Source organism: Miniopterus schreibersii (genome assembly GCF_964146895.1).
Source record: "Miniopterus schreibersii genome assembly, chromosome: 13".
Classification (NCBI taxonomy): Eukaryota; Metazoa; Chordata; class Mammalia; order Chiroptera; family Miniopteridae; genus Miniopterus; species Miniopterus schreibersii.
The window spans coordinates 47422193-47494281 of record NC_138113.1 but is presented as its reverse complement, the minus strand read 5'-3'; positions in this window follow the sequence as shown (position 1 = coordinate 47494281).

Sequence of the window (72089 nt, the reverse complement as noted above, 5' to 3'; positions counted from 1 at the left end):
CTGTGTGGCAAATAAAATCAGTGTTCTTAGCATCATTTTATAGATGCACATAAATATTAAGTGCCCTACAGTCTAATCCAAGGCCCGAAGTCTGAAACTAGCATAGAATCTGTCAAGTTTCCAAAATCAATGTCTACCGTTACTTAACCCAATTACTATACACATAGAAATGAAATTTCCCATAAGCTATGCTGAACCTGTAGATCATTCCTATGACTAAATGTAGGGACAGGTTCTGGAACACCTGTCATGAGCCTAAAATTCCGATTTGATTTAAATTTATTTGCTTTCATTTCATCAGTTTAAACTGGACATTCTTAACTCATAGGTAATTCTGAATGGCTAAGAGGAGGAAAATAATAATCTTTTTAAAGCTGTTTATAATGGGGAAAATGGGCCTCATGTATAGAAACCAATATTCAGCAAACCAAACTTATTTATTATTGAAGTTGCAGCTAACTACAATGAAGTATTTATGAGCATGGCCTCTCACGCGCACTGCATTTGTGAGGAATTCAAATAGGAGCTGCTCTGGGCCTCCCCGGGGTCTAAGAAAGGTTCTAACTCTGGGAGCACAAAGGCGCACTTTCGGGAAAGACAGAAGTGAGGCTTCTATCCTACAGGTCAGAGGCTGCTTCAATTGGCCAGAATAAGGTAAAAAGAGGGTTCCCATGAGTTTGGTCCCTGAGAGAACTGCGGTTCTTAAATATATATATTATTGGCATAACCTTTCTTGCAAGTTTTGTAAATTGATTGACTCTACTAGATGGTTGTAAGTGAGTTAACATAACTAATGTGAACGCTTTGGAAAAGGAGATTCTGATTTCCAAGATCGACATTTGAGTATCTCCGCTGGAGTCAGAGCCATGGCTGAAAAACAAATTTATTCTGTGAGCTTGGGAGTGGTTACTTACCCCTGAAGACGTGCATTTTCCCAGCAAAGTCAAAACAAAACAAAATGAAACACATTGAACCAGACACCTCAAAGGGTCTTTCCTAGAACTAACACATATCACTTTTTTATTTTACTTCATTATATGAAAAGAAAAGTTAACTTTGAGAAGTATTGAAAAGGAAAAATAATATCATGACAGATACTGTTTATGTTTTCTAAAAATCTGGGCTGAGAAAATGTCATGTGGAAATTAGCATCATTAGACTATAGTAACCGGATGGAGAGTTTAATCTGTTAGTTGGAAAACTCAGTTCCCATCTATAAGGCTGAAATAAACAAAACTAAAGTTTTACCACAGTTCTTAAAGAAATTGTTTTGAATAAAAAAGTAGTAAGGAGAATGTAAGGAAAGTTTTTTATTTAAAAACCCTATAATACTCCCAGCTGTGTTGGAGGAAAAATATAGAAGGATCTGATGTGCAATTGCTGTTAATACATAGATATTTTCAGAATACTAATAGACCCATTCAGAAAAAAATAATAACAGCATCATCTGTGATAGTCTTTAATATAAGAAAATCACATTATAGCAAATTTGAAAACTATTCCTTAGAAAGAATAGTATATGTAAAGAAACTCATTATACAGCTGTTTAATTCAATTAAAGGGATATTTTTTAAAGAATAAGATTATGTTTTGTGACTTGTTCTTAATATGTATGCACAAACATATTGTACAACCTTGGTGCTGATATATATTGTGCTAAAATATATCTTAAACAGGATTTGTTTTGTTTTTATATCTGATACTAAAATTTTACATACTCCATTCCTTGTTTCAAGTGATTTCTCAGTTGAGGGGGTGACTGAACGCCCCCTTTTACATACCTGAAAGAAGAAGATGTGGAAATGGTTACTTTTTTATTAAGTGTTACTCATGTCAATCTTAAAGGCAGGAAAAGAATAAACTTAGAATTTTATAAAAAGGTAATGGGGAACGATTTGAGGTTATTGCTCAAGCCAAACATTGGAATATATTTTACTGAAAAAAGTTTAAGATCACCTCGTCTCCCCACTTGTTAGAAAACTTATTTGCAGAGAGAAGTTATTTACCCAGATTCCAACAGAGTGTTGATAACAGACCAGAGACCCAACCAAAACCGAGTTCCTTGAACTCCAATATAAGTACTCACTCTGTTATATTATAAAAATTCATAACTTAAATTTTTAATTTAAATTGCATATAACCATTTTTAAGCTGTTGTAAAGTGCTTAATAAGACTCAATATTGGTAATATGTGTCTTTATTAATTCTAAATCCTCTGCTTTGAGTCACTTTTATATACAAGTAAAATATGCTGATGTCTGTATAATATAATTTACAAGGGATCAAAGGCCCCTTAACAATTATTCTTCTGTCTATGACTTATAATAAAACCTGATCTTACCTCTCATGTTTTTAATACTAACATTCTATAAAACTAATAAGTTATATGGGTACAGAATTAATTTATGAATAACATTGATGGGGATCATAATCAGATTGATTAGATTCAGAGAGCAGAGCTTTAGGCGATGATACAATGGGAAGGTGAGTTGTGTCTAAGCATATCTCTGGAAAATGCCTGCCATATAAGATTCTATCAGGCACAGTCATATTAATAGTGTAAGAAATACCAGAACAATTCTTTTCTGTTAGCCTATTATTGGTGCTTATATTTTCATATTTAAATATTAATAAATTTTAGAAAAACAAAGACATTTTCCTGTGGCTTCCTTTATGAATGGAGGGCATTACATGGACCTACAAATTAAACTGAACTAGAACTGGAATGTAATTCTGAATCTGATACTAATTTACACTAAATATTTTCAGGCTGCCTGAATTTTTGAAAAGCAGTTTTCTATTCTATAAAATGGGAAAGATATTAATACCCAAGCTATTCAGCTATTATTAGGAGTAAATATGATAACATATATAAATTCTTTAATAATCATAACACTACCAGACAGTACACATGAATTTTCTCCAGTTGTTTCTTAGATAGGCACTATAATTTTTTTTTTCACAAATCAGTAAATTGAAGACAAATGACATTTTTCAGGTGACACAGCTAATAAATGACAAACCCTAGAAATAGAACCAGGACCATTCGACTCCAATACTTTGATAGATGTAATTGTTTTATTATATTCCTTCTCTCTGAATTTGATGAGTAATTTTGTGTCAGCTTGACTGGGTGTGTCTGCGAGGGTTTCTTAGGAAGCGATCAGCATTGGAATCAGTAGACGGAACAAAAAGGATTGCTCTCACAAGGAGGGTGAGCTTCATCCCACCTGCTGAGGTCTTGAGTAGAGAAGAGAATGGTAGGAAAGGAGCAGATTTGCTTGTCTGTCTCAGCTGAGATCCACGTTCTGCCCTTGGACATTGACACTCCAGGATCTTGTGTTTTCAGCCTCAGGCAGGGACTTATACCACTGGCCCCCTGATTCTCAGGACTTCTCATTTTGATTGAATTATAGCCAGTTCCCCAGCTTGCAGATGGCACATCATGGGACTTAAGCCCCATAACCACATAAGCAAATGCCCATTAAAAAAATTATCCTCACAAATTGGTAGTTACAGAATAGTCACGGGGATGTAACGTACAGCATGGGGAATACAGCAGACAGTGTTGTAATAACTATGTACGGTGTCAGATGGGTGCTGGATTTATCAAGATGATGACAGTAGCTTATGTGATGTCACTGGGCTGTACACCGGAAACTAATATCATATTGTATGTCAACTGTAAGTGAACTATTAACTAAAACTATTAACTAACTGTAACTAAAAGAAACTATTAATAAAAAATATCCTGGTGTATCTATATCCACATAGGTATTGATATATAAATTACATATAAATATGGATATAAAGATATATCCTGTGATATAGCCTATGTTAGCCTAGTTGTATATGCACATAGTTTGAAATATCGGAAAATGGAGAAAGGAATTCTGTCCCATAGTGAGCTTAAGAGAAGCCTTTACAGATGAGGTCATGTTTATCAGCCTGCAAGCTCAGAAAGAATGGTTTTGTCTGGCTTGTGCTATGCTTTGTTCTTGGGGCTGGATCAGTTTCAGGTACATGGTAATGGCTCAGTTACTATTGTGTGGGATAACCAATATATAACCAGCAATTTGCAGATAAGTAACTCACTAGGTTATAAAAGAAAATGGTTTTACTTTTCCATTTGGATATATATTGTTAGATTATATTCCACCCAGACCCACTTCCAACTACTTAATTATCACCTTCTCAGCATCCTTATGATTTTAGCCCTTCCTGTATAATAAATTGTCTCATTTTGGTTCCTAAAACTATGTTTTGTTTGTGTTCAAAGGAGCAATTTTATACACAATTCAGAATTATCCTTCTCTGTTCTCCACAGTATAAGCTAGAGCAGGGGCAAGGTTACTGTTCCCATTTGGGGGGCAAAAGAAATCAAAATAAGATAAAGGAACAAACAAGAGCAAAGGGCTATCATACCTGGATGTAGGTAACACCTCTTACCTTGGAAAGGATTTCTGCTGTCCACATGATGTGATTTCTGTACTTGATGTGGATTTGGCAGGGGGGTGGGGAAATTCAAAGTCCTGAAGACGAGTGGCTAGCCCCCTTTCAGCCCTGCTAATCTCCACTAGCTATCTCCCTGCAGATGCTTTTTCCCTGTTCTAGAAGTGCAAGCCTGACAACAGGCCTCCTGACTGATGATAGCACAACTGAGGAACAAAACAGTGACCCTTCTGTTTTTCAGATACTCTTCAGTCTTCAGAAGTGATTCTACCCAGACTCTTACCCTCGGTCTTCAGGAGACCAGATACCATCATCTTAGCCCTGAAAAGGGTCTGAAGACAGAAAATAACCAACCACTGTGATCCTGCAAAATGCAGGCCTATTGTGCTTATTAATGGGCTGTGGGATTGAAGAAAAAGACTGGTTCCTGAACTGTCAAATTCCTATACACGTTGGAGAGAGACACTAGTATCAGCTGCTTTTGCTTTATTTTACTTACAATGTAGGACAAATGGACCACTTATCCTCAGTGCCAGTACTTCATCACAATTCCAGCATAATTATAATAATTATTTTGAAAATTCCTGTTACAAATTGCTAAAAAACATTAAGCCAATTAATTAATGTAGTATTTTGAACTGTGTAAAAAAGCTGCGTATGGTTGGCTCTGCAGAACTCCATAGAGAGGGGCAGAATATTCCAGGTAGAGAGGAAAAGCAATAATTCAGGGAGACTGGGCTGTGGATGATTAGTGTAACATTATATAAATGGACTGCATTTTCAGGACCAACTGTTCAGAATGCTGAGGTGTTGGCCATGATTCTGATGTCCTTGAAAAGGTACTGGACCATGGTAAGTTGTGGAGACATTTCACTGTGTCTGCAACCAACATATAACGATGTAAGCATCCAAATTAGGACAGAGCGAAGGTAGGATCTTCCATAGGGAGATACTGTAATATTTCGGGAAAAAGCTAACAAGGTTAATGTAATCAGAAACAAAGTGAAAATTAAAAACAAAACAAAACAAAGAGAATACATTTTAGAGATAGATCAGATAGAGAATTTATTCCTAATTAAGTGTGGTGGGCAGAAAGAGATGAGATTGGCAATCTCCAAGGTTCCTCCCACAAAAGACCTGGCAAATGCAATTGTAAATAAATAGAATACAAATAAAACAGGTTTTTATTTAGTTTAAATAAGTCCAGAATGTGAATTGGAATTGTTTCTTTTTATTAGTCTAACATTTCTGAATGTGGAATGCATTGATTCTGATAAAGGCTAACTTCATACAAGCTATCTTAAGTTTATGGAAAAATTCCTGCCCCTATTTTGAGAAGTAGTTTCTCTAACACAATGGAAGATGCATAGTTTGTCTTCATCTACTTTGAAAATGTACAGAATAAATCTTCATTATTTGTTCTTAAAAAATTCTTTGTTGCTGTCACAGAGGTCAGAACTCAAAGGGAGATACATTACAAACAATACAGGGACAAGCATCTTCCCTTTTAAAGCACCTTTGGTAAAGTTATTTATGTAAATGTAGTATGACCTGCCATTCCTATTTATGACTCTGCCAAATATTTTATTGTAATACATTGCTTTCCCTCTTCTTGTTTTTCTGTCTTATACCTCCCAGTTGAATTTTTAATGGCACGACTTCAAAACAACATAGAAGTAAATGGTGTTAAATTAATATTTTGTTTGCAGAATCAGCATTTGAGAGAATCACCTCTTGCAAATGGACTTTGCTAAGTTCTAAAAACTCAGCCTCACCCAAACTTTCAGATATGAAAAATTTGACATATCTTATAGATAACTCAGGCTACTTGCAATAGGGTGATAGGATGGAGGCAGAATATAGACCAATATATATATTTTAAAACTAGAATTTTAAGGTGTATTCCATAGGTTCATTTAAAGTAAATTGTGGAACTATCCAAATATTTTTACATGAATATTTAACATATTAAATTGTTGGCATGTCACTTATGGAAGATGATATACTAAAATAGGCATAATTGACACATATTTAGATTCCAATCATGTTTTCCCTTTTAGTTTCTCTGTGACTATATTCAATTTAGCTTCTGTAAGCTTCTATTTCATTATCTCAAAAATGGAGAAAACAACTCTTGTCTCAGGGATCTTGAGAGAATTGAAGAAAATTGTACCTGGCACAAAGAAGATATCAATACATGCTTTGCTTTTTCTAACTTTTAAGTCTATATTTCAAAAATTATGTCCAACAGAACAATAGATCTATTAGATGCTTTATAGAAAATGCTTAATTTTGTAACCTCGCTGAGTGCCACAGTGCATATTATTGACTCTAAAAAGACATTTGGGATTTAATGTATTTCCTCCAATGCTTCTAATACCATTATAATTAGCTAGTTATTAATAATAAGAAAAGAGCAAAGAGGGAAGCCAGGCATGATAGATAGGCATGTCCTTTGGGCAGTTTCACCAGGAAGCTGCAATTTTGCACTCCCCAGGGAGCCACCAGCCTATTCCCTGCAAAACACTAAGGGAAGGGATCCAACAAAAAGAAGATAGATGCATGCCAGTGAAGTTGGGCTGACAGGGAAGATACTTGTCTGTCAATCAAACCTGGGAACAGAGATGGTTGGCCAGAATGGGTGTGGCCACTACAAGCAAGCAAAAATTTGGAAATACATAATCTTCTAAACAAAGGAGTTCTCTCTCTTGTTGCTCTTGTGCTCTTGGCTAGGTCTTGGTTTCCTTGCATTTGCCCATGTTTCCTCCAATAGCACCTGGCCCTGTGGACCTCGCATGCAATGGACTGATGGATTGCAGTGGGGAACACAAACTATGTTAGCCTTATACTGAATGGGACCCTGCTCCAACATGGAAAGGAAACATTCGACCCTAACTCTGATTTTAGCTCTGCTGAAGACCCAACTACACTTCTATGACTGTACTACAGGGAAAGGGACTTTGGAAACTCAGGGATGTAATTCCACACCAATAAAAATCTCTCATTCTTCTGTGTGAGTCTCAGAAAATTATTTTTCTCGGGATACAGCAGGAATTTCACACACACACACACACACACACACACACACACACACACACACACACGCACCAGCTAGTAACAGCAGGGAATGAGGACCTCTTCTGTCCATTAACACTTCCATTTCTTAATGAGAGCAGTAAATTACAAAAAGTAAATACTTTTTTTTAAAAATAATTATTCAACTGTGCAAATGTTAATTAGTTCTGGGGCTCTGTTATCTGTAAAATTAATTCACTTACACACTGAATAAAAATTATTGAGTGCAAAATATGCTAAAGATGCTGTGAGATATTGAGGGTGAAGTGATCTAAATACACAATCTCTGAACTCAAGGAGCATATCATGGGGGAAACAAACCAGAAAAGAAAAAAAAAAAAAGGACCCAAATGAAAATAGAGATGAAGCTTAAAATAGGCCAAATTATAAAAAGCATACATCATATGTTTCTATGAGATCAACATGTAGTCAGTCCCTCTGTTCATCAATTTAAAACATATTCACTGAGTATCTGGTATGTGCCAGACACTTGTTCTAAGTGTTGGAGATGCAACTGGTAAATACATATTAAAAGGGTCTTGGCTTCATGAAACGAATATACTAGTGGACATACAAACAATAATCAGGTAAATAAATGCTACAAAAATAAATCAGGGAATGGTGAGGTATAAAGAGAGTTGCTATAGTAAACAGGGTGGACAGAAAAGCCTCCTTTTAAAATTCTATTTGATCCCCTGGTTTTATCTGTCTATCAAGAACCAATACTTTATGATTTTATAATCAAATGTATTTATGAATGAAATTATGTATGAAAATGCATTAATTTTAATTGCATAGTTACATGCAGTTTGAGAATGATATATACCCTAGTAAATAGCACCACAAACAACATAGAGGAAGTCCACATGATTTCCAAAGGGTTCTTTCCTGCAACTGTGTAGTCAGTTGCCTCACCTCTGACCTAAGGCATTTACCGATTTGCTTTCTGTCACTATAGATTCATTTCACTTGTCCTACATTTTCAAAAAATTAAATGAGTACCGTAACTTCTCTTTCATATCTGACTTCTCTCTTTCAACAGAAGATTTTTAGGATTCATCCATATTTTTATGTATCAGTGGTTTATTACATTGTCTGGCTGAGTAGAATTTCTTTGTATGAATACACTATAATTTTCCATGAATCTTATGATGGACACATAGGTTGTTTCATAATTTTTATAATTATGACTAAACCTGTAAGAAAATTTGGGTATAAATCTCACATGCACATATGTTTTCATTTCTCTTGGATAATACCTAGTGGTGGGATTGTTGGGTCACATAAGACTTCATATATATATATATATATATGTAAGTCAGGGTTTTTCAGCCTCAGCATTCTTGCCATTTAGGATCAACGATTCTTCATTGTGGGGGCTGTCTGGTAACTTGACGATTTTCAATCAGTGTGTTGTGGCACACTGGTGTGCCAGAATAAATGGTGATGGAAGGGGACTTGACTTGAGGTGGTAAACACACAATACAATGTACAGATGATGTACTGTAAAATTTTATATCTGAAACCTAAATAATTTTATTAACCAATGTCATCCTAATAAATTCAATTAAAAAAAGATGGACACTGGTGCCACTTTTTCAAAATTTTAAAACATGCAATACCTAACTATTTAGTCAGGGACACTGATTTCTTTTCCCTTAGATTATCAAATTAAAAAAAAAAAAGAAAACAGCCAACACAACCTTAGCCAGCCAGTGTGAATGAATCAAAATTATACCTTTTTTTTTCAGGTTGGCATAAATATACTACACTTTTTGGTCTGACACAGACTTTTAGTAATGAGTTTATGTGTGCCATGGGATGAAAAGGTTGAAAACCTCTGCTGTAGATTGCAGAATGTTCAGCAGTATCTAGGCCTCCACCCAACTAGAACCCAACAGTACTTACTGTATCAGTTGTAAGAACCAAAAATAACTAGATACCAACAAATGTCCCTTAGGAGGTAAAATCAGCTCCTGGTTCAGAATTACTACTTTATTTTATTAAAAAAAAAAAAAGCAAAATAATTTTTAAAAGTTGTAGTATCTATTTATATCTTTCCCCTAAATAAGTGTTGTTCCACATCCCTCAATAGTAGTTAGCATTGTCAGATTCTTAATTCTAGTCAATAAAGGATGTGCATATATGCCGAGTTTTAATTTGTATTTCTTTGATTTCTAATAATATTAAGCATTGAAAAGCCACTTTTTTCTGTTTTTTGAATTATCTTCAAATCTTTTGCTGTTTTTTTTAATGAAATGTTCATTGACAAGGGCAGATTCACACAGTTTTAAAGATAATACATAGATACCCTGTGTAAACTTTATCCAGTGGCAAAATTTTTCAAACTGTAGTATCATATCCCTACCAGCATCTTCAGTTAATACAGCCCATTCTTCTTATTCAGATTTCACCAGCTTTACTTGTACTAAGCTATGTGTGTGTATGTGCGTGCATTTAGTTCTAAATGGTCTTACATGTGCAGGGTTATGTATCCACCACTACAGTCAAAATATCGAGCTGTTTTCTTATCACATGAATTGCTGTTGCCTTTTTATACCCTCTCCCACCTTTCTCTCTCCTGCTTCCCTTCCCTGAACACTGGCAACCGCTAATCTCTTCTCGATTTCTAACATTTTCTTAACTCAGAAATCCTTCACAAGGAAAACCACCCAGTTTGTGAATTTTAGTATTGTTTATCTCATTTAGAAGCATTTCCTGGAGATTCATCTGTTTCCTTTGTATCAGCACTTCACTCATTTTTATTGCTAAGTAGCAGTCCCGTGTATGTTTTGTTAATTTATCATTCACTGGTTGAAAGACATCTGGACTACTTTCCAGTTTGGGATTACCACAAATGAAGCGGCTCTGAACATTTGTGTAGAGGTTTCTGTGTGAACCTAAATTTTCAAATTTTCTTGGATAAGCGCCCATGAATGCAATTGCTTGTTTATATGGTAATTACAAGTTTAATTGTATAAGAAACTGCCAAAACATTTTCCAGAGTGGCTATACTATTTTACATTCCCATCAGGAATGTATGTGTGGTCAAATTTGTTCACATCTTCACAAGCATTTCCTGTTGCTACTATATTTTATTTTAGCCACTATGATGAACAGGTAGTGATATTTCATCATGGTTTTAGTGTACATTTCTCTGATCGTTAATGATATTGAATGTGCTTTTATGTGCTTGTTCACCATCTATGTGTCCACCTCAATATCTGCTTATATCTTTAGCCCATTTTCTTATTACCATTGCTTGCTTTTGTTTTTCACTATTAATTTTTGAGAAATATTTACTGTGTTCTCTGTTTCTCCAGAGAAACAGAACAAATAGAATATATAGAGACCTATAGAAAGAGGTTTATTTATTGGCTCATATAATCGTGGAGGCTGAGAAGTCCTATGACATACTATCTGTCAGCTGGAGGCCCAGGGAAGCCAGTGGTGTAGCTCTAGTCCAAACCTGAAGTCCTGAGGACCAGAAGGGCCAAATGTGTAAGTCATCCAAAAACCAGGAGCCCTGAAGTCTGAGGGCAGGAGAAGACACACATCCCAGCTCGAGCAAGGGAGCAAATTTGTATTTCCTCTGTTCTTTTGTTCTGTGCAGGCCTCCAGCCTATTGGATGATACCCACCTGCGCTGGTGAGGGTGACTTTTCTAAGTCTATGGATTTAAACGCCAGTCTCTTCTGAAAACATCTTCATAGTCACACCCAGAAATAATGTTTTACTGGCTATCAAGACTATCCCTTAGCCCAGCTCAGATGACACATAAAATTAACTATCACATTTATATACTCCAGTTACTTTGTCAAATATATGGTGTGAAAATATTTTCTCCCATTTGTAGCTTGTCTTTGCATCCTCTGAACAGGGTCTTTTATAGAACAAAATTTTGTTTAGTGTTAACAAATACATTGCTTTCCTAAGGACTGCCGTGATAAATTATCGTGAACTTGGTGACTTAAAACAACACAAATTTATTCTGCCACAGTTCTACAGGACCCAAGTTCAAAATCAAGGTTTTGGCAGAGCTATACACCCTCGAGGAATGAGCCTACCTTGGCTGCCTTTTGTTATCGAACTGGGCATCAGAAATGCTAGGTCTGGGCTGTCTACTTTGGTTGGACTGGGGTGTGTAATAACCCCCGGTGCTGTGCTGTTGCTCCAGTCCTGACGTCTCTAACAGGTCTGTCTTCTTCTCATCTGTCACAGGTCTTCATTAATTGCCTCTTGTGTTGTCTCCAGGGCTTATAGTGTTCAGCAGAGAGGGGTAGGGAGAAACAGGTCTGCATCTTCTTGTCTCGATTGAAATAATCTGTTATCTTTTACAACAATTAACACAAGAAAAAAAATAAGTTTTATTTTACATATTTCATTTGCAGAGTTCCTCGTTTCTGTCTAGCAGAATTTCCTTCGGTTTAAAGAACTTTGTTCAATATTTCTTACAGAGTTGGCCACCTGGAAGTAAATTCTCAGAGTTTTTATCTGAGAATTTAAAATTTCTGTCTTCAATTTTACTAAGTATTTTCACGAGGTTGCACTAAGAATTCCGAGTTGACAGGCCTTTATTTGTTTGCATGTTTCCTTTTTTCTTTTATCACTCTGAAAATGTCACTGCTGTTTATAGACTGAATGATTTCTGAAAAGAAGTCTCTAATTCCTACCAATACACCTCTGGATGTAATATGCTATTTTCTTTATCAGCCTCTTTGTCTTAATTTTTATCACACTGAAGATAAAATGTTTGGGTGGATTTTTTTGGTTTTGGTTTTGTTTGTGTGGGGTTCTGTTTTGTTTTGTTTCATTTTGTTTTAGTCTGTTATTATTGGTTTGGAAATTTTTCAGTTGTTATTTCTTCAAACATTTCTTCTATTCTTTGTTCTTATAAGATTTCAGTTAGTCCACTTAATACTGCCCCAGTTCTTCTACAAGAGCTCTAGAAGCTTCTTTTCTTTCAGTTTTTTCACTTATTTTTTTCTCTTTATGTTTGTAGTTGGGTCATTTTTATTGATCAGTCTTCAACTCACTTATTCTAATTTCATTGGCTGTGTTAAGGCTATTGATGAGCCCATCAAAGGCAGTCTTCACCTGTGTTACCTTTTATTTGTTTTACACAGCTTATCTTGTACGTTGTCTACCTTTCCAATTTGGCCTCTTAATCTACTTAGTGTAGTTATAAACATAACTCGGAGATATTTTGGATGCAGTTCCAGACCACAACAAAGCAGTTCACACAATTTTTTGGTTTCCCAGTTCACATAAAACTTATGTTTACTCTACACTGTATTTTATTAAATATGCAATAGCATCATGTCTTAAAAAATGTACATATCTTAATTTTAAAATATTCTGTTACTAAAAAGTGCTAACCATCATTTGAGCCTTCAGCTAGTCTTAATCTTTTTTGTGGTGGAGGGTCTTGTGGTGGAGGGTTTTGTGGTGGAGGGTCTTGTCTTCAACTGGTAAAAAACACAGTATATGCTAAGTGCAACAGAGCAAAATGCAATAAAATGAGGTGTGCCTGTATTTTAAATTCCCTGTCAAATATTTTCAACATATGTGTCATATGAGGAGGTTCTGATGGTTGCCCAGACTTTTTGGAATTTGTTTTTTTCTTGCCTTTTTTTATGTCTCTTTTCAACTTATAGTTGATAGACAGACATTATATATAGAACAACAGTAAATCGTCTTTATGCACTTCTCCATTTCTGCTATTCTTTTAGTGTTGGGACTTGTATTAATCTTATCAGGAAGTGGGCTAGCCTGTTGTCAGGGATATCTCAAATGTAACACAGGTTTCAAATACCTCTATTGCTGTCTGGTATTTAGGGTGTAGATTGGTATGTCAGAGGTTATTTTCTCAATGTCTATTGAACTCCTTGCTCTTATTTTTCCTTTTGCCTTGTACCACAAATGAATATGTCTCTTGAAGCTCTCTCAGTTGTTGTATTCCACCATTATTACATCAAATTCTTATTATTCTGGAAGGAAGGATCGATTAGTTTGGAGAACTTGTCTCTGATGTTCTGATTTAGCCTCAGTCTTAAGCAGACACTGTGTCCAAGGGTCTCGTGAGCAGGGCCTTCTCAAGGACTCCTGTCCCTTCTTCATTTGAAATTGTGAGGTTAGTACTTTTCCATGCCCCTTCCCTGGGACAGAGGATTTTGTTTTGTTTTTTCCTGTTCTTTTCCTCTTCTCTCAGTTTCATAGGGCATATTCAGCCCCTTCAGTTGACAATATCCAATTTTCTTTTACTTGGAGACCAAGATTTTGTTTGAGAAAGGAGAAATATGAGAGGCAGCTAAGCAGTTTCAGCAGATTCAGCTATTCAGCTCCTGTAGCTTGCACTATAGAGGAAGATTTTGAAGGATTCCCTCTACTCCTACTAAAAAGTGCTTTGTCAGATTCCTGGAGAAAAAGCCAGTAAGAGGTGTGAACATTTTCTAAATCTGTAATCCTCAAGGGATTTACACTTTCACATAGTCTGCACTTGGCCTTTGATAATAATATAAGGCGTTTCAACTAAAGTCTTACTGGCTTACTTTATGCCCAGCGCCACCTGCCCAATTTAAGCAAGTAATCCTATCATTTCTCTCTCTCTATATGTCTGTCTCTCTCAGATTTTGGGTTAGTTGGATGACATGAGAATTAAGTTCTCTACTGTGTTTCAAAAAAGTCATTAATTTGCAGTGTGTCTAGCTTTTCCCTTGTTATAAGGGTGGGAGTAATGGTCTTTTCATTTCTCTACTTCCCTGAGCTAAAAATCAAAAGATTCCCTTTTTATTTTATTTATCTTTTTATTTACTTAAATATGTCTTTATTGATTTCAGAAAGAGGAAGGAGAGGGGTAAAGAGATAGAAACATCAATGATAAGAGATTCATTGATCGGCTGACTCCTGCAAGCCCCCTACCGGGAATCGAACCTTGATCTCCTGGGACATAGGTCAATGCTCAACTGCTGAGCCACACCATCCAGGCTCCATTTTATTTTTAAATAGGAATTTATTTAATAATATAATGAATTTTAGTAAACTAACCACTCAGCCAAATAATTAGTTCATTACAAGTTATATATATATAATTATGTGCCTTCCATGCCATATTTCTCTTTCCCTTCAGATGAAAACACTATTTAAATTATGCCTTTACCATTTCATTACCTTTTCATTTTTAGTTTTAATACACTCAAGCACGCATACATTTCAAATATATCTCTGGTTTGACACACTTTTGCTTTTCTTAATTACTTTCATTATTCTACTTAGCAAACATCGGTTCCTTATCCATTCATCTAAGATAGCTGGGTTCATTGGTTTGGAAACCACTAGTCTCCTCCCCAGCATCAATAATTGTTTCATTTGCAAATGTAAAGGAACAGAGTTATTTTCAAAGAAAGTCATTTAACCAACTTTCTGGTACAATGATTGAAATATATTGCATATTTCACCTTGATAAGACTGAAATATTAAATATCTTGGACTAACACACTTCAGAATATCATCAGGAATTAATTTTTCTTGCTCTATTTGATCAAAATAGAGAAATATTTGTGATTAATCAAAAACAGCTTGTAAAAGAACCATTTACAGGAAGCTACAATAAAATTTGATATTATTTCCACTTTAAATTTAATTTGTAACACTCTAATTTGTGATATCTTAAAAAAAAAAACCCTAAACAAGAAGAATTGGATGCATTTAAGCATGATTCTTACAATGGAACTTCCATGCTTTAGTAATGCATAAGTTGCTATTGAAAAGATATTTTTCTAGTATTTATATATAGGCTAATAACACTTTGGAATAATTTTCCCCTTAGAAAATTTTGGACATAGTTTTATCTTCAATTTGGCCTATACACACATACCCCCCCCCACACACACATACATGCACACACCAAAAAAACAACAACAAAATATTCCACCAAAAAGGATGATATTCCAATTAACTGCTCATTATTAAGTCCCAAATGTGATCAGAGAATTTTGCTCTTCTTTCTCTGTGCGGGATCTGAGACCACTAAGGCTTTTATAGACTGTGTTGTTTCCACTGTCATACTACATAAGGACTAAGTAGCACTTGATCTAGTTTAAAATATATTTTCTTCTTCAAAGTTGGGACTGTCATTCTATAAAGCTGGGTGCTGCAAATATTTGAAAACCATTTTAGTTATTTCTTAAAAGATCTCCTATTTTTGAAATGCCAATACATCATCCGTCACACATTAGAAATAGTATACAGCGCCTGGCTTGCATTGCTCAGTGGTTGAGTGTTGGCCCATGAACCAGGAGATCACAGTTCTATTCCCAGTCAGGGCACATGCCCCAGTTTAGGGCTCAATCTCTGGTAGGGGATGTGCAGGAGGTCACTGATCAATGACTCTCATGATTGATGGTTCTGTCTCTCCCTGTCTCTTCCTCTATCTGAAATCAATAATAATAATAAAATAGTATATGGCATAACAACTAACGGAAAATTTGTGGAACCCTCTGAAGTGTATAAATGACTGGCATTGTCAATTTTCTATATTATATATACATAGCCCAAAAAAAGCCACTTAATAGAACTTAGTCATTTTATTCTGAATTACACAGAATGTTATATTAAGCATTCACTTTCTCTAAGGTTTAGTTAAATCAAATCAAACCCAAATAAGTAAAATTGGCAAGACATATAGCACTCACTCTTTAACAAACATTAGGCAAAGACAACTTAACCTAAATCTGTGATCACCAATAACGGGGTGGTTGGCATTCCAAGCATGTGCTAATGTACAATAAAATTAGACTGGAAATATATTAACGTTGAAGAACTGTCAAATCTCTGAGATAAATTCACTCCAACTTATTGGAGTTTGGAATTCTAGGAGGGAAAGAGGAGCTCCTCCTGTGCTGTATTATGACTAACAAAATAAAGAGGGTTCCTTAGAAAAGCTTGAGCTCCATAGAAATCAGAAATTTAAGCCATGATTGGTAGAGTAATTGCATTCTTTTCCGGGCAATTGTGGAGACAGGAAAATATTGATGAAACTTAAGAGATGGAAAAACCAACATCATCTAATGATTTTGCATGTTTCAGGAAAAATATGATTTGTTCAGAATTGATGATCATTTATGAACCTTAGTTTCTCAGCATCGCTCTAGAGGTACTTTCTGCAAAGATGTATGTAAGTATTTCAAAATTCAAAGACATTTGTATGAACAAAATGCTTCCTCATGAGACACCACAGGGATGTTTGGCTTGGCTACACAGCCATCACATCTAAACTACCTCCGAATTTCAAATGGCTGAGAAAATCATGGAAGGGAGAGGTCTGTTTAATTAGATGAATATTTTAGACAACAGTTTCCAACTATTATTTTTAAATATTCTAAAATATATGCATCCATTTTAATGTTTTAATAAATTGAAACGAGTTAATGAAATGGTGTTTTCATCCCCAGAACAACCTTCACTCACTAATTCCTAATAATTTAACTGTGAGTTCCTTATGGGTTCTCAACCATGATTGATTCTATATTCTTTATACTGTCATTGCCTTTAGTTACTAAAAATTTCAATAATTTTCACAAGAATTGATGCTAACATTTTCTCATTGCATAATTTACACTGATAGCAAATAAAAGGATCATATATATTTATAATTTGCTCAAATCAATGGTTGAAAATTAAAACATATTAAAATTTTCATTACCCTCAGAGCAAAGTCCAAAATCATTTATATGCAATATAAAGCAATTTAAGTTTTGGCACCTGTTTATATTCTAGCATCCTTGTGTACCACTTACTAAATTGTAATTTTTGTTTTAGCCTAGATGAGCTACTTTCATTCTTCAATACACCATACTATTTCTCAAATGGGTATTGTCTGTTTGCTTTTTGGTTTTGGTTTTTGGTGTTTTTTTTTGCTTCCTTTGCCTTAAAAGAAGAATATTTTCTTCTTTACCTGAGTATTTCTCTCTCATGCTTCTTTACTAAATTATATAATAAATAATCATTGGGAAGCCTTTTTTGGACATTGTTTTCTCAAAGTGTGATGTATTTAATTACACTTATCATTTATTATAATCTCCTTGTCTATTTTTTCCAATAGGCCATGAGCTCCTTATGGGAAAGAGTTAGAATCCCTAGTGCTTAGCATAGTGCCTGCCACAAAATAGCAAACATATAATTGTTTTCTGAAAGTATGAATGCTTTGGAAAATGTGTGAGCTCTCATTCTCAGTCTACAACAGAAAAGATCTGAAATCAGCCTTTCCAGCTTCAATCCTCTGCTCCCTTACTTATTAGCTTTGTAGGCTTAAACAAGTTACATAACTTCTTTAAGTCTAGTTTCTTCAACTATAAAATGGCAACACTAAGAAATCCTAACTTACTGAGTTGTTGTGAGGATGATTTAATAAGGTCACAGTTAATAAGAGCTACTTGGTAGTATTATATTTTGTTTTCAGGAAAGATAAGTATCTTCAAACATAAAGTTCACTTTATTTTTAATTATCCAAAAGGTAAAATGGACATAGAAATCATATATAGCAGGTAACTTTTATGATGAAAACTGGAAACAAATTCATTTATCAGCCATTTAAACCTGGAAGCCTGAGGACATAGACACAAGAAAGGCCTCTCTTTATATTATTGAAAGGCATGATTGGGTAAACTCATTTTCTACAAAGTTAATTGAAAGTGTCTCCCGCTTAAGAACTCTTCCTCATATTTAGTTCATTTTCAAATGTCTCGGTAACATAATTCGGTGGACAAAAATGACTGACCAACTAGTAAGTAACAATGGCCTGATATTCCCCATTATTTTAAATGAACTTGACCCATCCACACAAAGGTGCTGCTTGAAAATAACTAGAAACCAATAGCTGAAATTAATCTACCAATTTTATATTTTATTTGGACCTTGTCAAGTATTTCTTTCCCAATAAATTCTTTCTAGTATGCATTCTTTTGCTTTGCCTGACCAGACATTTTCTTCCAAACTTCTTAAATAAATAGTGGTGATAAATAAAAGGGAAAGACTTTAGGGCATGTATACTCATCTCTTTGTGACGTAGCATCAGCTCTCATACTTGCGCTACTCGGTTAAGTACTGACTAATTCATTCACCTATTCGTTAATTACTATGTAATAAATTACTGGGAAACTATTACAACCATAAACTTTTTTGGCACTAGGAATGTAAATATGTCCGAAGTTGACATGGTTCCTGTCCTCAAATAATTCCAATGGCATAAGAGAAGAAAATAAAATATTAACTTTTATCAACACTAACTATAAATGAACATTTTGGTGGACTATGAGATTCTGTAATGTAATCTGAAAAAAAACCAAAGAACATGTTCCTGGAGAAGTAAAATTTCTGAGGAAATGTGAAGGATGGGTAGGAGTTCCCTGAGTGACAGGAGACAGGGAAAACCTGATCTGGAAAAAGAAGAGCCGCGAAGGGCTCATAAGGAATGAAGGAGCCTGGTGCACTGAAGAGCCTTAGGTAGTCCTGCTGGAGGACTGCGTGAGGGTAAGTTAGGGGAAATGATGTCTTAGTAGAAGACTAGTCATGCTACATACAACAGATTAATGGTTTGAGTCAATCCTAAGGGTAGAGTACAGCCTTGGAAATCTTTTAATAATAAAATGTGCATTTTTAAAGTATCATTTTGCATTGTGGAGACAAACGATTGGAGAAGGGAACTATAAGAAGTGTGGAAATCAAAAAGGTCTTTTCAGAATTCCTGGATATGCTAGTGTTCTCCTAATTTAGACTACTTTGCCAGTGGTAGATATGGTGACCGACTTGAGGGATTGTCATAAGGTAAAAAGTGGAAGGAACTGATGATGTTATTCTTTAATTTTGGAGATTGGAGTTTGAGAGAGAGGCTGTAAGGGGCATGGGCGGCTCTCACCTCCTCCAGATCCACTCTAAAACAAACAAAAGATTCCACTGGGCAAACCCAGGGAGGGCTATTAATACCTCCCTGGTCGTGTCAGCAGTATTGGTCCTTTATACAGAGCCTTCCAAATCTTTATTCACCCCCTTTTTCATTCTGGCAAAAGTCCTCAGTCACCATATCAACAATCTTCTTGCCCAGATTGATTCTCAGCCCACAGAGTGGCTACTCTTTAGCTGCACAAAGTGCAACAATGCTGCCTTTTCCAGCTCAGGCTACTCACCCTTTTGAGGGTATCACACAAATTGAAAATAACACCTTACACCATGGATGCCCATGACAAACGAGGTTGCAACAGTGATTAGCACATTATCTATTTGTTCCTAATCAATGTTCATTCCCACTGCCGAGGCAGATTATTTGACCTTTACCACTTTTCTACTGCCTGCCTTCCTCTCTCTATAAATATATTTCCTCCATGGTTTCCTTTACACTCTACTCAGTCTTTGGTGGTGATTAGTCCTCTCTCTGTGAGGACCTCATCACTAATGGATATAAATATAGATATAGATATAGATAGATGTAGATAATATAAATGATAGATAGATATAGATACAGATATAGATGATATAGATATAGATGATATAGCTATAGATGATGATATGGATATAGATATATAGATAGATGATATAGGTGATAGATATAGATATAGATATAGATATATGATATAGATATAGAGATTGAGATATTTATCTATCATTCTACCTACCTATCCATCCATCTAGCTACCTCTTCCCCAGCTCACTCTCCTTTGCATGTGGTTCAATATCTACTGCAAACCTTTACCAGAATATTACACAGTTTTGATTGATGTGTCTTCTCTATTGCCCCAAGTTTTACATCTTTTCCACTATCTCCAATATTGGAAAAGTCTCCACTCCCAGTTATCATTGATATTTTCCTCTCTCTCAAATGGATATCTGAGTAGCCTCAAATCCTGTCAACTTTTTAGTCTTGGTCATTCTCAAATTGTCCACATTTTATCTTCTCTGCCACTAATTTAGTAACACGCCTTCACCAAATCATGACAATAATTTCCCACAAGTCCCCTTCCTACCCCATCTTGCTGTTTGTAATTCACTGTTCCCTGTAGTGCAACGAGCATGAAGGTTCAAAAATGTAAATCAGGTGATACCTCACCTCATTTAAACTGTTTTGTGCATCACAGCATGCAGAATCCAGTGCACACCCCTAGGCTGCCACAGAATCCTCCTTCTTAATTTCAACTCTGGCTTGCCCCTGTCTTATCTCCTACTTCACAGAATGATATTCTCATTTTTCATCTAGCTGAATGAAACCGCTACTTCCAGCAACAGTTCTAGACCCCTAAAATTTTTATTTAGTTGCCCCTTTTTGCAGCCTCTTCATATCACAAATTATATTCTAATTGTAATTTTACTTTGTGTCAGCGAGGGGCAGTAGAGTTTTGCCACCCCAAATATGCTTTTCGTAGGACATCGGTTATTTTAAGTTGATCATTCTTAAGAAACAGAAGACTCAGAACCTTCGACCTTCCCTCAAACTGCCTAAAATAATTTAGATACAAAACCTACTCCAAGAAGGGAGCTATCATCATAGAAACTACATGTTAATATGACCTAAGTGTGGTGGACAGTGAGGAACCTAAAAAAGTCAGTTTGTTAGGCTCCCCTGTGTGCTCCATTGTTTCTGGGTAGCCCAACAATAATTTTTTTTAAGTTTGTTTCTTCTCTCCCACCTGAGAATTGCCTTCCTTCCCTTTGAAATCCAAACTCCTTTCACCTTAGCTCAAGGTGGCAAATAAGCCTCAACGGTCTAATTTGTCCTTGAGCCACATATTCTTATGAAACATATGTACATATGTAATTAAATTTGATTATCCCCTGCTATTAATCTGTTTCATGTCAATTTAACTATTAGTCCAGCCAGAAAAACTAGATAGGAAAAGAGGGGAATTTTCCCTTCCCCATATCACCCACATTAAAGTTAGGGCAGGGATTACATCTTAATATTTTATACCTAGTTATGAGTACTGCATATTGCTAATGGTAAGTGATTAATTAATGTCTGTATAACAATTCACAAGTCTTAAAAAGTATTCAGATAGACGTTAATTTTATTTATTAGAAAATTTCTAGGGGGTAAATATAACAGATATTTCTACCCTCAAATCTCACCAAATAAAAAAATGAAGGGCCTGTTACTTACACTTGAATTTCCTGACTCAAAGTTTGATGCAATTTTTATTAAATTTTATCATATTAAATCAATCCCAGGCTGGATTCCCATAATAAATAATTTCCATTTCAAAGGTGTAGCTTTGAGAGGTAAGTTACTTCAGTCAAGTATCCATCATTCAAATATTAATTCAGATGTATTATGTGTATGCAAAGAATTCAGAAAAGAGTCACCAAAGATATACACATGTGCTGAGAATCTTATATTATGGTCACAGTGTTATCTCAGTTACTTATATCAAATAGTTTCCAATTGAAAATTGGGTTTTACTCCTTGAATAGTGTAAATGTATTTTAAAGCAATGTGTGATCTGCGTCTCCAATATTTATTAATATTACTTTTTTACTTTTTAAATTTTGTTTTTATTAGAACATTTTTTTATATCAACGCTCAGTCGTAATGATGATCTTGACCTTTCTCATATAAGTAGCAGTCACTCCCATGAAAGATCACTGCCCACCCTGGTAATTTAATCAGTATAAAGCAAGGGAAATATATTCTTCAAAGATCCCACAGACAGATCCTATTTCTTTTGCTGTTCTCATTCCCCCTACAGGTCTTGGATTTGCCTTCCTGAAGTACATTAGAAAAATTCTAACCCTGGTCAATGAGCACTGAAGCAGCTACTGTGCATGTTACATTTACCTGGAGGTTTTGACAGCAAGTCCACACATGGAATTAAATCATCTGAATATTTTATTCAACTCAAAATTAAGGTGCTTTTAACAAATTAACTCTAAGCCTCTGCACCTGTCACACTATGCTACTTCAAGTTGAGGAATAGATTTTTATATGTAGAAATGAATGAATACTTAAGACTTACCACTTTACAGTTAGAACATAAGGTTGGACGTAGCAAGCAAAGCATAACTTTTCCTCAGGCTGTATTCACAGAGATAAATTATCAAGGGAGAAAGGTACTCCCTTTACAGAGTGTGATGGGCAGTGCTGCTTCCTCCGCTTCAGATGCGATCACGACTCCTCGCTTCTGCTTTGAGCTGGTGGGCTCAGAACATGACAAGGGGAGTGGGAAGTGGTCTTCCACAGGATATCAGATAAATATTACCAAATTCCAGCCTTTGTTCAGGCCCCTGATTCCTGTTTGGATTTCCCATTTCTTGTCCCGTGGCTTGTATGACAGCCATGAGTTTGATACCCTAAACTTGTCATTTTCCTTCAGCGTGATAATGGCTTATCAGGCAGACCTCTGGCTCACATCTTGGGCATGCATCTTCTCTTATTTCATTCATTTTTTCCCCCTCTCAGTTTTAATCAATCTTTAATGATTCTTGTACCATATTCTATGGGTGATTTTTTTATTACAGACTCATTCTCTTTACTACCCCATGTCTGTGAGAAGCATTCATCTTTTTTTCTTGTCAGGAGTTTCTTTCAAATGATTGACAATCTCAATACCCTCATCTATTTTATCTCTTCAAGTATTTAACGCCCTCTGCTCATGTTGTTGTTCCACCTGAGTTACGTCAGGGTCACAGTCATTACTTCTCAACTTCCCTGGGTTCTGACCAAGGAAAGATGTATCCATAGGATAACCATGGAAAAGAAAGATATCCAGGGGTTTTCTTTGTTAGCAGAGGTCCAATAATTAACAACTTGCAGCATGAGTAAGGCAGGTTGCAGGGAAAAAGGTGTGTTTCTTTAAGTCCAAATTGGGCTTTCCTCTATTTACTACAATGTCAAGATATTTTAATCCAACTGAAAAAATATTAATTTTCTGAGAACTATTGCTACACATTCATCCAGCTTTCTGCAGTACAACAAGGTTTGACTTCTAAAAACTGTCTGTGTTTGATATCAGGGAATATTCAATAGAGAAAAAGCCAGTTTACACCTTTTTAACCTAAGATGCCTTTGTCCTATTAAAGGTGTCCAATAAAGGCCAGATTCTCAACAGTGGAAGGTAAGCATTCAGCAATCAGCCTTGTTATTTCCTTCAGCTTGACTAAACTTTAGTTTGTTTGTTTTTACTGACTATAGGCCCTTAGCCTCCTTTTTCATAAAACATTGAACTTGTAATTGTAAATTCTTTGTCTTCTCCTTTGAGATATAAATTTTCTCCCAGACTCCTCCTGCCCGTTTTACAACTCAGAACTCTCCTTCTCAAGAGAGACACCCTTTTGAAATTTATCATCAAGAATGACACTCCTATCTTCCAATCTCTGTGGGATGGTAGATTGAAGCCTAAATTTAATAAACTCCAATTAAACACAGATGATATAATCATATTGACCAATCTCCCCTTTAATGTCCTAGAGTTATTTCCCACTTGCTCACACTAGTTCCTAGAAACTTTCTTGCCTTTTAACAGTGGAATTGAAGTCAGCCTTGCTCTTCCACTGCAATAGTTTTGACCCCATATTGCAATAATCCAGTGCAATTTCTCTGTGACAATATCAATCCTTTTTGAGAAACAGTGAATGGTGGAAAAAACTGGAATAACCTACTAAATTTCCTCTCTCATCCCTATGGGAGGAAGGGTGAGCACATAGATGTTTTATGAAAAACAGAAAGAATAGAATGATCTTTTCTCTTCTCAGCTCCCAACAACTCTGTCTATACTTTATTTTCCTGAAGTGGAACACAAGCAAAATGCCCTGACATATAAGAAAGGCAGAATGGTTATAAAATTAAAAGTCAGCCCTGGTTAGTGTAGCTTAGTTGGTTGGAGCATCATCCTGTTCACCAAGGGGTGGCGGGTTCAAGTGTCCTGTCGGAGCACGTACCTAGGTTGTGGTTTAATACCTGGTGAAGCACGTATGGGAGGCAACCAGTCGATGTTTCTCTCTCTCCTTTCCTCTACCTAAAAATCAATAAAAACATATTCTCTTGTGAGGATTTAAAAAAAAATCATGATTTTTGTAGAATATTTTAATTTATTGGGGGTGGGAAAGAGACTCAGCAGGATTCATGCTTATAAACATCAAATATTTGAAGGATTTGGAAAGAGAAAAGTCCTATGGAAAAGAGATTCATATTTGTTTTATGTGATTCCAGGGAGCAGAGCCAAGACTAATGTATACAAGTAAAAATAAAATATATTTCAGTTTAATAGAAAGAACTTTCCAAAATCCTGAAATGTTCAAAGATGGAATAAGCTTCACTGATCTGGAAGGCAGTGAGTACACTGTCAAGAAATATGAAGATGCAGTGGTGTTAGGAGGTTTTTATGAAATGTTGAGAGAAATTTCAAACACCACGTGGGCAGGAGGAAGCCAAAGGTGTGATTTTCCTTCTAGCCTTGAACTTTTTTTATTTTTTTTATTTATAATGCGAAGAATTTTTTATTTTAAATATGGTGAATAAACTCATGTGAAATTGACAGGAGGAGTACAGTATAAAATATATTTTATACTAAATAAAAATAATAAATAGTTGTAGTTCTTTGTTTTTTATTTTTGTTGTTGTTTGGTTAATCTTCACTGGAGGATATTTTTTTATTGATTTTTTAGAGAGAGTGGAAAAGAGTGAGGAAGGGAGAGGGGAAACATTGATGTGAGAGAGACACTGATTTTTATACCTCCCACAGAGCCCCAACCAGGGCCAGGGATCTAACCTGCAATCCAGGTATGTACCCTTGACCAGGAATTGAACCCAAGACTCTGGTACACAGGCCAACTCTCTAACCACAGAGCCATATCAGCTGGTGCTAAACAGTTTGATTTAAACACACACAAACACACAAACATCGACACACAAGCATAGGCACTAACTCACACAATAAAGGCAACTTCCCTCAATGAAGAAGTTTTTCTGAAAATAAGTATTAATAAATAAAAAGTGTGTGTGCGTGTGTGTATTATTAACATAAAACCAGAGAGTTATGTTACTGTGCATCCTCTGTCAGCAACCTAGAGTCCCTGCAAGGAGGAAAGAAACCTATTTTTGTTGTTGAATCCTTTATGGTCATTAATAGCCTTTTAAACTGAAAGTGCTGCATCTCAAAATCATTTTCTTCACTTTGCCTTAACTGCATCTTTCACCTCCAAGCTAGTTTAGGCTGTACATCACAGGAAACATAAAGTAGACCAATGACCTTAAGAAATTCAGAAATGCTGGGATCTTTGATTTTCAAAACAGATTAAAACCAGGATGACTTCAGGTGCCCTTGCTGAATGACTCCTCTGGGAAGATCAGCCTGTGACTATTAGTATGATTTGTCCACCATGTTGGGCTATCAGAAGATTGTCGATTGCCATGCAGAGTATGCTTTGCAGAAACCTGTGAAATGCATGATAGCTTCGGCAGCTGAATAGAAAATTACCAGATAATGTTTGGTCACCAAAAGGAAGAAATTGGATACCACAGTGATATGAAATGAAGGCCCAAGGCAAAGTTATAAATCCAAACCAAATTCTAAAATTCATAAGATTTCCTAAGATTCATAAATGTAAACTTGCCCTGTGCATAAATAGTCACTCATTCCCTGACTTTTACTAGCTGAGGAAGACTGCACATAAGAGACTCAATGGCATTTCAAACACCAGGTGAGGTTTGCAAAATCTGAACACATATGTATCACTGAGAGAAAGTCGTGGATAACATCTTCATCAAATAATAGCACTTCTCATTATTTGGTTATTATCTATAAGACATTATATAAAGAATATATAATTACAAAACAAAGGAAATAGAGGATTTTAACATTTCCCATTTCACTTGGTTTTCTATACAGACAAGATTTCACAGTGAAACCACAGTGCATTATTTTACTGTAATCATGTCCTAAAATCTTATTCTGATATAAATATTATGGTTTCGCCCAGCAGGAGTGGCTCAGTGGTTGAGTGTCAACCTATGAACCAGGAGGTCTCGGTTCCATCCTTGGTCAGGGCACATGCCTGGGTTGTGGGCTTGATCCCCAGCAGAGGTCATGCAGGAAGCAGCCGATCAATGACTCTCTCATTATTGATGTTTCTATCTCTCTCTCCCTCTCCCTTCCTCTCTCTTTTTAAAAGATATTTTTAAAAATTATCTTCATGGATATAAAAAATTACCTTCATGGAAGATAATTTCACTTAAAACATAAATAAATAAATCACATGGTTTTCAATGTAAAGAGTTATTTAACAAATCTAATAAAAAGTTGTTGTTTCCAAAAATAGAAATAAGTGTGTAGAAAATGCTATTTTCTTCCTTAATGGTCTTGCCCTAAATGATTTCTCATTTACTTTTAGGCATTTTAAATAGTTTATTCTTTGTTTAAGTAAACATCTCTCATTGTTAATACTGTCAAAGAGAAGTTGCATTGGATTATTCCCACTGTTCTTCTGCTTTCAGCTGTATCTAGCACTGAAACTCTCAGTCAAATTAAAGTGAAAATCTGACATGGGATTAAATTAAAGTGAAATTTAACATGGGATTAAATACCTAGCTCTTAATATCCCTAAGAAGAGTGAATAGCTTTGTACAAAAACCAAAGAAAGATTGACATTTTCAACATTTTCAGTTCTCTATCATCTAGTTTTTTGTCATTTTTTTTTCTATCCAGAGGCAGATGCAGAGGGAAAAAATTATATAAGATGAGCTACACAATGTAAAAGCCATGGTTATTCTTAAAGTGTATAATTTTCTCTTATTTAGCAATTAGGCCTTTGAAACTAGATATAATAATTCTCATTATATGACCTCTTAGCACCAATAAATAGCTCAGATTGGATTTTAAAACTGCATGTTCTTACAGCTGGCTTAGTGCCATACAAGCAAGAAGAAACCCACAAGTTCCAGCTTCTCCCTAAGGAACAAAGAACCACACATCTAGGAACACAACTTTTAAGGCCATCACCCAAGTGATAGGCAACAAAACACCTAGCTCTGAAAACCAATTGAACTTGTGTCCACAAGTTCCACAGGGCTATAGCAGAGAAGTAGTCTTTAATGGGTACAGGAGCCTTCACCGTGACTAACTTCCTAAGGATCAGCACAGAGAGAGCAAGGAAAAGCATCCATTCCTGGGTTATTCCCTGGAAGGAATTTGATTATATACTAACTTCTAATTAACACGCATTTGGGGGCTGGCTGTGACCCTCTGCAGAATGCAAGGGGGCTGGTGAGCCCTTCCCCCACCTATGCCCTCTCCCTCATTCTAACAATAAAACCAAATAGGCAGTATGCCCCTGAAAAAAGTTTGACTACATAATTAGCAAGCCAACTTTTATGGTTGCCACCCAAAAGGTGGTCCCCAAATCACCTAATTATAATAGTCAATGGCTTTGCATTCACAAGTCTCACAGGACTATAGCAAACAAAGACACAGTTTCTAAATGCTTAAGAATCTGGCCTCTAATCCACATGCATCTAGGTGCTGTCTGTGATCTTCCCCTTAGGAACCTCTGTGGGTCTTGGCATGCCCTCACCTCCTGGGAGCCACTAGGAACAAAGAGGACAACTCGAACAATAACCTACATGGATGATATAAAGAGTAAGTGGTGACTCATATCCAGAACAATGGGAGTTCAGGGCCATACAAATAGATTTGGGTGTAACTCCAATAGAGTTGACATTTGGAACCGTGGATTATAGGATTATGCACTTTGAAGCAAGAGTCATGAAAAGAAGTATAAAGATTAGAGCACTGATCCTTGGGCACAGTCCTCAGTGATGCCCTGTTTTGGAAAGAATAGGGACTGATTGAAGCACAATGGAAAAGGGAGGAACCCTTCCAAGGAAGACATCTCTAATCGTATTGTAACATTATGCAAATGTAATGAAGGAAGTTGGGAATCTCAACAAGTATGGTGCTGACTGGCCAACACCTCAAATGAAAAGAATTAAGAAAGAATAATTTGGTCAGCCAGGTAGGCGTGGCTCAGGGGTTGAGCATCATTTACATTAAATTCCTACAACTATTGAAAATGCTCAGAATACTCTGATAAATATACCTTTATATATTCTTATTTTACAAACCTTTATGAATCTATATATTCTGCACAACAGCTGCACGGAAAACACATCCATGTCCACTTGATATATACATTCAAAGGTCAGACTGTTGTCCTTCCTGTTTTCACTTGAAACTTCTTAGGCTGATTCTGCCTGTTTGCTATTGTCCAGAGGAGCCCAAATTTACTGATTTACTGCTCTTCCTTTGTGCATCTCCTACAGTTACCACATATGATTATTAAGCGTCTCACATAAATCTATTGGTTGCAAAATGGGATTCCAGGAAAGAAACACAAGCTGTTAAGAGAATGGCAGAATCGGGTCTGACGTGCTGCCCCCATGACTAATCTTCCCAGAGGAAGACTGATCTCAGAGACCTGGGAGTTCTACTGGGGCTGCAGAGGAGTCTTGGGATGACAAACAGTTGGATGCTCTGGTGTCAGAGGTTCTTGGCCTGGGACTCCTCCCTTGGGGATCAGGCTTGTCCCCAATCCTCAGTCCTCTTGGGAACCTAGCCCACCACACACAGAGTCACCAGTCACCAGGCTGTGCTTCATCCCAAGGCCCCAGAGAAGTGAAGAGGGAAGGGTCCTATGAAGAGGGCATAACTGGAGAGTATAGTGTGTATGCTCCAGCCACACTTCTTTAGCCTTCCAGAAGCTGGAAGGGCCTAGGGCCAAAATGCAGGCTTCTGGTGCAGACCCTCCCTAATCCAATGCCTTCTAAGATTTGAATAAGACAGGATAGTCAGTCTTTCCGTTTCTTTCCCACATTGGGTTGGACAAGTAGGCAAGGAAGTGAAACAAAAGACATTCAGATTGGAAAGCAATCTAGATTTCTATTTATATGTAGATGATGTGGTCTTGTATACAGAAAACACTAATAAATTTGTTTGAAATAAATAGAAAAAACAAGTTTAACTAGGTTGCAGTCTATGATAGCCATATAGTATTGTATTTCTATGTACTTGCAATGAATAGTCCAAAAATGAAATTAAGAAAACAAGTTCATTTAAAATAACCTCAAAATGAATAAAATTACTAGGAATAAATTCAATAAAAACTCATACCCTAGAAACTACAAACCACCATTGAAGTAAATAAGAGCCAAATAAATGGAAATACATCTCATGTTTGTGAATTGGGAGACAATAGTGTTAAGATCTTAATATTGTGCAAAGTGATCTATAGATTCCACGCAATCCCTATCAGAATCCCAGCAGGCTTTTATGAAGAAATTGACAACTCATTCCAAAATTCATAGGAAAAACTAAGGAGCATAAAAGAGGGGGAGAAAAAATCTTATAATAGAAGAGCAAATCTGGGGAACTCACACTTCCTGATTTCAAAACTTAACACAAACCCACAGTAATCCAGATCGTATGGCACTGGCATAAGGATAGCTATATAGATCAATGGAATCAAATTGGCACTTGTAAATAAACCCCCATATCACAGTGGATTCATTTTTAATGAGTGTGCCAAGGCCACTCAATGGGAAAAGAACAAATAGTACTGTACAAATGTATATTCACCTGCAAAACGCCCCCAAAAACAAAACAAAACAAAAAACCCCAGAATTTGCATTCCCGCTTTACACTGTATACAAAAATTGAATCAAAATGAATCCAAGTCCTAAATATAGAAGTGGTTTAAAACTAAAAAACACTTAAAATAGTTAGATAAATCTTTCTGACCTAGGATTTGAAAATGGTTTATTAAATATGCCATAAAACTATAAGCTACAACATTTAAAATACATAGAAGTCGGAGTTCATCAAAATCAAAAACTTTTTATTTATTTATTTAAAGGACATTATCAAGGAAGTGAGAATATTATCCACAGAATTGGAGAAAATATTTGTAAATCGTGTATCTGAGCCTAGTATCCAGGATGTATAATGGACTTTACTCAATAATGAAAAGACAAGTAACCCAATTTTCAAAAATGAGCAAAGCATCTAACAGACATTTACCTAAAAACATTCAAATAACCAATTAACACATGAATATGTAATCAATATCATTAGTCATCAAGAGGATGCAAATCAACACCATGGTTTACTCCTACTAGGGTGCACTTCACACCCACTAAAGTGGTTGATAATTCCAGTCCTCAAATAGCGCCTGTGGGGATGTAAAACACTGTAGCCACATTGGAAACGGTCTGCCAATTCCTCAAAGATTAAACATAGAGTTCCCAGGTGACCTAGCAATTTCACTCCTAGGTTTGCACCCTAAAGAAATGTAAACAGATGCCCACAGAAAGGCTTATACAAAGTGTTCATAGCAACAGTATATATAATAGACAAATGTGGAAACAACCCAACTATACATTAACAGACATGTGAGGGGGAAAGATATATATAATGATATATTATTTGGCCATAAAAAAAACTAGAATGTTAATATATGCTAGAAATTGGATTAACTTTGAAAAGTAGTAGCTAACTGAAAAGAGTCAATCACAAAAGCGATATATTATATGATTACATTTTTATTAAATGTCTAGAATAGACAAATCTATAGAGACAGAAAGTAGATTAGTGGTTGCCTAGGGCTGCAGTGCAGGGGAAATTGGAGAAGTGATAACTAAAGAACGCATTCGCTCTTCTTGGAGTGATGAAAATATTCTAAAATTGATCGTGGTGATGATTGCACGACTCTGGGACTATACTAAAAACATTGATTTGGGACGTTTAAATGGATGAATTGCATGGTAGGTGAATTCTATTTCAATAAAGCTGTTAAAATATAACAAAGGCTTTCTGCTCTTGAGAACTGCCTTTTCCTGAGCATGTCTTTTACCCATATGTTGATCACCAAGAACATTGCCTGGGGTAAGGTGCTTGAATAAAAACAATGTTAAATATGTTCCAATACAAAAACTATATAAGGCATACATGCTAAGGTAAAAGAGTTAGACAAGGGTTAATACTGATAAAAGGATATTCTTTGAAGACTCTTGTGAAGGAAACATTTCCATTCCACCATAGGAATAATTTTATATATCATCTATATAAGGTCATTATCTTGTGTTTCAACAAATCATATGTAATACTCACTCATGAATAGAGACCCAAGTAGCACTGTTTAATATGAAAGTTGAGGTTAAGGGTGTTGTGCCATCTTATCTACTGGCTTCGATGTTTTTCATTAGCCATGCGACCTGACTAGTTATAAGTAGAGGTAAATGGATGATTAAATCCACTAATAATTACCAAATAAAAAGCCTCTCTCCCTCTAATCTGATAGCCCACCTCATGGAATGCTATGTATATTTAAGGCATAGTCAGTTCTCTCTTCTCTCTTTCACTTCACTAAAAACACTTCCGTCGCCCAGCCAGTGTGGCTCAGGTTGAGCATTGACCTGGGATCCAGGAGATCGCTGTTCCATTCCCAATTGGTGCACATGCCCAGGTTGTGGGCTTGATCACCAGTAGGAGGCAGCAGATCAATGACTCATGGTGGATGTTTCTGACTCTCTCCCTCTCCTTTTCTCTCTCTGAAATCAATAAGGGCATTAAAATAATAATAATAATAATAATAAAAATAATAATAATAAATTAATAAAGAAATAAAAATAAATAAAAAAATAAAAACACCCCTCTATTGACTTCAGGGTGAATGCTCATGCTGGCTTCAAAATTTCAGGTGATTTGAAATTGGTAAGAGAACAGCATGGTGACCACTGAAGAAAGGGACAGTTGGAGCACATATCTATGTAGTATCCCTTGGTGCCCAAAGTCTCTAGCAGGGACAGGAAGATATAATATTTTCTATGCAACGTTAGGTTCCACCAGCTCTAGAAGCTCGATTTTTTCCTTATATTTGGAGCTTATATAATAATTTCCATGGAATTTCTGTTAAAAATCTGTGTTTTCCTATTAAGGGAGGGCTTATAAGAATTGGTATTACTTGCTCTTCAACCACAATTAGCATCTGTAAGGAGACATCTTCACCCTGAATGAGAAGGAATCAGTGTCCAGCAGCTGCTGAATGATATTTCTGCCTTCCATTTTTCAACATTCTAATGATCCACATCTCTCCAAGTTCTTTTGTAGACAAAAATGGTGTCAAATGTTACTCAGTGTACAGAAATTTACTCGACAACCTCCATCCAATGAAATCATTTTCTTAGAGTGGATGGTCAATAGATTTAATTCTCATTTTTATTTTAAACAAAAGCTATATCTTTCCAGAATATACCATATAAAATGGCAGAGACCAACATCTATATTTTTTTTAAGTTCCACAAATAGATCTAATTTACAACTATAAGTGGTAACAACTATATCATGAATTATTTCAATTTAATCTATGATAAAAAACACTGTGTTCCTTACCTCGAATAAATGCATGAGAACTTGGAATAATTGCTAATAAAAATGTTTGCTTATGGTAAATGTAGATTATTTTATTACAAATTAGTTCTGATACTGGGTAACTGTTAATATTCATACACCTCTAATGAAAGGTTAAAACCACAAATTTCTAAGCCCTTTTTTTCTGCCTTCTTCCACATACAATACATGGTGTTCCATGAAAGCAAAAGGTTTCATAGCTGAAGTCATTAATCAAGGACTTCAAGGTGGAGGTATCTATGTCAAAGCCAGTAAAGATCTAAACACAACTTATTTAGGTTTATTGAAATGTGGGAGAATGGAAAGATCTTTCTATTTTACGCAGTGTTATTTAGATATGTATTCTAATCAAAACAGAAAAATGGCTTAATTGTAATAAAATTTTCACCGGTGATGTTGGATGTTACACACACACACACACACACACACACACACACACACACACACACACACACACACAGCTGACCTTGGAACAACATGGGTTTGAACTTTAAGGGTTCACTTCTACACCTGTACTGTTTCAATTGTGGTTGGGAGTTTGCAGAGGTGGAGATTTGCATTGTATGCATTGATCTATACCATTTTATATAGGTGACTTTAGCATCAGTGGATTTGGGTATTTGCAGGGGTTGCTGGAACCAATCCCCTGTGGACACTGAGGGACAACTTGAATTTTTAGGAAGTCAAAGGTTATATGCAGATTTTCTACTGTGTGGGAGAAATGGTGCTTCTAACTCCTCCTTTGATCAAAGGTTGACTGTAGGTATATCCTCTGTGAAATTCTCGGTGATTATTTCCATTAGGACTATAGTATCAAATGTCTGATAATGTAGGTGAAATATTACCCATCAATAAATTAAATAACAGTACATTAATTTCAGTTTTATAAGCAATTATTGATCAAATGCTATGTAGAAGAAACTGGATTCTGAAAGTTATACAATGTATAAAGTTTTTGAATTATATCGGTTAATGTTATTATACTGTGTGCTTCAATTTTAAAACACAACATAATTTTGAGTATCACTGTTTACTTAAGAAATTTGAATTTTCATTGCAATGTGTTATAAAATTTTCTCTGTCCTATAGAAGTTATTGCATCAAATTTCTACATCTCTGATATAAGTGGTTTGAATGAGATTATCTTTAAGACTCTCTATGATAATAAAATGTCCATGAACCTATGACAAATGTAGTTCTGTTTTGAGTCATTTTACTAATTACCTATTTTCTTTTCCTTCGCCTGTTGGTCCAGGTCAGGTTGCACCTATTACCTCCCCTCTCAACTTTAGCTTTTTCTGTTATTTTAAAGTAATGTGTTGTTTTACTGTTCATGGTACACATTTGTATGAGAACATTTTGTTGTATAAAGATTTGAATCCTTGAACTGTCAACTATGTTTCTGGTACTATTATGCTCCTGTGAAAGGAACAATGGTCTCAAATTTATTTTCTTGACAGCATCTTTCCTCATCTATTATTCGGCAAAAGGAAAAAGAAATTTTTGGATATTTTATAATACTTTTCCACTCTGCTTTTAATAACTCCCTGCTCAGATACAGAGGAATTCTATTCTTCTGTTGTATCCATTTATTTCAGATTTGCTACTGTGAATTTACTTTGACTCAGTATTGGCAATTCACACTGGTAGCTAAACTTTCTCATTCCCCTCTGGGTACTTGGAGAAATGAGAATGATGCTTCTTTTCAAAAGGCTTTCTCTTAAGAGGCTGAAACAAGCCTTGCTTTCAAAAGCTTTTCTTAAAAAAAAAATAATTTAATAAGGGAACAAGAGGCTGTTATATTTTAAGCAATTTCTATTGAGTTACCTACTGTTATTTTATCATTGATTTTAGTTGTAGTAGTAAAATCAGAATGTGAAGGCAGTTAGATAATAGTTGGTATAAAGGAAAGGGCAAGTATCTCGATATTCTTGAGATACTTATATCTAGGAAGTACAATGTATCTAGGAAGGACTAGATAAATAAAATCAATACTTAACCCTAATAATTAATTTAAATCAGGTCTTTGAACAAATCTTTAGAAATGCTAAATAGAATTAATAAATCCCATCTTGTTATTAATACTGCAGTCCTTTAGATTGCATTATTTAATAGAATGGAGACATTTTAAGAATAACATAAAATGAATACGGGAAATTCATTCACATATTATACTGAAATGACTATTTCAGAGAGATTCAGAAAATTTGGCTGCATGTTATCTATCTATATCTACCTATCATCTACCTACATATCATTATGAAAAACACTGTTTCATTCAATATTTTCACCATCACCCTCTTAAATCATCAGAAAAAAGTAACTTTTTCCCCCATACTTTAGAAATAAGGAAACTGAAAGCTATATAGAGCTTAATTAAATTACTCAAAATCACAAAATGAATATCTGATAAAATTTGTGCTAAAAAGCTCTATTCATTCCATTGCATTGTAGCACCACTAAAATACAAGCGCATATATGTGCTTATTTAGCATCAGTCAGGTTTGGAGGCAGGAGAATTATGCATTCTGAAGAGTTATAACTAATATTCAACAACTTTTAATATCCAACAGAACATATCAGACTGATACTATGCCTCCCTAGCCCTACTCTTCTTGGAACTTTAGAAAAACAATTGCTTGCATAGACTTTGGCTAATATTGGTAACACCAGTCGATGACGAATAATAGGCTGCCTATTACTTTATTACTCCAGAAGCTATGAGATGGGCTGGGACAAATTTTACTAATTCTTTCTTTCTACTATTGCCTTCCATTCCCCCCCACCCCCAAGACTTTCCTGACTCTCACCTCTACCTATTTTGAATCTTTTTTTTCTACTAAGTATTGTTGAGTTGCCAACCCATAAAGTTGATAAGCTAAAGATGAAAATTTTATCACTCTCACTAAAATTTGAATTTCCTGAGAACTGAAAGATGGTGAAATTGAAAGCCCATAAGATGGACATTTTGAGCAAGAGGTTTTTCCTGTGCCCTTCAAACTACTCCAGTTAGGCAGCGTCCCACACAGCCATGTCTTCTACAAATTAAGACATGCGGCTTGACAGCGTCAATAATGATTTTGAATAGCCATTCTGTTCCTTTTTTTCCCCTTCTTTCCTTTTAAAACTTCAAAGCGTATAACAACATCACATTTCTTTACCACGTTATTTCAGCCTCGAAAAGCATTTTAAGAACTGAAAATAGGTATATAGATGACATGTTAAATTTTCACCAGCAAGCCAGTGAAGTGTTTTCCTATTTGACACATCTTACTGTGTAATGAAACATAACCGTGTGAAAACTGCGAAGATGAAAGGAACCGCGTGTGGCCTGCCCAGAATGTGAAGGGAAAGAAAGTCAGGTTTGCAATATATGAATCAGAGTTAAAAGGGCAGTGATATGTTTGGAGACTGTTTTCTTTTGTTTGTTTCTTTTTATGGTTCATTTTAATGTTGTTGTTTTCTTTAATTGATTTCAGAAAGAGGAAGGGAGAGGGAGAGGGAGAAACATCGGTGAGGAGAGTCACCGCTAGGTTGCTTCATGCACGCCTCCTAGTGGGAACCCAGCCCACAGCCCGGCCTGTGCCTTGACCGGGAATCAAACCGTGACCTCCGGCTTCATCGGTAGATGCTCAGCCGCCGCGCCACGCTGCCAGGGCTGGAGACTGTTTTAAGAGAATGATTCACATGGCCTTTTATATCTTGATGCTTTTGATTTTGAAGTATGCATTCTTACATATTCTGAAAAAAAGTCCCATTTAAAAATTTTTATTATGGAGCAAAATAAGTGGTTTCCTAATGAGAAGTTGAATTTGATTTAAGCAATGATTCTGAGAAATTGGTAAAATGGCAACAACCAATCTCCATTGTGCTAGAAAAATCTATGAACCATTTTACATATACTGTGTCATTTAATTTCCAGAAGTGTACGACCTAGGTTCTATTGTTATCCTCATTTCCCAAATGAAGCAACTGAGGCTTTATAGAAAGAAGTGATTTGCTAGGGACACACAGGAGTTGTCACTGAGCTGAGATTCAGCATGCCTCCAAAGACCACATACCTCACCCCGAGTGATTGAGTAATTATGGGAACTCCTTAAAATTGATCGAAAAGGCCGGGCTGGCATGGCTCAGTGGTTGAGCAATAACCTATGATCCAGGAGATCTCAGTTCGATTCCCAGTCAGGGCACATGTCCCAGTTGCAGGCTCAATTTCCAGCAGCGGGCATTCAGGAGGCAGCTGATCAATGATGACTCTCTCATCATTGCTGTTTCTATCTCTCTCCCTCTCCCTTCCTCTCTCTGAAGTCAATTAAAAAATATATATATTTTTAAAAATTGATTGAAAAGAGTAGAAACTTAAATTGCCGCAAGAATAATAAAACCTGATTTTGAGGGTTCAACAAAAAGAAGTACTTTGTCGTCTTGTAAATAATGTGCTGTTTCAAGTAAGGGCAGAAGGACAGGGGTAATTTGGATAGGGAATGGTGTGTGAAAAAGAAATGGGTAAGCAGCGCCCTAGAGCAGTAAGCAGGTGGCATGGTCTCAGATCAGGGGTGTTCTGCAATGAGCTAAATCAGCACGAGCTGGATTTTGGTTCATTACTGTGAACTGATAAAGTCAATGGACTTTTGACAGCCTGAATTATAAATTGTCAGTTTCATGTACCCTGGATACTAAGATGGGGCTCTCTCAGACCAAAGCCCCTTTTATTTCAACAATAAATAGAGAGTTTACAATGTTCCTCAATTAATATTTTGCCTGTGCACCAGCAGACTCCTTTCTCCCAAGATTCAAGAGGGGCGGGCTCTCCACTGGCTGTTATTCACTGTGGTTGTGGGGATGCTTCACGTCATAGTATTAGCTTAAGCCAGGAGCTCAGTTTGCCAGGACTGGAGTATAATCAGTCTTGGAAGACATTAGAACATTTTGTCCAGAGACACATCATCTTAAAGGGAATCTCTGAGGCTTTTCCAAAAGTGAATGTCCCCAGCGGCCCTGGACCCTGAAAGCAGTCAGGCCCTGGAACCGTCGCCAGGAAGGCACCACCCTGTCTGCTCATCTGCCCCTTCTGTTCACCCAGGTGTAGCTTGCTCAGTTTAACAAGGATCGGTCTTCCAGAAGGCATAACATGGCCCGTAAGAATGAACATGGCTAAAGGTACAAGCTTCCTGAATATAAAGAAGTTAAGGATGTTTGTTCTTTAAATTAATCATTAATTTGCATATTCATTCACCAAGGTAACTCCATCCCAAATACATTTTATTTCTCCCATCTGATGGGATTGTGTTTCTTGGTCCCACACCAAAAGCAAAAACACCCCTTGCGTCTTAAAATCTGCTTCCTTTTTAACAGCAAGCTTGTTGGGAGTGCTTTCCAGTTCTGAACGAAAGCAAGGTACAAATTATGGAAAAACGGGGAGCTCCAGTCTGAGCTGAATTCACCATGAAAGCTCCTCTCCTTGCTGAAAATGTTGCAAGCGAAAGGAAAGGGGTAGCTATTTATTCTTACAATGGTAGCCAGATAGATGTTTTTCTAATTCTTCCAAGGAAGCAATTTCAGAAAGAAGGAAAACATTACCTTTTCCTCACATAAGGGACCTTCCCCAGTAATTTGATTATTTAAAAAAGAGTGTATAATGATTATAACAATGGCAAATATCTTCAAAACATTAAATTACTTCATTAGTCTACAGAGAAAACAGTAAAAGCAGAGCACCACTTAGCACCAACTTAGAGCTTGTCAAACCTACAAAAATCATGCAATGCAATGTCAGTGACACGGATACACTGGAATTAGAAAATTGATGTTAATGTGAAATTATGGGTTCTATAGTACTATTTGAGGAAAATTTAAATGAGGATATATGTAAATAACAGGTAAAAGAATAAAGGAATTAAATTTGCATTGTGTATATTTAAGAGAGATTTGATAAAAATAAAAGTTAGGTCAAACTGGCCATTTTTAGTTTTAAAAAAGATGCATTTACTCAAGCTTGAAAAATATTATATGAAGGAATACAGAAAAGGAGAAGTTCTATCTTGAAAGGAGACAAATGTAAGAAAATTAGGATAGTTTTATAGGTCAGGAAGTAAAAAGATTATAATAATGAATTGTAAGTCTTACTTTAAGCTTCTCTGCATCAACACCCAGCAAACAAAGATCTTTGTACTATCTTTTACAAAGTTCGAGGAAAGAATGTGTTGACTAAGAATATTATGGCTTCCGGTTGTTTTACTCACCTATTAAGGTAAAAGGCTGACAGTTTTCAACATGGGAAGGGTGAAAATTCTTAATTATAATGTCCATGAAGCTTTTATAGGAAAAACGACACAAAACAAACCTGATGTTCAGATTCTGACTGCAATGACTGAGAAATGGATAGTAGAGCCAAGCTAAACAGAAGAGTGGTAAGCATTGAATCCATTTAAAAAGAGAGCTAAGATTCTGAAAAACGGTGGGAAACATAAATATAGAATTTAAATGCTGCGTATTTTGAGAATGTCAAATTAAAAATGCAATTCCCAGGTTTGGGCTGATGGGACATCTGAGGGAAAAGGTGAATTTGTTAATTTTTTTTATTTTCCTAGTAAGTCTATTTTATATTGGTTAATCAAGATTTTAAATAAATTGTTCAAAATTACAGAGGAAAATTTTGAAGAAAATGGTATAAGTGAAATAATTGAGAAATAAATCAAGGGAAAGCAGTGAGGAAAGTAATTGTTTTACTTTCTCATAAGACACTGAACAAACAATTTCCTAGTTCTCCTTGTTCCCAGACAACACCACCACCACCAGACAACAACCACCACCAATAAAACTGGCTAAAAGAGCAAAAACAAGAGGAGAGTTTTTATAACTGAGTTAATATCCACACAAATAGCCAAGTGTGGTTTTATTATAAAACGTCCTTCTTCCTTAAATTCCTGTTCACATTGTAAAACCCTATAATGCTCTGTTTTAAGGGTACCCACATTAAATAATTTATAAAAGAAATCAATGTTTTCCATTATTTATAACACACTTTATGAGAGTCTAATCACTAATTCTTAATTATATCCAAGGTAAATTAGGTCAAGTTAAATTGCATCATGTGGCATTTAATCTGCTTGAAATATTAATATAATCAATGACATTGAGTTAATAACAAATCAGCAGCGTAGAAAATACCTGCCTGTATTCCTACTTATGGAAATGTTTAGAGTAAACGGATTGAACAGCATACTACCACTATTTGAGGTGAACATTTCTGCATTTATCTGGTGCGATGTTCATGTTTTCAAACAAATTTCATACCTATAATCTCAAAAGAAGCTGCTAGCATCTTCCTCAGAATCAAAGAGCAATTGTAGGCAGAAAGAAAAAGTTGCCTTGCAGCTTTTTTATTCCAATTTTAGGGTCTTTCTTAATTTTATTTTATTTTTTCAAATTTAGGAAGCTTACGATCTTCCCCTCGCTGACAGATCTGATTTGGGCTGTGCTGACAACGACATGCTAGTCCATATTGACAAGGAGCTCCTTCATCAGCAGCCTGATGATCTCTCACTATGACAGGAAAAAAAGGCAGTGACACTAACCTTTACTGTATTCCAACAACCAAGCAGACACTTTGCAACACACAGACAGGGTCACGCATGTCTTGATATTAGAATTATTCTAACCTCGTATTTACACTAACACCCTTAATGTCATTTCATGCTTCTCTGGCTCCTTGCTAATCTGACCTCAAGTACACCAGCGTTCACAGTGACTTACGATGCAGTATTCCATTTTCAACTGAGGACCAAACATCAAAGGACTTCATTTTTCAAAGGAAAAATTAAACTCATTTTCCTCCAAAGTATTAGATAATATGTCAAAATAATTCTTATACAAAACTGTTTCAGAGTAAATCAGAACACCACACAGACATAAGATGAGACTTTAAAAAAATTACATATATATCACACTTGCTCACATTGTTCTTGCCCATTTTTCAGGTTCTCCATGCTTTTTCCCAAAAATGTATCCTCAGCTTTGAAAAGCCGAATTTTAGAATAGCATCTAAAATAGTATCTAAGTCACGATCTCTCTTTCTTGCCAAGTGGAGGAATTGAGTCTTCTTTCCCTCTGCCTTTTAAATTCCTTTTTATTTTTTATTAATGCCTTTGACCTCAGTTAAAACAGTTAAGTAGGATAAGAGCCAACACCTTCCCAGTGTCCATTGCAAACAAAAGGAAAATTTAAAACCACAAAGTATATACCTGAAAAGGCTTCGGGCAGTGGGAGAGATCAGCGGTCACTGAAGGGTAGCTGACATCTGCGTGCCCAGCCCTTCTTCCAGACTGAGCAGTTTCCAGGAGGTCACTATCCTGGAAAAACTAAAATAAAATAAAACTTGCTTCTCTGGATACAGAGAAGGGGGGCATTCTGAAAGTTTAATAATCACTAGTGACCAGATTGGGGCACAGAATTTATGGGATTGAGTCCAAAGTAAAAACGCAAGGATCCTTTTTCTACGTGAAAGGAAAAAAAAGTGTGGGTTTTTTTCTTGACCTTTCCTGACATTATGGTTTTACTACTTAATCTTGCACTCCCTGGGGCACAGAGATAATCTCGGGCCAAGTGCAGATCCTCAGAGGCACCATAGTCCATCTCTGCCAATAGGTGGGTCCCCAGGGCTGCAGAGGCCTCCCTGCGGTGTACCCAAGCCAGGAGCAGGGACTCTTCGGTCCCACTGTACCTCACTTAAATCAAAATATAAAATCATCAAGAACTTTTAACAGGCAGCCACAAGGCAGCAAACCCCAGGCACTGGTCATTCCTGTGTGACACTGGTTTCTTGTCTTGAAGCTGGCCCAGCTGGTGACACTTAGTAAAGATATAATTCCAAACAGCACACACTTTCTACTAAAATAACTAAATTTGCTGATTAATAGCAATTTATATTTTGATATTTTTTTTCTCATAAAATGTCCCATTTATCCATACTTTTAGCATGGCTTATCCTACCTTAATTTGTCACAACCAAGTTCTGACAGGAAATAACCTACATATAGCCTCTATATTTGAGTATATTTGCAGATATATGTGTAAAATGCTATTTAAATATTCTCATATAAACATGTGCAGGAATATACATTCATGTTACATACTTAGTGTACATTTACATTAATTGCATATACCCTTATATAGATACATTCCCCCTGCACACACACAATTGTGCATAATATATAATCTTATAATTTGTGTTTTGTCTGAATTTTATTTCTATTATGATACTCTTGTAAATGTTCTGCTATTTTTCAGAGTACTATCTCTTTCTATAAGTCCTCTTTAAGGAAATTAATGTTTTACAGTGGAAATTCTGCCTGGTAAGCTTCCCTTTATAAATCAACCACATTTCTTCTGGTGTTTTCCTGTCTTACTTAAATGTCAACCCTCCCCCCTCCCTCAGTTATGTCTCCCCCACCTCTTAGTTTATGGGGAAGTTAAGATCTCTCCATGCACTACATGCCTTTCTTCCCCCTCTCCCACTTCTAAATAATGCTGAGTGAATCTTAAGTAATTAAAAGTTTTTTGCACATTCTGAGTGGGTTTTAGAGGACATGGCACATAATTTCTCTCTAAGTCTAAATGGTAGTAAAGCAGTCTTAGCACTGAGGTAGAGCTTGAGAAAAAACTTGTAAAAGTGAATAAATCATCTCAATATTCACTGTGCTTAAACAAACATCCTAGTTCCCGCTCCTGCTTTTCCCATGAGTTAGTTCAGTAAACAGTTATAAAATCCACTGATCTAATGATTCTTGTGTTCTTGTGTGATACTTACATTAATCAATTCAGAATGACAGTCATTTATTAATTTGTTCATTCATTTAGTATTCTGTTCTCTATTTCTGTGGACAAAAAAGGGGTCACATGCTAAACCTGACAAGCTCAGAGGAGGTCTGCATGGGGGCCTTACACACTCAGAGACCGAAGGTAACCACATAGGATGGTCTGAACATGAAAATTCCTAGCTAAAAGCAGGTCACGGCCTGTAGTCACATCCCAGGCCAGTAGCTTCTTTTACCTTAAAGGAGCCTGTCTATTGTCTTTTAGCATCTAAGATAATATTCCTTTGAAAGGTCAGAGTAATCTCCTTTTCCAGACCCCTCAGGGCACACCCACCACCAAAGCTGGAGACCACAGAACCCGTCATTGATATTTTGTTCCCCAAATACCATCTCTATGTGCTACAAATGCCAACTATCCTGTACCCACCAATGCAAAAGAAATGTGTCTCTGTTTTATGCTTTATCCAATCCCAGAGAGTTCCCTGCTTTACTTTTTTCCATCTCCTTAACCTACCACCAATGGATTTCATGCAAGTCCCACTTATGTCTCCTCGGACTCTAATGTATAAATAAGGTGTAAAAATGCCATTCTCTGGGGCATTTTCTCAATTTGTTGAGATCTTGCTTCTCAGAAATTGTTGTAAGTTTGGCTCAAATAAACTCATAAAAATTCTCTACAAGTTTGGAAGTTTCTTATGTCAACATCTCCACCACCTGTCACTGGACTGTCTTCTGGAAAGACATGCTTTTCCTCAAGTTACTTTATTATTTTCCCATTTGAAGACACAGGCACATTTTCTCTAATCTATCAAAGTACCTATGACACCTCTGCCTTGATTTCCTTTCCACCTCTTGGCAGACCTACTCCTGTTGCAAAAGCTGCTGGAAGTAAATTTTCTGCTTCTTATTTCTGTTTATTTTAAGGTATTGAAAAGCAGTTTAAAATATCATTTTTATTTCAGTAATTGCCAGCTAATCTAAGTTATCTTGACCACGTGAAAAATGGCAACACCATTTAAATGTGCATCCTGCCAGTTAAAAACATCTTGCAAACATTGGTTCCATGTAGTCCCCATTAACTGGCACAGGCTACCATACTTTGGACTTTTTTCCTAGAATTTGAAAGTAGTCACAACTTTTAATTTTGAGTTTCATTTTTTCTGCTTGTGAATTTTCTTAAATCTCTAAGCCAAATGCACAAGATCTCTCTTGTAATTCCAATCATTTCTTTCCTTTGACATTATCCCACATTCTTTTTGGTTCCTGAACAAGAAACTTAAAAACATTCGATATTCCTGTCTATGTTATTTGTCATAGGACAACACACACTTACCCCGTTCCTCAAGCCTTATTCTGCACGTCACCAGTTCCATATAACACTTAATTTTCACTCCTTTTCAGGTTTAACTGTTTGAAATAATGGGTGAAGCCAGACTAAGATTTGAACAAAGAAAGTTTATTGTAAAATGCCACTGGATTTTTTTTATAGGGATACATAAAAGATAAAGTTCACGGTGCATAACAAGCAGCAGTTAACAAAACGAGAACACACAAGTACTGAATGAAATGATTCTTGATGTTTGCGATTTCATTCCTTCGCTTTTTCAGCAGCGCCTGGACCAGAATGGTCATCAGTTTGAAAACAGGCATTGACACAAAAAAAAATTCTTCATTTCTTTAGATTCTTTTCAATTTTGAAAATGAACTGTATGTTAATAAATACTGACTTTATAATCGTTAAAAGTGCATATATATTTTTTCAGGACACCCCATATAACATTCTTTCTCAAATGTTCATTGACTGTTTTGTAAATTTTTTTTCTTAATAATACAAAGTAAAGAAGAAAGAAGGAGAAAAAGGAATAAAAAAAAAAAAGGAAAAAAAACTAAAGAGAAACCAGATGAAAGAAACATTGGACAAGGAGAGAAAACGAAAGAGAAGAAAAATATAAAAGAACAAAGAAAATAGGATTGTAACAGTGAAATGCTCAGTGTCTCTGACTGCATCTTGCTCACACCTGCTTTGTTCCAGGGGCCTTCAGCTGATAGCTCCTGCTTTGTCTCAAACACAAGCATGCTAACCATGAGAGGAATTCTGCTTGGGCTTGAGTTTTACAAAAGGAGTCTCTCCCATTTCCCCTTCTATTGACATAAAAGAAGCCTGAAATCTGTGCTTTTTTGAAAAAAGAATTGGAGTTACCAGTAGGGCTCACATCTCAGCTGGAGACTTCATGATAAAAAAAAACACCTTTCCTTTCAAAAGGTCAGCCACAGAGACATGGACTTTGATCAGGTAACACTATAATGAAGAGGAAAAAAGAAGGAAAGAAAACTATAATTCCTATTCATGATTTGTTGGTGACTTTCTATGCCACAGTTAAAAGCCAAGAGGAAAATCTATGCCCACCACCTGAGATCTAGATCTATCATCTGCTTAGTAGAAATAAAACCTTTTTTTCTCTGCCTTTTTTTATATTATTATTATTTTCAGAGTGTTCAGTGATGTAGGAAATGTGACTTTTGTATAATTGACAGGGGAAATGTAAAGTAAAAAGTTTTAGCTGGTGAAATCACGTATGTTCTGATAAAAATCATTTCTCAAGAATAAGGTTTTTAGGCACAGTGTGCTCAAGTGAACCCTGGAAATTTTGCCATAAGCCAGCTCTTAGCACCCTGCTAAGAGTGCTAAGTAGTTTTGTTTTAGTTCTCAGGAGGTTTTTGGCATTTTGTGATTTTTATGTTAGCTTCTTTCATACTTGAGATTACCAGCTGTAATAGAAAAAAGAACAACATAATAATTACTCATATGCCAACCAATTAGATGCCTCAAATTACCAATAATATTAATTAAATACTTAAAAACTGATGTTACCATGCACATGTGCCTACAATAGCACATATATACATATGCATATATATGCACAAACACACACTCTCACAACACACATCTCTCAATGTATGCTAAATGGCCTGTCTTATATCCACTGCCAAGCCTCCTGAATGAAGGTCAAAATATCTATGGTCACTCTGGAGCCATGATATAATTTTCAACCAGTAAATAATGGCTGCCATGCTTCTTGATTTCTATTTGCTGAGATATAGCCATCATCTGACACTTTTTAGAACAGATTTTATTTGTTTGTATTTTTAAAAAATAGCTAAATTATGAAGTTTATAAAGCAGCCTATGTTTAAACTGATAAGGCAGTTTGTTTCCTATCAGGATATAACTGACCCTGAATAGAGCGTTGTTTCTCCCTAATAGACAATCTCTACATCAACAACAAGTTCTTAAGCTCAATCATTGAGTTTTTCTCCTTCTTATATTGGAATAGCTTCTCCTTATTTCTTACATTGTATAACTATTAACTTGAGAAAAAAATTGTTATATAATCCACCAAAGGTGTGTGTGTGTGTGTGTGTGTGTGTGTGTGTGTGTGTGGAGTGGGTCTCTCTAACCCCAGGCCTTCCAGGCTCTTTGCCAGGTGGGCATAGTGCTCCCAGTCACCCAGGGCAGTCTTCCAAAGTCTCAGATGCAAGTTAAGGCAAAGGCCCAGCACAGCTGAGAAGAGGCATATAGAAACAAATCAAAAGATCTAAGAGGATCCTTAAAGAGCGCTGACATGGTTTCTTAGAGGTGGACACAAATTAAGATTTTTCTAAATGAAATTATATCATGGCTAATGGAAAAGCCTGACCACACCGATCATATTTTAAAAACATTGTATTGAGGTATAATTCACATAGCACAAAATCCACCCATTTTAAATGTACAATTCAATGATCTTTTAGTAAATTTACTGAGTTGTGCAATGTTCACCATAATCCCATTTTAGAACATTTTTATTATTCCAATAAAATCCTTCATGTGAATTTATAGTTAATCCTCATTTTCACTTTCATCTTGAGGCAACCATTAGTTTTTCTTTATAAATTCGTCTTTTCTGGACTTTTCATAGAAATAGAAATGTAAAATATTTTATCTCTGGGCTTTTTTTTTTTTTAACATTCTATTAACAGGATATGTTCACTTAATTTTATTATCACTGGTTTTATGCCAGGAACTATAGATTAGGCTACTGGTGACCAAAATGAGACATATGGATCTCATGGTCTAGAAGGAAAGTGGAAGGTAACCAAATAATTGTACAAGAAATAAAGCATTTCAAATAAATTTCACGAAGCTCTGGAAATATGGCTGGGAGTTGAGGAAAAGCTTCCCTGGGGACTCAACATTTGACTGAGAATGAATAGAAGTTAATCAGGCAAAGAGCATAGCAGCTCAGGCAGAAGGAACAAGACGCATCTACTAGCAAGAAGGGGCGTGTTAAGCACAGCGCTTAAGAAAATGTTATTTTGTTGAAGTTTTGAGAAGGAAGGAAGAGTGATTGGAGGTGAGGTTGGAAAGAAATATAGGAGCCAGATGATGTTGAGACTCATGAAATGAGGTTAAATAATTTGGTCTGTTTTAAGACCAACAGAAAACCATTGAATTGTTTTAAGTTGGGTTGTGGGAGAAAGGTTGGTGACATGACAGGTATTTTTTAGAAAGATCCACTCTAGATACAAGGAACATATTTTTTAAAATGTTCTTACAATACATTCTCTACACAGAAGAAGAAACACATCTTATTTTACCTGCCTCAGACATCTACTTCATTTCAAAGGGTATTTTAAATGATAGTGCATTTGACAATAAAATGATAAAGCAATCCACTCATGGATAATTCTGTACAATTTATAGTTCACTCTAGCTTTCTCATCCCAGTCCTATAATGAGATAGGCATATACCACGTACATATGGGCATTGTTCAACAGCCATCTCTATGATTAAATGGTGAGGCTTGACCTCATTTCTCATTTAGTAAATGTTAAATGTATCCTTAGTCCACTATGTTGTAAAAACCATGTGGAGAACTACCTCATCTCTCTGTTCATATATTTGTACTTTTCTCTTTTTTTCAGCACTAAAACTGGGAACTCAAAAAGGCTCACTCCTCTGAGTAACACAAAATCTACTTACATTAAAAAAAAATAAGATAGCTAAGGCAATTTTCCAGGTCATTCGAGCAAAAAGCTCACTTTGTTGGCCTGACTGACTATGGTGTATTGTTCACATGGATTCAATTTACCACATAATGGATTACGAACACCTGCCTGTATTCCTGTGCAGAGAGACACTGGATGATTTACAGGAGACATGCAGTAAGGTGAAAAAAATGCTATACTAAAAATGGAAGATGCATGTTCAATAAATAAGAGATATGTCTGATGAATATCAAAAGGATCATTACACTCTCTGGTTTCCAATAATCTTTATATAAATTTGAGAAAAATAACATAAATTAGGTAGTAATATCAGAACCTAAAAGGAGATGTTTCAATTTTAGGTTTAAAAAAAATATCCGCTTGATTAGGTGAGCTTGTGTGTGCATACACACACACACACACACACACACACACACACACACACACGCGCGCGCGCGCCAGGTTTTGAGAAGCGCTACACAAATGACCATTTGGAAGATGTGGAACTCAGTGTCTTACTGGAAACCTGCTGGATATATTTTATTCATTGGAACTATTCTGATATTGTTCTCAGAAACAACATTAGTTGTGTGTATCTTGCCTACATATTGTTTAGAGTACTCTGGATAAAGAAATACAAAATAAAAACACGTATTTTCAGTACATAAGTCATAATTCTTGCTGTTCTCAGAACCTATGACACAGGCAGACTATTGCCGCAAGTTGACAGAAGAGGGAACTGAGAGTGAGAGAAGGCATTTGCCTGAAACCACACAATCATTAGGGTGATGAGTCTAGAAATTAAATTGCAGCTCTCTGATTCCAGAGTTTCTATAACTTGTTTCTCCTGTCTATAAAATACTATTCACAGTTCTGTAGTAGTTCTGCTTTAAGTGTATTTTCCTCCTTAAAATAGCGTAAGAACTTCACTTATCCAGTGGGCTGGTGTTTCTATCTTATAAAAACTGGGATGTGAAGAATTGAATATTTCAATCACTTAGAGCAGTATTTTTCTTTATTTTATAAAAAGAATACAAACACGTGGAAATTACTATAATATAGACAGATTTGACGTCAAATCTTTTAATTGCAATGGCTGGGAACTTACAGGTAGTGAAGTAAAGAGGACTGACGCATTTTGTGATATAGTTACAAGAAAGCATGGCGAAAACTCAGGTATCTGGACCTTGACCTGTTTGTATTGTGGCATTCTTCATTTGGGAGATCTGAGACTGTTTCACCAGCTACTAAGATCACGCCCCAAGCCTGGGTCTGTGTAATGACCAAATAATTGATGAACTCAATCAAATGTGCAATTTGGCTTTATTAAACAAAAAGGCGACAAAATCAGGCTGATTAAGTGTATGGCAGAAATGACTAGCATAAAGTGTTGTTTGGGGGGCTTTTGGTGATGTTATACAGAGGTTTAAATAATTTCCACATTCTCTTTCAGGTGATTATATGTGATTTTACAATACAGCAAAGCGGTTTCTAAAAGTTAACAACCTATGTAATCAGTATAGCGTGTAAATCTGCATCTCTCTAGAATGTAATTATTACTCTGGGGATGAACGGGGCTATGGGAGAAGGGGCAGTAAGAGAGGCTTCTCTAAAGGGGTGTCAGGATTTCTCTAGATATTTTTCGAAGCACACATGCCACCGTTCTCCACCTCCCCTGGGCTTCACCCCCTCCCCCCACCACATGCAAACAAACATCAACTGTTACTGTTAATGCTTTCAGCAGAGTGCATTATGTGCCTTCCTAGTTTTGAAGTGAGAATCGATGGTGTAGACAGAGGTAAGGGCAGGGAGTTATCAGAACATGGAGAATTCTGCCTCTACGTGTATGGATGGGAGCAAGTTACCTGCACACCTTGCCTTTATTTTTCCTAATTCAAGGATGAAGGGTTGGAAGTTAATGAATTGTAATGGTCATTCCACTTCCACTATCTTCTATTACTATGTCCTTTAGAATTGATCTAGGACGTACAAGTTGGCAATTTTAGTACAACCCACAAGCTTCAGTTAGAAATAGATAGCTATCCTTTTGCTTTATATTTAAACATATTTGGAAGTGATTTCATTCTGCCCCTTCCTTCATTCTACGTCATCCTGTTCTCCCCTTAATCATCTAATTAGGAAATATTTTACTTTTAATAGCATGGCTCATACTTCCTTCTTCATGTTCATGTCAGTCATAGTCTAGGTGTCCTTGTCAGATGTTTCCTTTCTTTTTAACTGTATGCTTTGGAAGGAGGTTTTAGTCTATTTACTTTGCTGCCCAGACTTACTACTCATTATTTCCCTCCTGAAGTTAATTGCATCTTTGTTTGTTTACATTCAGCGATCAATTTTCCTTTTCCTCCTAAGCAACATTCATTTTTAAGCAGTACCATTCTAGAGGCATTTGCTATAGATTCTGGGCAGAAATTCAGCTTTGGGAAAAATAATAGAGTAATTCCAACTAGTTCAACCAGTGTTAGGAGGAGTACTTTCATGGCATACGTAGGGGTCAGCACATTAAGAGAAATGTTTTATTCTGGTGGTGTCCAAACATTCATAGCCTTGCCAATAGTTTTATTATTCAATTTAAATTAAGGTTCCATTCACTTATCCAAAGTAACAAGGAAAACGTTTAAAATCATGATTAAGTAAAAATCCTTCCTCCTAACCCATGTCATAATGCAGAAATGCAGCAGAGCCCCTGGGTTAATATTTCAAAAGGATGTGTCAGCAAGGCTTACTGTCCAACCAGCGACAGTGGAAGCGTGCTGAGCCCTGATGGGGCTGCTGCTTTAAGACAAAGAAACTATTTACTGGGAAGTGAGCACATGCCGAGGAAAATAGCTTGCCTACGGACAGGTCACGAGGCCCCAAAAGGTAGCTGGGAAAGGAGCCGAGAAAAAAGACTTAAACTGATTTCGGTCATTTCATATTCCAGGCACATCCGCCCTTCAAACTTTCCCTGTTTTCAGACCCTGCAGATTCCAATCACGCATCCTTTGGCGATTCCCCTGTGCACAGAGCTGCTGGTGGAGCCAAGGTCCCAGCCTTGTAATGGCAGCTTGTCCTTGGAACACTGTGGGAGCGATGATAATAAAATCGTAGAATCTTGGTGCTCGCAGAAGCCTCCAAGACACTCTATTCTATTCACCGTCCCAAAGGAAGAACCCATACTGAAGCATCTCTAGCAAACGACCGTGCAGGCTCCACTTGGCATTTTCTGTTGAAGGGAGACAATGATTTGATTATTGGAAATCTCTTAATATTAGTCAGTTCTTTCTGATTGGGCCCCAAATATGTCTGCCAAGTCAACCTGTTGATTGTGCTTCTATTGTCTAGGGCAGGCCGCAATCTTTTCATGACCATATTTAAAGAGTTGAAGAATATAGCCGTGACCTTCTTTACTTTTTGAGTTATCTGTTAAAAACCCAATTTTATTTCTAATTTTTCTCATAAAGCCTCATTCTCAAGTCTCTTAACAGGAAATCAATTTGTACACTGTAGCTTGAGAATCCGACTCCCAGACATATTGAGACTATCATAATCAAAAGAGAAAGAACAAAATGCTCACCAATCTCTCTAGAGTTCAACTACAGGCAGTCTGTTGCATGGTTATTAGTATTACTACCTGCTGCCATCTTTTTGACTTACATTTGCTCATTGAGAAAACAGACTATTGATGAGGCTGCTTTTATTGACATTCAAGTGTCATTTAAGGTGACTTCATATATATACCACACTGGGAACTATAAGATAAATAAATGCATCCATGAAGCCAAATACAACTAATTTGGGAAGCTTACCTTCAAACTTATGCTATTTTAAAATCTTCTTTTAAGATAATAATTACATAGGTTAATAGATATACAAGTGGACGAAAAATAGGTTTACAGTTGTGGGTACACAAAACAGTCATCCTTGTATATCTTATTAATTATTGTATTATTTTCCATACAAACAACTGTAAACCTACTATTTTTCTTCAATAAAGTAGATTCAAAAACTCTGAAGAATTGATGTACTTTATTGCTATCTAAATGTCTATCAAAATAAATTGATGTATTTTATTTCTATCAAAACACTTTATTCTTTTTACAATTACAAAGTATATTTTAAGAAAAAAATATGATATCCAAGCTGACTCGGGTTTATGTACAAGCACTGCCACTTTCTAATTATGTAGCCTTGGAAATTTTACGTACGCTTTCCTGCTTTAGCTCTCTCGTGTGTAAAATGGCTGTAACAACTGCACATACCTCACTGTACTCTTGTGAGGTTCCAGTATAAAGCACTTAACTTAGAGCGAGATATCAACCGGAGGTCAAAGGTCATTGACATTGATTCAACAACAACAGGAATCCCCAATTTGGGGTGTGGTGAAGAAAGAAACTGTGTTAAGTGCAAGTAGCTCAGTTGTGACAGTGAGGCTGTGACAAGAGCACTGCTGCTAGGAGGCCCCTGTCTGGCTAAACAGCTCTGCCCTGCCCTGTGCTGCTCTGCCCCACTCGGCTCCCGCAAGACCTCTTTGGTGTTTCAGCTCGACTGGGGAAATGCAGTCTTCAGTCTCCAGTGGAAAGGGGCTCTACAGGAGCCAAGGGGAGCTGACTTATAAGACAGAAGTCCCTGCCCTGGTCACTAATTGGTCAGTCATCAGGAAAAGGAGAATTCCAAGTCCTTTTGGATTGGTCCAAAAGGCACTGGTCAGAATGGAGCTGCTCTGACTGGCCATTGAAGAGGCCACTGGGGATGTGGCTGTGCAGCCCTGGTTGGATGGGGAAAGCCTCAGTCCGGTTGGTTGAAATGGGACCCCAAGAGCTCCTGAGCAAGGGCTGGCCCAGGAGGCAGGAGCACAGTGCAGGCCAAGGAGGCAGCTGGGCCAGTGCAGGCTTCTTCCTGAAGTGCAGTTTTCCTGAGAGGCCCCAGTGCAGAAATGTTTGGCAGGTTCTGTTTTTTTTTTTTAAATTTAAGACTAGTTAGCCACCAGGAGCCCTTCTTATAGGCATCTTCTTTCTCAGGGTCCACAATAGTAAACAGTAAGCTTAGTTCAATATGATCTGGATATGTGGAGAGTTGATAATGTAAAATGATGATGCTGAATATGAATAATAATTATGAAAATCATAATATGTCTAACTAACATGAGATCAAGAATGGAGCTAAAAGAAGCAGCAATCTGGAATCAGGTGACATTTTTATGTCACAGAGGCTGTGATAGGGAAAGAGAGAGAGAGAATCAAGATGATTAACTACATGAAATAATTTCTTTTTTTATACCGGGAAGAGTACAAGATTACCGACTTACGGTGAAAAATAGGTGAGGCGAAGGTGACGTGGGACGATGACAACTTGAACACAGAGAAATAACTACATGCGTTCACCTACTAGGACAAATAAAATGGGACAAAACAAGATCTTTATCCAAAACAAACTTGAAACACAAAGAGGAAATAGCAAGGGTAGGAGATCGAAACTTCTTAAAGACAGTAAGTAGAGGAACAGTGACAAACTTGGCAAATGAAAAAATAAAATTATGCTAGGTGCCTCTAGAACTAAATGGACAATTGCCGAAGAAGAAGAATCTTGGGCACCAACCATTACAGAACATAGTGCTGAAATGAAAACAGAGGGATTCTTTACAACTTAATAGGTAAGCATGTTAGATCCCAGTTTCCCTCGCCAACCTATTGACACAACTGCTATGGAGAAGAGAGTTTTCATTTCCTGTGGAGAGAAACCTTACTGGCCCCAAAATGAGGGTGCACGAGGGAAGGAGAGGAGAAAATTAATTACCTGTGATAATGAATATACTGAATCTGAAAAGCAACACTGGCAAACTTAGTAAAAGGTGTACAGAAACCAAGCAAATAACTAAGTGATTTTGAGTTATTATTCATGCTGCTGCTTGAATTATAGTTTTTTAAAAAATCATTTGAGGTTTTTTTTCTTCCCCACTAAAATGATGTCAAGAAAAAAGCACAACTCATTTTAAGCACTAAAGCTAAGCAATTTCTGAGTGAATATGATGTTTTATAAGGATCACAGAGACCAACTTTGTCCCTTGAGACATGATTTGTTTTGTAAAAGTGAAAGCGAATGTGCAAAGGGCAAAACTCAGCTTCTCGCCATGGTTCCTGAGCTGTAATTAAGTCGTCAGTGACTACAGCCTTGTTCCTTTTAATTCACACAAAATGTTGGGGTTCAATTACCTTGAACTACAGTGTTAATTTTTTTTTAAACTTAACAAAAACTTAAAAAAAAAAATCTCTTTTCACTGTTTTCTCTACTTGTCCAAAAAAAAAAAAAAAAAGATCCTAGGTATAGGATTTCCATTATAAAATAGCATTTACTAATTTCCATCACTAAACCATGAAGCAAATACATACACATACATGTTCTAGATGCCAGACTGGCTACACAGCTTGTGGTGCCCAGTGAAAAATGAAAATGTGCATCTCCATATTCAAAAGGCCAACAGTAAGTCTCTTTAAAAATTTGTTTTTATTGATTTCAGAGAGAGGAAGGAAGAGGAAGAAAGAGATAGAAACATCAATGATGAGAGAGAGTCATTGATCTGCTGTTTTCTGCACACCCCCTACTGGGGATGGAGCCCCCAACCTGGGCATGTGCCCTGATTGGGAATCAAACCGTGATTTCTTGGACCATGGGCTGATGCTCAACCACTGAGCCACACTGACTGGGCAAGAGCAAGTCTTTAATCAAGCAGAGTGTCCTCTGAGCACAGCACCCTTTGAAACTGTGGAGGTCCCTCCCGTGCCCATGAACCAGCATGTTCCATGCAGGCTATTCTCTTGTTATAAGAATTCCACCACTGCTTTCACTTCTACAGTATTTCAATGGGAACATATTTTAAAATTTCCTCTCAAAGATAAATTTCTTCTAGTTGTCAAATTACCTGATAAGGACATGGAAGATGGGGTAAGTCCATTTCTTAAGGATGTTCCAAAAACCTAAAATTACTAATCTCTCTACTCAACAATAATTCTTAAATTGCCTTCAGTAGTTTGTAGGCAAAGCTTTCACCACAGCTCCAGGAAAGTGAAAACGGACCATCTCATTTACTCAGTAAAGACTAGTGTGTTAAATATAAAATTGCGCTAAATATAAAAATGTGAAACAACTGTATAGGCCTATAGAAAAATGAGGGTGAAGGAGAACGAAAAAGAGAAACTTCTGATTAGACTATTCTTTCTATTGTGGATTATTTTGTTTTCTCCAGGCTTCAATTAATGAATTGCATTAGTATAGCTGCTACAGTTATTTTAGTTTTAAGTAGTATTATCAAAGTAATTATATACCAACTGAATATGCAGAGCATATACCAAAGTTTGATATGAGGCTTTATTATTTTAAAATTAAAGTTTCATTGATCATTAGATTAAAATGTTATTATGAAATCATCTATTTAGAAATCGTAAAGTTTTTTGGTAATTCCAAAAATCATTTGATGATCATTAAGTTTGCTTATTATTGGATTTACGTATCCTTTTGTCTCTTTGTTGATAATCAATTTATGATTAGATTGGGTAATTCTATTAAGTCTAAATTTTTCATCATTTTACTTAGTATTTTAAAATACACTGGCTATCTAGAGCTCTGAGATGTAACTGACATAGGCTTAAGCTATAATGTATTTATAGAGAGAGAAAAAATAGTTGCATCAATGAAAAAGGGCATTTTAATAGGGATAATGGCAATAAAATACCCACCAGGTAGCATAATAAAAAATATCAGTTTATTTCTTCTCGTATAAGTGAAGTAAAGTAGTAAGGTCTTTAGATTTCAGAAAACAGTTTTGTACAAAGCTGTTAGAGATCAAGTCTTTTTCAGCTCACTGTTCTAACTCCAACACATTGCCTTCACCTTTGTATTTCAAGATGACAGCAGCTACATTCCAGGAAGCAGGAGCCAGGTAGTGCTGAGGGAAAAATAGATTTGGCGACTTCCTTTAAAAGAAGTTTTCTGAGAGCTGCCCCAGGACCTCTCCATTTTCATTTAATGGGTCAGGAGTTATTCACAAGGTCATATGAAACTCAGGGCAGGCTTAGAAACAGTGCCTTTATTCTGGGCAGCTGGCACTAGCCAAAGCATCTCATAATTATGGCAGGAAGGTTAGATGGATATTGGGAACACCTTGTATTTTTCTAGAGACAGGACTATCTTGGAGGTATTCTGACGCAGTAGGGCATCAAAATTCAGAGGAGAATTTTGCAAAGGTTTAAGCAAAAGGATTTTAGAGAAATCCAAAGGGTGAAAGGAGAGTTACTAAAAAAAAACCACAAAAACAAAACAACTATATGCTTTTTGAGGATGGACTTAAAGTTTATTTGGATAATATTAACCTAGACTTGGTACAGGTATTAATAAAAGCTTGGTACAGACCAATATGACTCCTTGAGGAAGGTCGATCTGTTTCAAAAAGCATTTATCCACTTATTCTCTCAGTAACACATTCGGTATTGGTGGGAGACCAAGCTTCACTTCATTTAAAACATGATGCCAGGAAGTAGGCTGAGTTTAGGGCAAGATACCAGAGACAGTGAAGCAGGCTGAGCCAAGCAGAGACACTAAGACTAAAGCGTAGTCACTAGCCTGGCCTGATATTATAGGACACATGGAAGCCTGTGCCTCCTTGGAACTGAGAAATACCTTTCAATGCCTGAATACACACTCATCCAGAAGCTGCTATTACTTTATTACTAATTTTGATGATTGAATGAATAAGTAATCACAGGTAAATTCATACATGCATACATTTTGAGCTGGAAGATAAAAACTAATGAAAGGCCAGTTTCTTTTTTTTCAGTGGCCATTGGAAAACAGAAATTAACCCGGCAGGTGTAGCTCAGTAGTTGAGCATCGACCTATGATCCAGGAGATTGCAGTTCAATTCCTGGTCAGGGCACATGCCCGGGTTTCGGGCTGGATCCCCAGCAGGGGGCATGCAGGAGGCGGCCAATCAATGACTCATCATTCAAGTTTCTAACTCTCTCTCCCTCTCCCTTCTCTGAAATCAATAAAAAAATTTAGCAACAACAAAAGAAAACAGAAATTAATGCAAAAGTTGCAACCTGTTGCTACTTGAATTATTTGGGAAATAGCTGACTTGTGAAAATAAATCTCAAGGCATTACCTCATTGTGTTCAACTTTATCCCTGTGACCCAGCAACCAGTTATTAAACTAAATGTCCAAAGAAGGGTTAATGTGGAGATGAACAGAGATGGAGAAAGGACTGCTTGGCCCTCACCTTATTGGACCTTCCTGCAAAATCTCAAATGCATAAGCTCTATGAAACTCCTCCATCCTGGGACCCTTCCTGCTCTTTTTTTCTATAATGCTGTCAACTTTTTCTGTGTTATTCATAGAAACATCACATTTTACACATAAAACTAAACTTAATATTTTGCCCATCTGTATTTTTTTCTATTTACCAAGTATTGCAATCCAGAAACCTGGGGCTCATCCTTAGCTCATTTTTCTCCCTCCCTTCTCAATGTAATTAGACTCCAAATCATGTTGATTGCACCCATTTAATGTGTCTTGGTTAGTCTTGTTTCTTTCCCTTCTCATTTCCTCAACATAATGTTCTATTAGCTCTTTGCTTGCATCAATACAAAAGCTGTAGAGCTGATATCTTTGCTGCTTCTTTTTTTAAACCTACCTTCCCTGCATTTTGTTAATTCTTTTTATGGTTCCAAGAGAGATCTTTCTAAATTGCAAACCTGATTTTGCTCCTTTCTCTTTAGGTCCTTCAGTACTCTTCATTTCCTCTAGGGTTAATTCCCAAGACTTAGCCTAAACTACCAGGAGTAACAACGATTAGATCTTACAATATCAGCCATTTGTTATCATCAAAAACTATGTTTAATCATAAAGAATTAGGGTGGCTGAAGTTAAAGGGATCAAAAGCAGCTATAAAAATCTAGATTGGAGAATAGTTACTTGGAACTTCAGGGATGAGATTATGCAAACATTAGTCATTAATCCTGGTAGTGACAGAGAAAGACTGGGTCAAAACGTGGTAAAAATTATGGATCATTAAGTATATCTCAGAACATTCCCTGTTGTTCTGTCTTGACTTATAATCCTGCTGGGACTTGTTTGGTGCCTAAACAGTGGTGAAGGCAAGATGGGGTTAGAATTATTCAGAAAGGTAATGCACAAGGAGTAGTTCTGGCATCTTGTTATAAAATAGTTCTATCATATCTTGGTAAAAGGTATGCAAGTTTATACATGTGAATTTTCAGCATGAGAAAATAAAACTACTGAAATGTGGAAGAAAAAAAAAAAAACAGAAGAAGAGGCCAGAAACACCATGTGATCAAGTCATCAAACTAGAAAGATAAAAATTAATAAAATGAATGTCAGAAGGTGAAAAAGTGAAATGAAATTTTATTGATTAAAAGGTTATTTAAAAATAATATCCTTAGATAGTTAACTCTAAGCTCTGGCTATTTCTTATGTCCAATCTATGCTCTTCTGTAGCTGTTGGGTCAAATCTTAATATCCCAACACATCTAAATAATGTTTCCTGGTTAATTCAACCAGTAAGTCTGAGATAAGATTCACACCAATATCTTACTTTCTTCAAATCTATTTCTCTCCTTTTTTCAAATAAATCTGCTCTCTCCAATAACTTTCAGGGAGTTATAGAATTGAGAATCAACTACTTCAGTACATACTCCGCTTTAATATATATAAAATATTACATTTCCATTTTCCAGGTGAGAAAATGAGAGATAATGAGTGTTTGAGACTTGTCCAAATTCAAAGGCTTAAAATGCGATAGTTACAGAATTAGGAAACAACAATGTGATGGACTTTGTACATTTTTCCTCCTTCATTTTTTATTCTTTCCTCCTTTTACTCTGTATTATTTCATTATACAGAACTTTATGACAGTACAGACTTGAACAGTCCAAGGAGTGGTGCCTCACACATCCTCTTTAAGTCCAGTCTTACATTCCCAAACTATTGTGAAGCGTGTTGAATTTGTAGATCTGCCTCCACCAGCAACTTCACTATCTGTAAACCTTTGTCTACTTTCACTAAACCTCTTCTACCCCAACGCTCACATATATAACACAACTTACTCTTCTCTGAGCTCTGAGGGTACACAGGTGACTTTAACTGATAAAAATAATACAATTCCATGTGTTAGGTGCTAAGAAACCATTATTATGCTTTATAAATACGGACTTGCATATCAACAAGGTCCACTAAGATAACATTAAAAGGAAAGATACCAAAGGAGAGAAAGTCAGGGTTCTTTCTATGTCACACCATGGTGGGAAACACTTTCGCAAAGACAAATATTCTCTCACTCCAAAAATAAGTCAAAATAAATAAAAATCAACACAATGAGTAAACTTTAAGCAAAGAAGAGTTTTGCCAAAGATTCCTTTTTTTTTGTCCCCTTTTGGTCAATTTCTCCTTAGTTTAATTCCATACTTGTCCTACTTCTTTCTCCCAGTTTCATTTTTTTCTGAATCATTGCCCCTGGCTCTGGTTATTTATTCATTTATTTATACATTCAAGCATTGACAGTTCTGAGATTTTCCCCGCTCAGCAATCTACAGATCACTCAACAGCATGTAAATATCTTCTTAACAGTGACCTTGGCTTTCCCAGAAAACGACACTCTTCTTCTGGACCATGTCATTTGTCCATGTTACAGAGCAACTCCAAATCTAGGGAGAAACTCGATTACTTTAAAGATTACATAATCTCTCTGGTTTACATTTTTGTAAATGCTCTTGTATCACTAAGTAAAAGTAAACATTGGACAAATGTTTAAGAAATGAGCGGGTAGTAATAAGCCATTCTGTATTCTTTTTTGGCAAGATGAGATCTTCTGCTGATTCTCCCCCCCCCCCCCCCCCCGCGAAATATGTTGCTTGTAGTGGAGTAGTCAGTAGAGAAGTTCAAGATGCAAATGGAGTTGCAAACAGGGAAAGCTCAAGCTTTATGATTTGGATACTCAGGTTGTGATACATCAGATATGTTCCTTTGCTCCTATTATTCTCTCAGATGGAAAGGTCTTTTTTTTTTTTAGTATGAACTCCTTAGCTATCTGCTAAAGCCACATCCTCAGAGAAGCCTTTCCTGGTCTCTCTTGAACACTGGGCAGAAGGAACACTGTCTCTGGGCACAAGAAACCCCAGTGCTGAACCTAATTCTACTAAAATTAGCTGTGTTGACCTTGTCCAGTTTATCTGTCTGACTTGCATGTTCATAAAATGTCTAATTAAAAAATATTTCTCTTACAGGGTCATTTTAAAAATTATAAACACCAGCTTTAAAGAATTTAGCACATGGAAGATATGCAATACTTCGTAATCTTATTACTATTTAGTTTTCCCACTTGGTAATTATCTACCCATTTTTACAGTCACTATTTAACCCTTTAGATTCTTTTGCTCCCAGGTGTGTATTAGCCCAGGTGCACTTGAAATATAGTGGAAGAGAAGATTAATGTGCTAATCATTGGGAGGTGCAAGCCCAGAGTGACAAGAGTGAGGTGAAAGGGGTAACAAAGCAACAGAAGGTGTGAGGCAGGGCGGGGCTCTTCCTTATTGTCCTGGCCCCCCTTTCAAATGGATCCCGCATGAGGTACAGTAGCTGGATTCACATAGATGGGTTGAAGAAGCACCATTGGAAGTGTCCTCTACGGTGGGGGAGTTGAGGTGCCTGGATCCTTCTTGAATTTTTGTCTCATTTCTCTAAGTGCACCACATGGGGAGATAATGCCTCCCATTACTAGGCAGAGTCAGTTGACTCTTCAGTGGACACTCTAGAAGTTGGGTCCCACATCCCCATGGCGAGTTGTTTCATGGACATCTAAAAGAGGAAGGTTGGCTTGGGGAAGGTGGGTACCAACAGAGCAAGGACACAGGAAGTGGTTGAAATGTGAGAAGCACACTAGGTTTATACGCCAAGGCAGCATTTCTCCTGTGATGCTGGGCAGCACTTGAGGACAATACTTTGTTCTATGGTGTTCTACATCTGGCAGTTTGTGTAGTGCCTGACACTAAGTATCTGCTGGTAAGATAAATACATGAAAGAATGAAAGAAGACATACATAAGCAACATCATGGTCCCAAAATGGGCAGTCTAATATTTAATTCCTTGGAATATGTCGTAAAACAATGACTCAGTCAATGATACTTACAGCATCAGCTGATTGAGTTAATTGTTGGTTCAAATTATGATTATTTTTACAATTAATTGTAATGAGTGTGTGTGTGCACACGTGCGTGTGTGCCAGAAATCACTAGAAAACAATTACAATAGCTTAATAAAGAAAACAGCCTAAATGCCACTCTGATTTACTATTTTAGGGGAAAAAACGCTTGTAATTCTACAGGGTAGTATGGAAAATATCTAAGTTAAAAAAAGAGGGGGAGGAAATGCTTAGAAACAATTTTTCAAGTGTTTTCTAGTACTTAATGGCATAGAAAAATGGAGTCTGTATTTGTGTAATATTTAGATGGAGGTCTTAATTAAATGAAATATATACTTCAGGATAATGTACCGGTATACCTTAAGTCATGCATATGGCTGGCAGGTTCCTTTCGTAAGATCTTTGCCAGGTTTGTCAATTATGTGACACATGAACCATCACTAGCCCTCCCTCCCCAACTATCCCTTCAGCCTCAGCCTCAGAGCAAGGTCCATCATTTATTTTTACCCCGTTTGTGAACTTTGAAGTAAGAGTCCTAAAGCTATTTGATTGTGGCGGGTTCCTTCCCCTTTTGCTGCTTTCTCAGACAGAGCTTTTACCCAGCCCAAGTTTAATATTTTGCATGTATTTACTTCTGGTTAGAAGGATTTGAGTCAGAGTTTAAATACCTCAATGCAACATTTTTGAGCTCTGACTTTACTTACTCGTCCTGTACCAGAAGCACTATTTTTGAGTATAGAAATTATGCACAAACTCAAAGTCATCTGCTACATAGCTAAATTCTCCAGAAGCAAAAATGTAGCCCAGCATTTCCTGAACTGCAAATATATGTTGTACCTTGCAACTTTATGAAGACTGTCTTTCAGGAAATAATATTTTTATGGTACAATGAGTTTTGGTTACGTGCAGTCTCTCCTTCACTCTTCTTTCCCACCCTTACCGCACACAGATTCATAGTACTTATGTGTAAATTATAGCCTCAGACAAGACCTGCAGGAAAGATACCTGCTTTGTGTTGCCCATTTCAGCGCTATTCAAACTTCTGAGATCAAAGTGACCTTGAGTGAGAGTGTCTCTATAAATAGAAACTGGGAGAGTAGTGTTTCACAAAGGTCACTTTGGAAACCACTAGATTATATGAAGCTACGGCAGAGAAGTAGTAACTAATTTTCACTATTCCTCAAGTCTCTCAAAGGCAAGCATCCAAGAAACCATCCTACATCTCTTATCATGTTTATATCTGTAAAATGTTGAACTCTATTAAAACTGCTAACTTACCCGGAGTCATGGTACCTTCTTTATGTGTATCCATATGTAAGTCTACTCTGGGCTTTTGGGCAGAGATCCTTTCAAACTAACATTTGATTTCAATCCCTTCCCCACCAGCTGCATGAATAGCCTTGATAAGCCCCTAGGATATTTTCTCGGTCATTAGTGTGTACATATTGTTTGTATGTGTGCAGATTTATTATAGACAAATTTAATGATTACCAGAAAACAATTAGTAAAGAAGAAATACTGCGAAATGTTAACTGAAGTGATGGATGTGTTAGTCCTAATAGATTAACTTCTCATTTACCTGGGCTGTAAGCACATCACTAGGGCAAGTTTCAAATGACCTGAAAACAAGAAAATAAAATAGAATGTTTGAGAGTCATTAATATGCTATGAGAGGACGTTTTAAGTATGCTATTCATTTTAATTTTTTCTTTTTACTCTTTCTTTCTCTAAGTTTTGGGTCCTAAATACATGTAATAATTTATCCATGACAGCGATTTTCAACCGTTGTGTCACAAGAATTTTTAAAGTATGCAATACCTAACTATTTAGTCAGGGTCACTGACCTCTTTTTCCTTAGATTGTCAAATTTTAAAAATGACAACAGCCAACACAACAATAACTGTCTGGTGTCAATGCTCTGTCTTGAACCATAAATATATATGTCATATAATAGAGATGCATCTTATTGGTCACCTTGCCTAATAAGGTTGCATCTGGTTGTTAATTCTTAGTACCAGACATCCTTATATACAAGTATAGGCACCTAATTTTTTAGAAAAAGTCACTTTAGAGCAAAAAGGGTAGGTAATTACTATTATTTTTCTTATAAATCAATCAAAGTTATGCCTTTTTTGGCATAGTAAAAAAAATACATATTTTTTGGTGTATCACAGAATTTTAATAATTAGTTTATGTGTGCCATGAGATGAAAACAGTTGAAAATCACTGAACTATGACAATATCTAAAATGAGACAATCAGCAGTGTTTGACACAATCTATTGTTATGACATGCACCTGCTAACAAAATTTCCATATTTCACACAAATATCATTCTCTGAAAACACCAAAGCCACTTATTTCATGACATATTTTGTTTTTCCAATTCAATATCTCAGATTCGGTCAACAGAGTGAAGTAGCTTAAGTAGCATCGGGTATATTCCACCCTCTTCCAGCCTCCCCTTTACTTCTGAAACTGCCTGATATCACTCCCACACAGTGCCCTATTTGGAACAAAATATTTTCTCTGGAATCTTATTTTAAAATGCTCATTAAGGTATTTAATCCAAACTTTCTTCATAAAAGCTTTTGCATTTTAATTGAGGACATTTCGAGAGGTTTAATAATATAAAACATAAGCTTTTAATAATGAAATTTAGATAGCACAAGAGGAAGATAACATATTTTAAAGAGATGTATTCTCTGAGGATTGTTTACAACATGGCCATGGACTTACACTGCATTTACTGTCATTATCTGGAGAAGAGGGCCATGAAGCACACTGGAGCTCAGATGTAAGTTTTCATCTAGGGCTGTACTTTGGTAGAGAAATGAAATACTGCTCAAGTGAGAAGCTGAGGCCTCAACCAAGTCACGTGTTTTAGCCCACAGAGTTTAAAGAGGAGGTTTTGACAGGAGGAATTCTTTGGGAGGGAGAAATCAATTACTTATTACAAGTGGGGAGGGAAGGAGGTAACAAGGGAAACGAATTGAGATTTCAAAGTGAACCTCCCTCACCTAAAATGAATTCTTGACATTTTTGGTGAGGCTGTCACCACATTAAGTTGCAAAGCATGCCTAGGGAGCATGTCTTAAAAGGGATCGATATGAAGTGACATCCCAACTGTGAGTGGACTCACTGTATGCAGCATGCTTGGTTGAGAGCAGAAGTAGTGATATGAAGACTTTATTAGCAGAGTTGGGTTAATGGAGTGATGAAATGGGAAATGGTAATGTGTAGAATTATGGAAAGGTAATGCCTGGAACGCCTGCACCACTGAGTGATTTTTAAACACTTTTCATTTGTATCTTAACCGTTTAGGAGAGTGACAGCCTTTCCCTGCTGCGCATCAGTTTCAAAAGCTGGTGTTACGCAGAAAAAACAACGTCCCTTGAAAGGTTTCCTCAGATATATTGTCAGCATTAGCATAAGCTCTGAAAATAAGCCATTGTGTAGAAATCGTTTGCTTCCTAAGTTATTTCTTGTTGTCGAAATTGGAATCTCACCAAAACCCAAGTAAAAATATAGTTCTTATAAATGTTCAGACCGAAACAAAAGATTGTTTCTTCACACAGTGACACAATATCCAGATGGTTAGGGATTATGATACCTCTATACAAATAAGCTTCATATGTGAAAACAAATGACTAAAGAACACGTGCATTTTCCAAGAAACCTTGTCTCTTCAAGGTCTTTATTGCAATATCTACCTAAATGAGCACAGCAGTATATAAAGAGCAATTTCTAGGAGGGCTTATGCTATCGGCACTTTATATTTGTGGTGCCGGTGTATTTTTCTATCATTAATAAATCTGTAACTGATATTAGACATATCATATTATGCTGAGAACAAAATGAGTGAGCGCATTATGTTTATTTTATTTATTATATATATATTTTAATATATCTTTATTGATTTCAGGGAGAGGGAGAGAGAGAGAGAAACATCAATGATGAGAGAGTCATTGATCGGCTGCCTCCTGCACGCCCCATGCTGGGGATCAAGCCCGCAACCCGGGCCTGTGCCCTGACCGGGAATCGAACCTCGATCTCCTGGATCCTAGGCCGACGCTCAACCGCTGAGCCAAACCCGGCAGGGCTATCTTTTTTTTTTTTTTTAAATTTGAAGCTTCTTATCTGTTAGTAATAGATCACAGATGGATGACAAAGTGTGGTGAAATCAGATGGGGCCAGAGAAGGAGTGGCAGTTTTCTAACAAGGTAATAACAAAAGGTTGAATTCACTGACAGGCTGGTAGTATATAGTCACCACAGTAACAGAAGTCTGAGTAGCTCATTTGAACCAGACTTGCAGACTAAGCCAATGCAATACCAAAACTGAGGCACGTCTGTCCATCTTATGGGAAGAGCTGTCTGTAGATGTATATAAACACGGTCTGGCATAGGAGGGAGTAACTTCCCAGGGAAAGCAAGAAATAAATCGACAAGAAGCAGTGGGCATAATTAAGGCCTCAGTCCTTTGAGAAGCCCTCATAACTCTAAAATAAATCACGGGAACATTGCAGCCAAGAGTTCTGAGTAAGTAAACCTAAGGAGGCTTAGTTATCCCTGTCCCTTAAACGGTATTAAAAACTTTGTTAATCATTCTACAGTCTTTAAACTGACTTGTTGGACTCCGGACAATCTCTCCCAAATTATGTCAGTATTATGCATGCCAGATAATTCCAAGAGGCTCTAGTTACATTTAATTACTAATTATTTCTCATATGTGTCTCACTCTCTCAAGGTTTTCCAGCTCTGACTAGGGTTTTCCTTTGTCTAAAATTACTTTATCCATTCTCTCTTTGGCACAATCTTTATCATCTCTAAAAAGCCTTTAGAAGGCTAAGATTAAAGTTTTTCTCTTTTGTGATGCCTACATTGACCATTCCTTTTTCTGTAGTCTCAAAAAACTATCAATATCTTTTTGAGACTATTTATTGAACTTATTGCTTCTAGGGTAGGGATCATAACTTTTTTATCTTTGTGTTCTCAGAACTCAGAAGTAATCTTGACAAGTTGTACTAGTATTCAATAAATATGTATAAATAAGTACAAGAATACATTAATCTCATTTCCAGCCCTAATCTTGTATAAATATTTGAGGAATCCCCTTCCACTTCCTATATTGCGTACTCCAGGCATATGAAATTTCATGTTGTATAGTAGGAGGCAGATTGCATAGGGTACACAGGCTGCATGAATTCCAACTGAGAGGCAGTCATTACACACTATGTAGTCCTAAGAAAATCAGTCTTTCTAGCCTCAGAGAGAGTTGGACCTCTTAGGACCTCTGTAGCTATAAGAGTTGCCATATTTCTGGAATATGTTATCCATCTGACTTAGACCACCAACTGTAGACTCACAAGTAATTTGCCTGTCAGCATATTAATGAATACATATGCTGAGTATCTTTTCAATTAACTCATAATGTATAAGCTATATGACTAAATGCCTTGGAAAGTTGTTCCTGGCTCTATAGTTAGGGAAAGAGATGTCACTAGGTAGGAGAATTATTACTATTATTTTTTTTGTTTCTTAGCAAAAATATTTATTCATACTGAGACAAAATAAAATATGACTTTACAGTAGTGATGCCAATCAAAACGCCAAACTCCAAAAAAAAAAAAGATAAAGAAAAAAACTACTCTTTGCATACACACCTACACGTACTCACACACACACACACACACACACACACACACACACACACACACACATCAGAGACTTAGCTTATGTAACAGGAGGAACAGAATGCTCATTGACTGGCAGTCAGTAGGCCTGAGTCACCCTATGATCAAGAAGTTGATTGCACTCTGACTTAGTAAATAATTTCCTATTGGGGCCACTTTTGCATCAACAGGTGGAAAGACAATTGTAGATCAAATTATCTTTAAACTCCCTCCCAGCTTATGCACTTGATCTTGCCATGGTTTCTGAAATAAATAATACAATTGATGAATACCTTGTATTAGATGGAAATGATGGAAAGCAGATAGAAAGCAGATGACAAATGACGAGCCTTTCAATTACTCTCATGATGTGCCTAATGTGTTATTTCCATTTGTTCCTGACGTTAATACAGGATAAAGCAAACACCATTATCACATATTACTGGGATTGGGGAAATAACTCGGGTTATTCCCAGATCTGTGAAAAGTCACGATGATTCTCTTGATATGTGATCAATGTAGTTAAGAAAGACTGACTGTCCAAACCATGGAATTCAGCTACAAATAATCTAAATGTTTCCTACCTAAGTCCTCTGGACGTACTCCATTATTTATATCCATCTATCTTGCCATGTCAGTGAACAATAAAGATGCCAGGTGCTATAGTTAGTAACTAATAATGTCCAAATTAAGATATTAACTAATATTGGAGTGTGAGCGTGTTGTGTAATCAATTTGAATAAAGAGAAACTCCATGGAATTGTCTCTATACAAATAACTTGGAAAGAATTAAACAGTTTTCCAAGGAGTCTCCGAATTGGCCAAATAGTATGAGTACCTGCAGAACACAATCCGCCCACCCTTGTTTTTTGTGTCTCTGTTTTGCCCGTGGATTCTTGTGAAATCCATTTTCAATCTGGAGTCTAAACTGTCATAGATCCAACTGTCTGTTGCACTTTTCTCATTACTTGAGTTTTGTTCTAACAAATTTTTAATGTATACTTTCATCAAAGGTTTGAAGCCCTATGAAGTAAACAATGGATATTTCATCCAGCTTGCTTGATAGCTGCCAAACCTGAACAGGATTAACTCCATTTCTATCTAATAACAAAATTAGTTCATATAAATACACTATTGCATCAAAAGACTCTAAAATATATGGAATCATACCAGGACTTTCTTTTTTATGTTTGCCTCAATTAATAATGTTTAATATTATTATGAAAGAAAATGTAAAAAGTACTAAGAGGCCAGTAAGAGACAAATTTATGTTGTCATTTTCACTGATTTTCATGCTGTATTTCCCTTTATTATTTCATTCTATTCAGAGGTTTGCATTTTTATTTACATAATTATTATCATACTATATCCTGTATACATATATAAAATTTTATAACCAGTATTTTCATTTAACATATGGATTAATACTACTCTTTGGAAACATAAAAATGTATGTAATCAACAAAACCTCTAATGTCTGATATTTTGATAAATTCATTCTGATGCTTGTTTTAAAATAGGTTTCAGAATATTATCACTATTATTGCTTTTAAAATTAATTATATTATTAACTTATTTATTGATTTTACTGAGTTAAATACTTTCTATAAATATTTCATCAAAACCTCTCCTTGCCTGGTCAATGTGTCTCAGAGGCTGTGTCCACCCATGAACCAGGAGGTCAGGGTTTGATTCCCAGTCAGGGCACATGTTCGATCTTTGGGGGGGAGGGTGCAGGAGGCAGTTGATTGATGGTTCTCTCTCATCATTGATGTTTCTATCTTTCCCTCTCCCTTCCAATCTGTGAAATCAATAAAATAAAATAATAAAATAATAAAGTAAAATAAATAAAATAAAAAACATATAAAAGAAACCTCTCTTTGTCTAAGATGGAAGCAGAATTATTATTCTCTATTACAGATGAAAAAAAGGGTTAAGAGAGATTATACATTTTCCTCATGGTCATAGAGAGAGTAGAGAATGATGTAGGAACCTGACATACGTCTTATGTGTTTTGCGTTAGACACACATTCCATTGAAGGTTAAACAAAGATGAAGTAAGCAGATGTAGAGCAGATGAGACATGGGTCCCCCAAAACAGAAAATAAACAGAAACAAGCAAACACAATACATTGACCAATGATCCACTTTTCCTTTTGCTCTTATTAGATGGGGTTTTGTGTTTTGTGCTCTCTTCAATCTTGGCTCTTTCAATGTAGTAGGACATATTAAACTCCCTTTAACTGAAGAAGTTTGTGCTCTAGTCCTTCTTGGTCTCTAAAATTTGGGGAGTTAACTTCCAAAAAGAACTTATTCTAGAATTCGATTTATATTCCTTACAGGTGTTTATCTCTCAATACACAGCACACAGTAGATCTAGGAAGTAGTGCCTATAACCCAGATCAAGAAACTGCCAGCATCTTTCCTGGAATCAAAAGGAGAAACTGAGTGAGGAATGCAAAGTTACCATCTAAATTCACACATGATACCAATGTGCATATGCGGTTAAATCTAATAGAAAAATAATAATTTTGGATCAATGAAGATGTATGCATTATATTGGAAGACATTTCAAGCATATGGGGCTGAGAAGTAATTCTGAAAATATTTTCTTCATGAAACAGAAGCAAATTTCTCAAAAATACCTACATAAAATATAACTGAGTAAAAAATGTTTTGAATAAAAAAATCAATGAAATAAAAGCCATTATTAGTAAAAATAGAACCTCAATTTAAAAATTAAAAAAACAACACCTTAATATAGGCACCTTTATTAGGAGTACAGAACATTACTTTGAGAATATCGTGTGGCTATCAAAACATATTGTTTTAAAAAATGAGAGAGAAAATACAACAAAAAATAAGTCTCAAGGGTTTAAAACACGAATTAAATATGTCCAAGAACATGGAATAAATGGCCCTGAAGCAATATTTGAAGAAATGATCCTAGATATAAAATTAAAAGTTTCATACTAAGAAGTTTTGTAGAATTCCAAACAAAGGCAATGATCAGAAATTCATGTCAAGATACTGTGAGCAACGTGTTATTTAAACTATTAAGAAAATATCTTCAAAATTTGTAAGTAGGAACAAATTGCCTGAAAAACATTAAATTCAATTTAATCTACAAATGTCCTTTTTGTACCATTACATTCATTTACTACGACAATATACACAAAATCGTATGGAGAAACTGTCTGGACTTCAGATTTTATAGTTCTACTAAACTGTAATGTACATGAAAAGGCAGTGGAAGGATAATTTTCCAAAATGAGAACATGGAAAACATGACATGGCGTTACCTCTGCTGTAAAATTACCTAAAAACAGTTTCAACATTACCAAGCAATAATCATAACAGTAATTAATGAATGGAGAAGTTGCATTTGAAGATAGCTAGAGGCATGTTTCTTCAAGTAGTAATGTATTCACATTTCTTTTCAATCTAATTTAGGATTCTTCATGCAAATCATACATATTAATTATTAGAAGATTTAGTGATGGATCCTCTCTTGTTTCCTCTTTTCATTTCTCCTCTAAGGCACCTCAAAACCAACTCAGGCTTAAGATTTCACTCTGGATATTCCTTAATTCTTGGAATCTCTGCCTGTCGCTCTACATTTTGGCCTAGAGTACCTTACATAATGACCCACAAAATAACCTACAGTTCTTTAAGCCAGGGTTTGGAATCAACTTGACATTTCAATGTTCCTTATCTCCAAACCAGCACAAATGGCCAGATTCCACATCCAAATTATCACTCAATCCTACCAACCCTTCCGTTTGTCTATTGCCACATCTTAATACAAAGTTTCCACAATCGTGTGCTTCAAATATTATCACGTATTCCGTATTCCTAACTGAATATCTCATAAACCTTCCCATTCATTCTCTTCCTCTAAGAGACACCTGCCCAGACTGGTCAGAGTGATGTTTTGCAAATCCGTTTATTCTATCTGGTGTGAACTCTCTTTTAGCCTGACTCTTTGCTATCATTGCCTGGGTCTTAGATTAAATTTTCTTCCTCAGAGCCATCCCTTGACTCTCAAATTAATATGAACTTATTGTTCATAATTTCCTCCATGCTGCACTGTAGTTTCTTTCAGAATGCTCCTCAATATATAATCATATACTTTTTTCTCAACATTTATCACAATTTGCATTCATTCATGTCACAACTGTTTATCTGCTATACTGTGAGGTCTTTGACAAAGGGGTATATAAGTGTTTGGGGTGATCACTATATATCCTTGCCCAGAGTAAGTACTCACCACTCTAGGATTCATTAATAATTGGTAAACATTTTCTTTTATATGGCCACTAAAGAATGATTCAATTGGCATCAAGTAGGTGTATCAAACATGTTGTGCTAATTCAGAGGAAAGGTAATGTGTAGTGAATGGTTTGAAAGTTCACCATTCACAGTAGATTGTAAACTACTCCTGGGGTTGATTTCGAGAAGCTAAGACCATGGGCACTGCATTCCAGGGTGTGTGGGACTCCTTTGCAAGGCCACCTAGATGGACATGCTTATGAAAAAAGAGCAACGGATACTTTCTCAGCCATCACATTAGGATAGACATTAGCAAGAAGAAAGGGTGGGATGAAGTGGGGCTGCTGAGATTGACGTAGTAATGGTGAACTTGTCTTCTCCCTGGAAAAGCCTTGGATGGTAAGAGTTTAGAGCTGTGTCTGCAGCATGTTCTAGAGTGCTAAGAGGCACTGGATTAATGTAGGGTGAATCTTTATTTGAAAGAGGTAAGTGGGCACTGAGAGACAAAGAGCTTGTACACATCCGCCTGAAATTATCCTCAGCAGCAAGAGGACAAGTTGAAGAGCACCGAGCACACATCCCATGACAGGGAGTTAGCACCACTGTTTAAGAAAGAACCAGGTGATTAAAAACCAGCTTTTCAGCCTTTACATGACAGCAATCAATCAGATTACAACAGAGCAATCTCGTTTCTCTCCACCAATATTTACGGGTAACAATTACGAGGGAAATAAAACACCTTTAACCACATTTCATGAGACAGAAGGTAAAAAGCCGAAATGTTTCTCTGTGTGCTTTGCCTCTTGAGTGAATTTGGAGAAATCATTTACCTCCCGACATAATTGTGACATTCCACTATTGGCTAGGTGCGAAGAAATCTCCTCGATATTAATAAATTACTTGTTCCAATGGCACCAGTGTCATCATTATATCCCTATGCAAAGTACCCAAGCATATTGCAGATGATAGAATTTGCAGCTTTTATTTATGTTTGACACAGTTTATGATACTTTTAATCACTGGAACAGTAAACTGCATGTTCTTTTCAGATTAAACACCAATGGCCCATCCAAAAATAGCTGCAGGACTTTTAATAGAATAAATGGTGGGGCGCATAGATAGACACAGCTTC